Source organism: Helianthus annuus, chromosome 10 (genome assembly GCF_002127325.2).
Source record: "Helianthus annuus cultivar XRQ/B chromosome 10, HanXRQr2.0-SUNRISE, whole genome shotgun sequence".
NCBI lineage: Eukaryota > Viridiplantae > Streptophyta > Magnoliopsida > Asterales > Asteraceae > Helianthus > Helianthus annuus.
The window spans coordinates 95,460,702-95,532,790 of NC_035442.2; the positions used below are offsets into that span (position 1 = coordinate 95,460,702).

The following is a 72,089-nucleotide window of genomic DNA, read 5'->3' on the forward strand; positions in this document are numbered from 1 at the left end:
AAAGATTATTAAATTTATAGGTAAAATAATTTTTGCTTATGACTAAATGATGATTATAATTGACTTGTGCAGAAGATGATTATGTAGAACCCACAGTAGTTCCTACTAAACGCAAGAAAGGATCTGCTATTGTTTTAAGATAAGATTTTATCTTACTAGAGTAATGGTGTTTCCTGCCTTTTTTGTATTAAAAGAAGCATAAAGTTTGTTTTAAAGGAGCTCTTTATGAACAAAGTTAAGGATTAAGTATATGAGGAAAGGGCTACTCTTCAACAGCTGAAGAAGCGTTTTCATGTACTGCATTTTGATCATCTGATTATTGCAGATGATGATGTTTTGTTTCATGTTGTAAGAATCAGTGAATTATCATATAATAGATTGCTTTGCCCGATTATATTATATGTTAAATTATAGTTCTTTAAGTCATTGTTTCATTTTCTTGAATTCTATGTAATTTGGTAAAGAAGTACAATAACAAACAGTGGTTTTAACATCTGTTTGCAATTTTGTCAATAGTTAATGGAAACACATGTTAGGTAGAACAGTTTTAACCGAACAGTGGTTTTAAACCACCATTTTAAGCATGTTCCTTCTCCAAAAAAACAATATTTTAACCCAACAGTCGTTTCAATCCCCTTCAACCTCCACAAAAACAATTTTAACCCAACTGTGGTTTTCAACCAGCAGATAAACATTTCTTTATGGGCAAACACCTGTTTATCGTCAAACTTCTGTTTATGGGCAAACATCTGTTTAAGGTCAAACTTCTGCTTAAGTCCAGACAACTGATATATAAGGCGAAACATATGTTTCTTCAAAATCTGTTGACCATTAACTGTCCAAACATCAGTGTTTAAAAAACTGTTGGGTATCATCTGATAGGAAAAATAGCCACTGCTCACTTTTTTATTGTTGACATCTATTGATATTGACCATCAGTGGTTTTCCTAAAAAAACAGCCACTGCTCACTTTTTTGTTATTGATGGTGTTAATTAGTGATAGATTGAAATTATCAAATAAAAACTAGAATTACAATGAAATTACCATTTTACGTCATCGTTACATACCAATGAGGTAAGATTTCCTCCAACATTGTTTTGATCATAAAATTTAAAATTATATTAAAAAATAAAAAAATCTTGATGACAATTTGTTGCAAATCAAATCAGTAATTAATGCTAATTTCTTGAGCTTTGGACATTTAAAATATGCAAAATGTGAATTTCAAACTGACGGTTATTATGTTTTAAAAATTAGAAAAGTCATCATGACAGTTGCTTTCAAATCAGATTAGTAATTACTAATAATATCAGTAATTACAGAAAAGTCATCATGACAATTGACCTTTCTCTCTCTTTTTTTTTTTTTCCTACTTTGCATAACAATTCAAATATTTAATATTTAATATTTAATATTTAATATTTTAATAAAGGAGGATATAAGGATATATACTACTGTCGATTACTAATAAACATCTGTTCCCAATAAACATCAGTTCCCAATAAATAAGATAATTTAATAATTATCAGTTCCCACATTCAAAATTCAAAATTCAAACCGTATATTCTAATCCTATAAATAAGATATAATTATCTGCTATCACATTCAAATCTCGCTCACTCATATATGTGTGCGTATCTCTCTCTCTTGAATGTATCTTTCTCGTGATTTAGGCGGTAATCTTCGATTACACTTCTTTGTTCCAATGTTTGTTGAACATGTTATCGTTCCAGTATCATTGTTCCAACATCGTCGTTTTAATGAAGCTTCCCATCACACATCAACCTTTCAATATCGATGTTGCAGTATCATTGTTGCAACATCGTGAAAAGTTGCGTTGTTCGATTTTCGTTAAATCGAAAGTCAGGTTTTCTTGCGTCAGGTTTGTCATTGGGATTTCTTCTTTTATAGAAAGTATGGATAGATTCGTGCAATATCTTGAAAACTTAGATGTGCTACAACAGTTGAGAAGAGACCTTTGCATTTTAGGTTTATTTGTTATTTGTGTTGTCAGTAATATAGAGTGCGGTGATAGAGACGTGCAGTTCTTGGCGATGCTGAAGTACATACATCTAGAGGTTCAGCAATCGATGGAGTTGAAACTAAAGTTTCAAAATTCTTGCTGTTATTCTTAGATTTGAACTTTAATATTGTTCTGTATGTCATGTAATTATTGGACTTTTAGTTTTAAGGTCATGAATAAATGAATAAATTTAATTTTATGAATCTATGTTGTATTTTATTTTTATTTATTATTTAGTGTTTCAGTAAGATTTAAATTATGTTGATGTTGAATTGTGTCTGAATATCTGTTTGGTAAGACAACAGAGGTTTAATTGTGACAACCCTCACTAAACCAGGTATCTGTACGATTTAATTAATAATTAATTACTGCTTGATTACTGTGCTTAACTGAAATTGCTGATGAACTGCTACTTGATTTCTGATACTTGTATATTCTTGCATCATACTTTGATTTCCGTCACTACATTATTTACATACTGAACTCTAGTGACAAACATGATGCACAAAAGCACAGTAGCACTATGAACGGATAACCTATTGAACATACTGATAAAGCCAGCATCAGGCAGATAATGCCTCTAAGGCCTGTATGAGCCAGAAATATTTTACTACACCCATAGTGAGTGTGGAGATACAAGGGTTATAGAACTGCGTCTCTAGGAATAAGTTACGATGACTGGATGTGCCTAAAACATACACTGAGCACAAAACACAGCACTTTAATTAACATCTCAGCTTCTGGCTAGCTAATAAAGTGCCAAAACATGAGGAAAATATTCCTTACACTTTGGGGAATAAGTTGTGTTACTAGAAATGGTATTCACGACACATAAAACCTTTATTAAGCACTTTAACGGATTACTATCCAACCGAACAACCGGACTATACCCGGAACATGAAAATATTGACAGTAATATTATTGGTCTTTTTCTGAGCCAGTTAAGGTCCCGGAACACCTTAACACCCGCTTTAAAGCACAACACGTGACTAACCAAGTTAATCCCTAAATCTAACTTAGTTAACCTAACTAAGCATCAACTAACTAGTTAAAATTGAACTAGGGACCCCCCCCCCCCCATCCTAAACAGCCCCAAACTATAGGGGACACACTTGTCCTTCTTAATCTTATTTTAATCAAAGTTGTTGGATATCTAAACTACATATGACCCAATGGATTAAGAACTTGCATTTGTCTATAAGTAACTAGTGATGGCACAAGAGATCTTACACTCCACACAACTCCACAAAGCTCTCTCTCTCCCTCTTGCTCAACTCACGGCCGAACCCCCCTCACCCCCATCCATCCATTTTCGATCTTGATCATCACATTCCAATCATCTACAAGTGTTAAGGGTCGCATATAAGGAGTCTTGGAGCAACCGGAAGACGAAGGACCTCTTTATCTAGATTTTATCCACCTCTTTTTCGCATAGATTCTTCCCTAGCCTCGAGCTAGAGGTATAATGCTTAAAACACTCTCTCGAACTATTCTAAAGTGGTTAATATGTTATGTAACGGTTAAAATTCGGAAACTTGCAATTTGAAGCACAAAAGTCTACTAAAAACATGAATAATGTTGGTTAAAAGCTCATAAGTTGTGTAAATGTTGTAGTATTGATTTTGTGTGATTATCTAGACCCGATCTATGTTGTGGTAGCTCGGATCATCATTTAACCCGGTTTGGTTAAGGTCATGGATCTTGACATAAGCTAGTTTTGAATGAAACAAGGGTTAAAGGGTGAAACTCTACCACACGCGAATCATGAACTTGTGTAAAAATGTTTTACTTACGGAATAGTGTTTAAAACTAGCAGATCTACGTATCTGCAAGTGGTATTTTCAAAGAACCAAGCGTTAAAGAAAATCATGTTTTCTAAAAATAGATCTTACATTAACAAGCATGATTTTTATAAACCACAAGTGTGTAAACACTTGTGAAATGAAAAGTTTCGACAAATTAACAATCTTTGAAAAAGATGACGAGAAGTTGTAAAGATGGATTTACTCTAAAAACGAGGTTTTTACGAGATCACATTACTTTATATAAAGATCCACAGAATATAATGGGATTTACACTATAGTTTCGGAAAAACTACAAGTTCATGTGACCTATGCGATTTACATACTTGTCGACTAGTTGATGTGTCGGAAATTGTTTGATTGACCAAAGAAGCTGTTGAAATTGATTTAGTAAAAGAAAATGATACGCTTGAAAGCGTGGCCACCTCCAGTTACAGAGGAAACTCTGGCGAAATTTTTTCTAAAACCTAACACTTAGAAATATTTTCACTATAAGTGTTAGAAATACTTTTGACATGTTTTCGAAATATAAGTTTCGCCACGACTTTATTTACAAATATCGGAGGTGGGATTTTCACAAAAACCAAACATGATAAATAAATATATTTAGTAAATATATTTTCACCACACTGTTTATGATTATTTTGTGAAAAATACATAAATATTATTTTTAGAGTAAAAATAATATTTACGAACGTTAACAGATCCAAAATAATATGAACGCCTCTACGATAATTATATAAGTTATACCGGTAATTACTATTACCACACGAATGATAAAACGTAACTTACGCATTATACGGAAATATTCATGAACGCGTATTTTATCGACGTATTATTTTTGGGGAAAATTATGTGAAATGAAAATATAATATTTTTGAGAAAAATATTTATATTTTGGAATTAGAAATAAATATATATTAAGTGAGACTTAATGAAATAATTCGAACGCACATGTATTAAATCCCCCATCCTTGGGAAGGAGATTAACTACCAAGTATATACGAAAAGTAAACACGGAATAGTTGTCTAACTATTTCCCAAAAACTTAAACTATAAAGCTAAGGCACGGCCGTCCATCTAATAGATTTAGCACATGTAGGTCGTTGCACAGCTGCCTGATTTGGAGTACTTGGTAGAGACGCACCGACTGTGAGTTCATGTCCCCCTTTTCTCTTAACTGTTTTCAGTTTTCTAAACTGCGGGGGTGAAATACATGTTACTATGATTATGAGTACTTTTTACATGGTATGGTTAGCGTAAGGAGGGTTACTACTTAGATCATGTGAGTGGGTAGGCGGGAACTGGAGGCCATTAATCCTCATTGTATGACCGAGGGACGTAAGCGGTAGATCTATCTGGGTGTAGCGAGCCCAACCCCAGGTCCAGCAGAACGGACCTCGGGGTGACTTTGTGCCCCGACGTAAAATCGCAAGGGTTGAGTCTTCCTACTTGCACTTCACACGTATCAATAGCCTTGCAAACCATTGGTGATCTATTTTTCCTTATTTGCTACATACCAGGATTTTGATAACTACAAAGGTTTATTTACTCACTTTCGCATGAACTCGCTCAACATTATTGTTGATTTTTCAACTTACATGTATTTCAGGGAATTAAAGGATCTGGCATGGTATGGCACGTTTTCCCGCTGCACTAGTACGAGGTCATCCGGGGTTTAGGGAATGTGACTCTTTCCTGGACAAGTCACAGTCCTTAAAACTGTGTTTATGTCATGTTTGTGTTGTTGAACAATGTTATGGTGGTTAGGGTGTTTCCCGTTAAGACAATGGTACTGTATTTGGTTTTTAAAATTTAATGGATGATCTTGCATGTTTTTAATTCATATAGCTTTGTTATGATTAAGCTATGGTATTAAGAAGTCACACCAAATTAACCACGCTTCCGCAAAGCCGGGGTGTGACAGCTTGGTATCAGAGCTCTGATCATAGCGAACTAGGATTCATTCTCGAGTCTAGACTATGATCACTAGGGCTCTCACGAAAACATTTTTACTGCATACCACTTAAGTCCAGATCCAAAACGTTTTTTACAAACACATGTTGAGCACATTTTATTTATTTTGTTTTAGGCTCAGTCTTGGAGGCTGAGGCTCGGTCTTGGAGGCCGAGGCTCGATCTTAGAGATCGAGGTAGATGTTTATTGTTTTAGGCTCAGTCTTGGAGGCTGAGGCTCGGTCTTGGAGGCCGAGGCTCGATCTTAGAGATCGAGGTAGATGGCTAGTGAGACTAGGAAGAGTAGGCTTAGTCATGAAGGCTGAGGCTCGGTCATGGAGGCCGAGGCTCGATCTAGGAGGTCGAGGTGGATGATAGAGCAGTCTTAGAGACTGGGAAGAATTTGGCTAGTGGGACTAGGAATGTCAGTCTTAGAGATTGGGAAGAATTTGGCTAGTGGGACTAGGAATGTCAGTCTAGGAGACTGGGAGGCTAGTGGGACTAGGAGGATTATGTGATTTCTTACTTGGTGACTTATGTGATTACTTGATTGTATGACTGATTACTTGTGCATAATTGTGTTTATGTTACTGACATCATGAATCGCCTGTGTCATGCGACATGTTTATGCGTATGCGATTCGGACACCACCGGACCTATACCTGTAGTATCTGATGACCTCCCATCCTCAGAGCACGAGGTGCACACTTCTGACTACACCAGCACTGACGAGGACGATTTTCAGCCCTTCACACTACCTGAGGGTGCTGATGAGCCTGCAGATGGCCCTCCCGCTGAGTACCTACCGTTAGTAGAGATTCCGGCTCCTATACCTTTAGCCGTTTATCCTGCGTATGATTTACTTCTTGACGCCGAGGCTGACGGCGATATCGACCTGTATGACGATGAGCCCATAGAGGATGATGATCTTCTCGAGGATGAGATCCAGGACGCGGCCCTACTTCCTGCTGGCGATCTTCTGATGATCGCTGATGCTCCCGCCGAGGATTCGCCAGCGCACTCTCCGGTCCCAGACTCCTTTGAGTCTGTGGCATCCGCACCTTCCCACCCTTTGAGCGCACAGCACTTTTCGCATGGTTCAGACCCCGACCAGGCATCCTCTATTGCTCCTATTCCCAGCTTTGCGTTTGACCATGATGATATAGAGGATTCTGATCCCATCTTTCCTCCGGGATTCGACCCGGATCATGATATAGAGTTCATACCGATGGATCAGCCCATGGAGGATCCAGCTGACCCAGTCGATCCTATTGACCCCGAGTTCGATTTCGAGATGGCTTTTGATGACCCTGAGCCTGCCTTGGCTCCTGAGCAGGCAGCTGCTCTAGACCCTATGCCTGAGCATGACCCCGTACATGCTGGCATCCCTGTTGAGCCTGTTCTACCTGACCCGCCTGTCGATGATCATTTGGAGGGTGATCATGTTATTGCTGCCGATCATGTCGATCCACCTCTTATTGCTGATATACCTGTTGACCATCCTGTCGATCACATTGCACCCGTTCACCCTATTGTTGCTCCCCCACCCGATCCCGTTCCACTAGAGCCCGAGCATGCACTGTTCGCGGCACACATGGATCCACCGGACGAGCACGCACAGCACGGATGGATTCCTGCTGATGAGGACGTTCCACCTATTCCCCCACAACACACTGATACACGACATGTTGATTTCTCTTTTCAGGTTCCTCAGTTTGTACCTCCAGCGAGACCTAGAGAGGGTTCTTCGGCCCATCCTTTTGGGCATATACCGACATCTGTTCCTTTCAGGCCACAGTTTCCACCTGTTGTACCCCCTGTCTCTCCTTTTCATGTGGCACCTTTTGATCCCACCAGTACACCATTCCTTTGGCCGTCACCGCCTGTCATGCCACCTACTGATCCTTACCATCCGTTCCATGTGGGACACACTATAGAGGACGTTTTGATGTCTTTCGTTTTTCAGCACGAGTCACACACGCAGCGTATCCAGGAGCTTGAGAGAGCTCAGCTGCCACCATGCCAGTGCCATGGTCAGACACACTCTCCTTTGCAGCCTTATCGACCGGTACCCCCAGATTATGCTGCACGTCTCTTTGCTTTAGAGCAGCAGGTTGCTTCATTTATCCGTACTCAGAGAGCCATGGAGGAGGACTGGCTCCAGTTACGTCGTTTGTTTTACACTCACTTTCCCCCTCCTCCACCGCCATCTGTATAGAGCTCATCAGTACTGTTTGGGTAGACGTTGGTGAGAGGACCGCGATTGCTTTTGACTGCACAACCTTTTTGGAGACTACATGATTCTAACTTTTGTTGACATATATTTGATGTATTTGACACTGACTTGATATAGTTTTTGGACAGGGGTGATGTAGCCCCTAGTTGATTGATGATTGTATGACACAGTGATGTACTGATACACTTACTACGTGGTCTCGATATATAGCAATCGTAGTATTCTCATCATATTTGATTCGCTTGATTGCTTATTTATATTTTTATGACATGGGATGTTGTGTGTATAATATTTGTGACATGGGATGTTGTGTGATTATTATTTGTGATATATTGATAACATGAGATGTTATGTGCTATTACTATTACTATATACGTACGCTTCACTATGGCCTGACCGACGTAACCACATCTTTAGAAGATGCCGCCAAGACGTCAACAACAGCAAATGCCTACCACTCAGGAAGAACTACAGCAAGTCATTGCTGCTGCCATTGCTCAATATGCTGTCTCTCAAGGAGGAATGAGTGGAAGCAACTCTGGCAACACGGGCAACAATAACAATCCGCCTCATGGTAACCCTAAGTCATTAAGACATACCATGACCTGAATGGATTTCCTTAGCGAGAATGCTAATGCCAAATGTATGTTATAATGTATGTGCAGGGTGCACCTACAAGCAGTTCTTGGACTGCAAGCCCGTAAACTTTGATGGCACAGGAGGTGCTGTCGCCTTTGTCCGCTGGGCTGACAAAACTGAATCTGTTCTTCGCATGAGCAAATGCGCACTGGATCAGCAACTCACCTATATCTCTGGGCTATTTTTGGATGGAGCCCTATCCTGGTGGAATTTACAAGTACAGACACTTGGCGAAGCTGCTGCCTACGCGCTGACCTGGACCGAACTGAAGGAACTCATGCGCAAAAAGTACTGTTCCCGCGCTGAAATCCAGAGATTGGAGACCGAGTTCTGGCATTTGAAAATGGAAGGCCCAAAGATAGCAGAGTATGTTCAGAGATTCCACGACTTATCGCATGTGGTACCCTACATGGTCACTCCTGAGTTCAAGAGAATTGAACGCTTCATTTGGGGATTAGCTCCTCAAATCATAAGCATGGTGACCTCCTCCAAACCTGCGACTATCACTGAAGCCATTGATTTGAGCGTGGCTCTCACAGAGGAGGCAATTCGTTTGAACAAGTTTGATGAAGTCGAGCCTAAGAAGAAAGAGACTCATGTGGAGTCACCTGGAGGAAACAAGCAGAAGTTTTCGAACTTCAAGCAGGGAGCCAGTGTGATTGTTAAGAAAGGAGAGCAAAACGCGCCAGCTCAGGATACAGCTGGTGGTAGGAGGAAAGGTAAGGGATATATGGGTGCACATCCCAAGTGTAACTCTTGCCAACGCCATCACTCTGGTCGATGCGGGCCAAAAGTATGTGAAGCTTGTGGAAAGACTGGTCACTTGAAGGACTCTTGTTGGGCTAGTGCTGGCCGGGGAGGCCAAGGAGGATTTGGGAATAGAAATAATCGTGGTGGTAATGGAAATCGCCCACAAGGAAACAATGGAGGTGATGGGAATCGGGTCAATAATGCAAACCAAACGGGCGCCATAAATCGTAACCAGAGAAACAATCAAGTTAGAAACGGAGGTGGAAATGGGCAGAGGCCCGGATGTTTCAACTGTGGTGATCTTGGGCACTACAAGAGGAATTGCCCGGGATTAAACCAAGCCCGCGGAAGGGTTTTCAACATAGAAGCAAGGGAAGCGTTCCAGGATCCCAATGTTGTCACTGGTACGTTCCCTGTAAACCAACGCTATGCATCCGTTTTATTTGATACTGGCGCCGATTATAGCTTCGTGTCGTTAGAATTTAAGAATATGCTTGGTTTAGCCGCTAGTAAGTTAGATATTCCGTCTCGATCGAATTGGCGAATGGGAAGTTAGTAGAAGCTAATGAGGTGATTCGAGGCTGCGTAATCGAATTGGGAGAGCGTGAGTTCGCTCTAGATCTACTACCAGTCCAGTTGGGAAGCTTCGACGTGGTAGTAGGAATGGAATGATTATCGAGTAACAAGGCTGAGATAGTTTGTCATGAGAAGGTCGTTCGTATCCCGACCGAAGATGGTGAGACCATTGTCGTTCACGGAGAGAAGGTGAGACGCCGTTGAGGATTATTAGCTGCCTGAAAGCAAGAAAGTGTTTGCAGAAAGGATGTGTTGCTTTTCTGGCACACATTGTGAATAAGAAAGCCGAAGAACCGAAGATCGAAGACATCCCTTTCGTGAGGGAATATCCAGAAGTCTTCCCAGAGGACTTGCCTGGATTACCACCTCAGAGACAAGTGGAATTTCACATCGATCTAGTTCCAGGCGTCGCGCCTGTGGCTAAGGCACCATACAGACTTGCTCCGTCTGAGATGCAAGAACTGTCGACACAACTTCAAGAGTTGTTAGACAAGGGATTTATCCGACCGAGCTTCTCGCCCTGGGGAGCTCCAGTCTTGTTTGTCAAGAAAAAGGACGGTAGTTTCCGTATGTGCATTGACTACAGAGAGTTGAACAAGCTGACGATCAAGAATAGGTATCCTCTGCCAAGGATGGATCGATCTGTTCGACCAACTTCAAGGTTCAAGCTTCTATTCGAAGATCGATTTGCGATCTGGTTACCATCAGCTAAGGAGACAAGAGGAAAGTATCCCGAAGACAGCCTTCAGAACCCGTTATGGGCACTACGAGTTTCTTGTTATGTCGTTTGGTCTGACAAACGCACCTGCAGTGTTCATGGATTTGATGAATCGAGTTTGTAAGCCGTACTTGGATAAGTTCGTGATTGTATTCATCGATGATATTTTGATTTATTCAAAGACGAAGGCTGAGCACGAGCAGCATTTAAGAGCCATTTTGGGGCTGCTAAAGAAGGAACAGTTGTACGCCAAATTCTCTAAGTGTGAGTTTTGGCTACGAGAAGTGCAATTCCTTGGACACGTGGTGAATGGAGATGGAATCCACGTGGATCCAACCAAGATCGAGGCGATCAAGGATTGGGAAACGCCAAATACGCCAACCGAGATTCGGCAATTCTTGGGTTTGGCTGGCTATTACCGAAGATTCATCGAGAATTTTTCAAAGATTGCTCAACCATTGACGCTCCTCACGCAGAAAGACAAGAAGTTTGATTAGGGAATCAAACAGGAAGAAGCATTTCAGATATTGAAAGATAAGCTTTGCAACGCGCCAATCTTAGCACTACCAGAAGGTACAGATGATTTTGTGGTATACTGCGACGCTTCGCGTCAAGGATTGGGTTGTGTGTTGATGCAACGCCAAAAGGTTATTGCCTACGCATCGCGTCAATTGAAAGTGCATGAAAAGAACTATACCACACATGATTTGGAACTAGGCGCAGTGGTTTTTGCTTTAAAGATCTGGAGGCACTACCTTTATGGTACGAAGTGCACAATCTTCACAGATCACAAGAGCCTCCAGCACATATTCAACCAGAAGGAGTTGAATATGAGGCAAAGACGATGGGTAGAGCTATTGAATGACTACGACTGCGAGATAAAGTATCATCCAGGGAAGGCGAATGTGGTCGCCGATGCCCTAAGTCGAAAAGAGAGGATCAAGCCCATAAGGGTTAGGGCTTTGGAGATGGTTGTACGAACCGATTTTCCTCTGCGCATTCGTGCCGCGCAGAGAGAAGCTCTCAAGGAGAGAAACCTCGAAGAAGAGTATCTCCGTGGGATGGAGAAGTTATTGATACCAAACAAGGAAGGAACGTTGTGTTTTGAGAAAAGGATTTGGGTTCCTTTGTTTGGAGGTTTAAGGAAGGTTATTTTCGATGAAGCTCACAAGTCGCGGTACTCTATCCACCCTGGAGCGGATAAGATGTACCAGGATCTTAAAGATTACTATTGGTGGCCTAGGATGAAAGGCGATGTTGCTGTTTATGTGAGCAAATGTTTAACTTGCGCTAAGGTTAAAGCGGAATACCAGAAGCCTTCAGGACTTCTGCAACAACCGGAAATTCCCAAGTGGAAGTGGGAACAAATCTCCATGGATTTTATTACGAAATTGCCAAGAACGCCGAGAGGCCATGACACCATCTGGGTGATAGTGGATCGATTAACGAAGTCAGCACACTTCTTACCTATCCGAGAAAAGGATAATACGAGCACATTAGCCGAAATTTACATGAGAGAAATTGTTACATGCCATGGAGTACCTCTCTCGATTATCTCCGATAGAGACGGAAGGTTCGTGTCAAGGATATGGCAATCCTTCCAAGAAGCTTTTGGCTCGAAGTTGAATATGAGCACCGCGTTTCACCCGCAGACCGACGGTCAGAGCGAGCGGACGATTCAGACGTTGGAGGACATGCTGAGAGCATGTGTTATGGATTTGGGCGGTAGCTGGGATAAGCATTTGCCTCTGGTTGAGTTTTCATACAACAACAACTACCACACCAGTATTGGTGCCGCGCCATTCGAAGCTTTATATGGGCGCAAATGCAGATCACCGCTCTGTTGGTCTGACGCCGGTGATAGGCAGTTGGTTGGTCCTGATGTAGTCCAGGAAACCACAGATAAGATTGCACAGATACGAGATCGCATTAGTGCGGCTCGTAACCGTCAAAAAGCTTACGCGGATCGAAGCAGGAAACCTCTAGAGTTGGAGGTTGGAGATATGGTTTTGTTGAAGGTATCACCCTGGAAGGGTGTGGCACGCTTTGGGAAGCGTGGAAAGTTGAATCCGCGATATATTGGTCTGTTCAGGATTTTGGAAAGAATCGGGACCGTAGCTTACAAGCTGGACTTACCTGCTGAGCTAAATGGAGTTCACGATACATTTCATGTATCCAATCTGAAGAAAAGTCCAACACAAGATACCGTTGTCATTCCTACCGATGAAACTCATGTTGACGACACGCTCCACTTCGTTGAAGAACCTGTTGAGGTCACGGATTGGAAAGTGAACAAGACCCGCCGGAGCAGTGTCAAGCTCGTCAAAGTTCGTGGGAATGCCCGCCATGGTCCTGAATACACCTGGGAGCGTGAGGACCGAATGAAAGAGAAATACCCCCACTTATTTCCTAAGAACCCTGCTTCTACAAGCAGAACTTAAATTTCGGGACGAAATTTTTCTAACGGGGGGAGAATGTGACAACCCTCACTAAACCAGGTATCCGTACGATTTAATTAATAATTAATTACTGCTTGATTACTGTGCTTAACTGAAATTGCTGATGAACTGCTACTTGATTTCTGATACTTGTATATTCTTGCATCATACTTTGATTTCCGTCACTACATTATTTACATACTGAACTCTAGTGACAAACATGATGCACAAAAGCACAGTAGCACTATGAACGGATAACCTATTGAACATGCTGATAAAGCCAGCATCAGGCAGATAATGCCTCTAAGGCCTGTATGAGCCAGAAATATTTTACTACACCCATAGTGAGTGTGGAGATACAAGGGTTATAGAACTGCGTCTCTAGGAATAAGTTACGATGACTGGATGTGCCTAAAACATACACTGAGCACAAAACACAGCACTTTAATTAACATCTCAGCTTCTGGCTAGCTAATAAAGTGCCAAAACATGAGGAAAATATTCCTGACACTTTGGGGAATAAGTTGTGTCACTAGAAATGGTATTCACGACACATAAAAGCTTTATTAAGCACTTTAACGGATTACTATCCAACCGAACAACCGGACTATACCCGGAACATGAAAATATTGACAGTAATATTATTGGTCTTTTTCTGAGCCAGTTAGGGTCCCGGAACACCTTAACACCCGCTTTAAAGCACAACACGTGACTAACCAAGTTAATCCCTAAATCTAACTTAGTTAACCTAACTAAGCATCAACTAACTAGTTAAAATTGAACTAGGGACCCCCCCCCCATCCTAAACGGCCCCAAACTAGAGGGGACACACTTGTCCTTCTTAATCTTATTTTAATCAAAGTTGTTGGATATCTAAACTACATATGACCCAATGGATTAAGAACTTGCATTTGTCTATAAGTAACTAGTGATGGCACAAGAGATCTTACACTCCACACAACTCCACAAAGCTCTCTCTCTCCCTCTTGCTCAACTCACGGCCGAACCCCCCTCACCCCCATCCATCCATTTTCGATCTTGATCATCACATTCCAATCATCTACAAGTGTTAAGGGTCGCATATAAGGAGTCTTGGAGCAACCGGAAGGCGAAGGACCTCTCTATCTAGCTTTTATCCACCTCTTTTTCGCATAGATTCTTCCCTAGCCTCGAGCTAGAGGTATAATGCTTAAAACACTCTCTCGAACTATTCTAAAGTGGTTAATATGTTATGTAACGGTTAAAATTCGGAAACTTGTAATTTGAAGCACAAAAGTCTACTAAAAACATGAATAATGTTGGTTAAAAGCTCATAAGTTGTGTAAATGTTGTACTATTGATTTTGTGTGATTATCTAGACCCGATCTATGTTGTGGTAGCTCGGATCATCATTTAACCCGGTTTGGTTAAGGTCATGGATCTTGACATAAGCTAGTTTTGAATGAAACAAGGGTTAAAGGGTGAAACTCTACCACACGCGAATCATGAACTTGTGTAAAAATGTTTTACTTACGGAATAGTGTTTAAAACTAGCAGATCTACGTATCTGCAAGTGGTATTTTCAAAGAACCAAGCGTTAAAGAAAATCATGTTTTCTAAAAATAGATCTTACATTAACAAGCATGATTTTTATAAACCACAAGTGTGTAAACACTTGTGAAATGAAAAGTTTCGACAAATTAACAATCTTTGAAAAAGATGACGAGAAGTTGTAAAGATGGATTTACTCTAAAAACGAGGTTTTTACGAGATCACATTACTTTATATAAAGATCCACAGAATATAATGGGATTTACACTATAGTTTCGGAAAAACTACAAGTTCATGTGACCTATGCGATTTACATACTTGTCGACTAGTTGATGTGTCGGAAATTGTTTGATTGACCAAAGAAGCTGTTGAAATTGATTTAGTAAAAGAAAATGATACGCTTGAAAGCGTGGCCACCTCCAGTTACAGAGGAAACTCTGGCAAAATTTTTTCTAAAACCTAACACTTAGAAATATTTTCACTATAAGTGTTAGAAATACTTTTGACATGTTTTCGAAATATAAGTTTCGCCATGACTTTATTTACAAATATCGGAGGTGGGATTTTCACAAAAACCAAACGTGATAAATAAATATATTTAGTAAATATATTTTCACCACACTGTTTATGATTATTTTGTGAAAAATACATAAATATTATTTTTAGAGTAAAAATAATATTTACGAACGTTAACAGATCCAAAATAATACGAACGCCTCTACGATAATTATATAAGTTACACCGGTAATTACTATTACCACACGAATGATAAAACGTAACTTACGCATTATACGGAAATATTCATGAACGCGTATTTTATCGACGTATTATTTTTGGGGAAAATTATGTGAAATGAAAATATAATATTTTTGAGAAAAACATTTATATTTTGGAATTAGAAATAAATATATATTAAGTGAGACTTAATGATATAATTCGAACGCACATGTATTAAATCCCCCATCCTTGGGAAGGAGATTAACTACCAAGTATATACGAAAAGTAAACACGGAATAGTTGTCTAACTATTTCCCAAAAACTTAAACTATAAAGCTAAGGCACGGCCGTCCGTCTAATAGATTTAGCACATGTAGGTCGTTGCACAGCTGCCTGATTTAGAGTACTTGGTAGAGACGCACCGACTGTGAGTTCATGTCCCCCTTTTCTCTTAACTGTTTTCAGTTTTCTAAACTGCGGGGGTGAAATACATGTTACTATGATTATGAGTACTTTTTACATGGTATGGTTAGCGTAAGGAGGGTTACTACTTAGATCATGTGAGTGGGTAGGCGGGAACTGGAGGCCATTAATCCTCATTGTAGGACCGAGGGACGTAAGCGGTAGATCTATCTGGGTGTAGCGAGCCCAACCCTAGGTCCAGCAGAACGGACCTCGGGGTGACTTTGTGCCCCGACGCAAAATCGCAAGGGTTGAGTCTTCCTACTTGCACTTCACACGTATCAATGGCCTTGCAAACCATTGGTGATCTCTTTTTCCTTATTTGCTACATACCAGGATTTTGATAACTACAAAGGTTTATTTACTCACTTTCGCATGAACTCGCTCAACATTATTGTTGATTTTTCAACTTACATGTATTTCAGGGAATTAAAGGATCTGGCATGGTATGGCACGTTTTCCCGCTGCACTAGTACGAGGTCATCCGGGGTTTAGGGAATGTGACTCTTTCCTGGACAAGTCACAGTCCTTAAAACTGTGTTTATGTCGTGTTTGTGTTGTTGAACAATGTTATGGTGGTTAGGGTGTTTTCCCGTTAAGACAATGGTACTGTATTTGGTTTTTAAAATTTAATGGATGATCTTGCATGTTTTTAATTCATATAGCTTTGTTATGATTAAGCTATAGTATTAAGAAGTCACACCAAATTAACCACGCTTCCGCAAAGCCAGGGTGTGACATTAATAGTGTCAATGCTTCCTCTCAAAGGGTTATGTTGTGGTTATAACAGCTGATCATGCTAAGGACTGTTATAATTAACCACTGCTCCTTATAAAGACTGATGTTCTTAAAGGCTGATGAGGCCTATCCACTGTTGAAGACAAGCACTTATGTACCTAAAGCCTGATCAATCCGTATAAGGAAAACCACTGCTCAGTAGCAGCAGTGCTTCATCATCTACAGTGGATTCAACTTTAGTATTTATGTACCAGTGTTTCTTTTGTAACAGTGTTTACTGTAGCAGTGGTTAGCTATATTTTATCTTTTGAGGCAAACCCTATGTAGGATCGTTTGCTGACCTCACGAGTCGTTCAGAGAAGTTCGTATCCGAATTGAGAGGCGGAAACTAACAATTCGGTGCTATACACGCTGAATTCACTTTAATATTGCTGTTGTATTGATTTCTTGCAAGTTTACACGATCAGACAGCACTTCGGTAGAGTACCGGAACAATTACACCTTTAACTATGTGTTTCTAACTCTATTTCTGGAACCACTCTTATGACCTATTTATATAGTTCTGGAACCACTTATATGGCATGTCCGTATGAGTGGTTCACCAACTTGCCGTAAAAGGGGTCCATGATCATGACATAAGAGTGGTCCTAGAAGTGTACATAAAAGCGGTCCTAGACTAGATATGACACAAAAGCGGTCCTAGATCATGTAAACATAAACAATCTTATACAAATCACTATGTCTAGGATTCCGTGCCATTTCTGATCTGTTCAGCTTCAAGATTCGATGAAAGACGTAGTCAGCAGACGTAGGTGCACTAACAAACTCCCCCTCGGATGTTGACGGAGTCTTCATCAATGCCTTCAATCAGTCTGCAATCTACAATCTTCATCAGTCGACAATCTGCCTCTGAAAAATTTGTCGTTCCAAGAATCCTGATTCTCTATCTCCATCATCAACAAACTCTTCTCTCTTGAATGTTGACTCGGTGTCTTCAGACTCCCCCTCTCACATAGCTGGGATCGTAGTCTGGAATAAACTCTTTCACTGGTTCTTCAGACTGTAAACGGATTCTCATCAGATTCTAGATCGTAACCTGGCATTTTATCACCTGCACAATCTCTACCCAACCATAAGTTTCTACAAAGATTAAACTTTTCAACAGCTTAGAAACTATGTTGAACCAATACACAATGATAATGATTTTGCATTCAAGAATATTATTAGATTTCATCAAAAACAATTTTATCATTTCACTCTCAAACACTCCCCAAACCAGTTCGTCAAGTTTAGCACTTTGAATTTTGAAAATTAGCATATCAACACCAGTTGTCGAAAATCTTTTTGAATTTTCAAAATTTATGCTAAAACACACCAAAACTCTTTTTGGATTTTTTAAAAGAACATAAATGCAGAAAGTAAACTATTTACAAACAATATTTTTGTGAGTTTGTGCAAGAGGATCATATCAGTTCTGAAACAAATCACCAACACCGTTAAGCTTTAAACATTCTCAGTTCTAAACAATTTACCTAGATTGTCAGTATGTTTGTCCACTTAAATTTTCACACAAATTTCAATCGATTCGAGATACGGTATTAATGTTTTAGAAACTAAAACTTAATTGTGTATCACTCCACTTGAATATACTCCCGTATCCAGATCCCAATATTCTAATCTACAGGAGAATATACTACGAATGATATCTGTATATAATTTAGGGGATTAAATGCAAAAACTGAGGGATCTCAGGTCAGAACTTCCGTTCAGCAGAGAGATATCAGCTTCGACTTTTCGGTGTGTCCCCTTTAGAGGATCTTTTCAGCTACAACAACTGATCATCAATTTTATTGTCTAATCAGCTGAGGGCTTTATGCTATGTTTCAAGCATATGAAGAAAGTATTAGCCAGGGACTAGGTCAGAACTACCGTTCAGCAGAAGTCCCGGAATAATACCCCAGACATCATTGAGCAAAACGCCTAGTATACCAGAATAAGAAACCTTTCAAACGAGATTTCAGGGGTTACCTATATATCCAAGAATAGTTACCCACAAATCAAGTTAGTTGAATTTAGGTTTATATCTCGATTCAATTTACTAAATGTGTGAAAATCTACTGACATATCCACAGTAAGATTGTTTATCACATTTAAACATTACATTTCTTTAGCATGTTGTGATAGTTCACTGATGTACTATCATTTCCTCTTTTATGCAACAAAAACTCATTTTTTATTTTATCATGTTTTTGGCTTTTTCAAATTTTCTGATGTTTTTGGATTTTCTAAAAAATCTTACTCCCCCTAAAATTCAAATACATCTAAAGAAAATTGAAAACAAACTGTACAGAACATGACAACTGATATCAAAACACTTCAATTCTCCATCCGTTTGGCTTAAACAATCAGAACTCCCCCTCACAACAAACTATTTTCCCATAATGATTTCAAAACACTTAAGTTTGTTTTAATCAGAATGGTTTTTCCGGAAAATAAGTTTAGTTGTTTTTATCTTTTGTAAAATGGGGTTCAAATCATCACTTTGTTTACCAAATTCTTGAATTATAATTAAATCAAGTCCAATTCAATGACCTTGATTTAACACTTGTAATATCTATACCAATCACTACCATACAACCACTTGTAAGTTTAGCAATTCAAGCTCTTCAAACCTGTTTTTCAACCAATTACCATCTTTAGATTGAATTCTCAAGATGCCGATTCCTACTCCTCGTTTACAAACCTGGGAGTTCCGGCAAGTCCTGCAACTTCACAAACAGATTTAGAAAGATGCCGATTCATGATCCGCAATACCATCTTGGGATCTCCGGCAAGTCAGGATTTTATTCTTGGAAAAATATATCCACCCAAGCCTGACCGTCCTTGGGTGTAACCTCATCATTTTCATCCCTCTTTTTAATCGACCTGTAAACCCATCCTTTGGAAGCATAAAACTCCTGAATGCTTTGGGCCTTACCACTGGCCATTTTTCCAAAGATGCGTTTCACATTGCCGTTGAAAGTCTTTCCAACATCAATTTTCTTTTTGTCTGAATAAAATTGATTTGGAACATCAACTTTTCCGATTTTAGATTTGTAATTTTTAGCATGTAGTGGCGGAAAATTCACATCGTCCACTTTCGGAATTTTCTTTACAACCTTTCCTTCAACACATGGCTCCTCTGATTTTATGGAATCAGATTCATTGCCAGAACTGTTTCCTGAACCTTTCACAACCCATTTCTGATTTGATTCTTTGGCTATACGTTTGGAAGCACTCTTTGAAGATTCTCCTTTTTCATAAGTTGAATTTTCAAAGCCTGTGAACTTCCGAGTTGAAAGTTCAGTCTTCTCTACAACCTTTTCTTTCATTTTTCCAGAGACTTCTTGTTTGGGTCTGTATGTCTTTGGACAATCCTTTGCTACATGACCCACAGATTTGCACTGAAAACAAGATCTCTTTTCAACCTTCTTCAGAACTTCGGTCTTCTTTGGTTCTTCTTGCTTTTTGGCAAGGAATTCCTGATTTGTCTGATTTCTGAATAATTTTTCTTTTTCAGCTTCCGAAGTTTTCCCTGAAACAAACACATTTTTTTGTTTATAAAATTTTTCATTTTTATAGTTTTTCGGTGGAATAAAACCAAGACCTTTCTTTTTGTAATTACGATCATGGTTTGGTTTCTTTTGGAAACTATAACCACAATTGTAACCCATTTTCTTGTTGATTCTTTGTTGATCTCTTGAAGTGTATTGTTTAGGTTTTCCATTAAGATTAAAATCTTTTATTTCAGAAATATTAATTTCTGTGATTTTGAAAACCTTTTGAATCATTTCAATTCTGACACTTCTTATTGGAAAACTTTCATCTGAATATAATTTGTCAGAACCTTTCAAAGTATATGCCACTTTGACCGATTCATCATTCAAATTAGATATCGAAAGTAAAAACTCTTTATCATAAACCCGTTTGTCCTTTTTGACTGTTTGCTTTGACGCATTGGACCCAGACTTTGACTCAGGTTTTGACTCTGAATTTGGTTCATCAACATCATCTTTGTCTAACACCTGATCGACCACACTTTTTATCAATTTCGACTCATGATCAGTGTCTGATGATGTGTATGTGACATCAATGTTCTCCGGTAAGTTATCTGATGATCCAGACTCCCATTTCAAATTGATTGCTTCATCGACTCTTTCTGAATTTGGTTTTCGAGGAGAATAACCATTTTCGACTGGGGGCGAACATCTATTGTAACTCGGTTTCTTACCAGAAGCTTTCAATTCTTCTACAACATCTGTCACACTTTTTACTTCTTCCGATATCTGCACTTCCTTGAAAGTCTTCAAATCTTTCATCACCGGGTAAATCCTGTCAACCACGAAAGTAGAACATGAGTAACTATCTAATAATTTCTTGATTTTCTCAGTTTCTATCTTTTGTGTTGCCAATTCCAACTCGAGATCTGCACATTTCTTTATATTGTAATTCGCTGTATCAAGCTGTCTCAGATAAGCTATCTTCAAAGTATTCATAGCTTCAGCTTGTTCACCATCAGAATCAGTATATTTGTTGATTTCTCTGTTCATAGTATCATACGATTCTTTCAGCTTATGAATATTATGCAACAGCTCATTGTTCTGCTTAATCAGCGAATCACAATTCACGCATTTTTCTGGAACCACAACTGGCTCAGCATCGGCTTTAATCTCGAACTCAGGAACCTCTTTCACAGTCCTGCCTGAATTCAAAAAGTGAACTCTTCTCAATTCTTCAGCTTTTGCTTCTTCCTTCAATTTCTCTTCCTCTTCAGCCTCCTCTCTGATCTGTCTTCGTCTTTCTTCAGCAGCTTCCATGACTTTTCTGCATCTTTCTGCACATTTTAGATCATAAGCATTACCAAAGAAAGCATGATAAGTATTTTTGGCCATAAAATCTTGATCTTTACAAAAATCATCCCACATAAATCCTTCAGCCATTTTCTCATCATTTTGTTCAGCTATACAAACTTTACTTTCTTTCGGAAGATATTTTTCCCATGTAAAATCATCATATTTTCCCTGACTAACAACACAAGCCCTTTTATCAACCACGTCTCTCCCATGAGCTGTTTGTGCATGCTGCTGTGCTGGCTGAGTGATTTGATGATAGATGGCCTTCTTGTGATAGTCATTGTTTCCGAAAGGATTCTGGGCACCGGTAGCCTCACGGTTTCTGCATTCTCTTTTGAAGTGTCCCTTCTCCCTGCAACGGAAACATGTGACTTTCGATTTATCGAAACCTAAAGCAGAAACATTAGCATCACGAAAATCATCACGGCCTGTAATTTGTTTAAACTTTTCTGCACGCCTCATCACACTCGCCATACACCATTTGATGTCCATTAGTTCCATTTCTTCAGCATCGATTTGATCGTAATCCTCCTTTGTAAGCATAGGATTGCCGATCTTACCTGCAACAAAACAACTATAAGATTCTAATATCATCCCTAACAAAGACATTTGATTTTTTGCAATATCTTCAGTGTAATCTTGATCATTTTCAAGACTTAACACAATGTTACACTGAAGTTTTCTACCGTTCTTTGTTACAGATATATTGGGATCGAAAGATGAAAATCTGGTATTGCTATTTGATCCTTGAGATGCCTGCTTCTCAGGAGAATCTTTGACATTGTATGCAGTTTCGATCTTCGGAGAAAACTTTGTAGAATCAGTAGTACCATGCTTGTAGTACAAACTGATATCCTGTTCACCGTCATAATTCTTCATCCGAGCAATCTTCCTCTGCTCCATCTCCTGAGCTTCCAGATGCTTTATGAAGTCTCCGAGTTTCATCTTATTGTATTCTGCTTTGTTTGACTTCAGCATCATCAGATAGGTTCCCCATGTCTCGTATGGAAGAGCATCTGCAAGTTTTTCAATTAATTCATCAGTAGTTTTCTTAACACCAAGTTTTGTCATATTTCGCACTAAGTTACAATATCTGTCAATAATTTGCTTGGTGTTTTCATTTTTCAATCCTCTAAACAAATCAAACTCTTTTTTCATGAGAGACATTTTGTTTTTCAACATTTCATCACTTCCGGTAAACTTTGCTTCTAACTCAGTCCACATTGAGAATGCAGTTCCGTCATGTTGAAGCAAAATTAAGATATCTTCGTTTATTGCTTGCTGAAGCAGACTGATCATTAATTTCTCATCACGATATTTCTTTTTATCCGCAGTACTCATTTCCCTAAGTGTTAGCGGAATGCCATTCACAATGTCATCTTTTGTGGGTTTTTTATATTGTACTTCAGTGTGTTCCCACGCATCAAGATGATAAGCTTCAACCCAATTCGCGAAACGTTCTGACCACACATTATAATCATCAATATCCATGAGTTTCGGTGGTTTCTGAGACGTTCCAGTTTCATTTTCTATCAAAGCACTTTGGGTAATCGAAGCCGGGGTAGCAAAAGCGTTATAAAATTCTGAATCCATCGTTCAAAATTGTCAAAAACTTGTCAAACTGTTCAAATGAGCGAACTGTCTTAATAAGCGGTTCAGACAATATCCAAATCAGCGGTCCAATACACAATCCTTTTGAGCGGTTCACAAGTGTTCGAATGAACGATCCAATTTGGGTTCGAGCGATCCAGTCAGATAAGCGGTCCAACTTGTGTCCGGATAAGCGATCCGGCTTTCGAGCGAGTCCAAATAAGCGATTCAATAAAGTCCAGATAAGCAATTCAATAATCGTCCGGATAAGCGATCCAATAATCGTCCGGATAAGCGATCCGATCGAGTGAAACAAATAAGCGATCCAACTTTTGTCCGGATAAGCGATCCGATAACGTCCGATCGAGCGGTCCAGAAGTGTCAAATGAGCGATCCGACTATAATTGTTCACAAGAGCGGTCCAGAAGTGTCAAATGAGCGATCCGACTATAATTGTTCACAAGAGCGGTCCAGAAGTGTCAAATGAGCGATCCGACTATAATTGTTCACAAGAGCGGTCCAAATAAGCGAACCAGCCCAAATTCCTTCGCGATTTCGAACAGAAAAATCTCGATATCTCCCAAACGGCTTGGAATTTCGAGCTGAAACTCGGTAGGGTTTTTAATCAACACAATTCGCACAACATACTCAAAAATCAGCCAAAACGGACCGTGAAATCTTAGTCTGACGTGAGAAAGAAGGTGTAGAAAAAGAAAACGTGACGAAATTCAGCAAATTTCACTAGAACTCCTCCTCCTGAAGCTCTGATACCACTTGTAGGATCGTTTGCTGACCTCACGAGTCGTTCAGAGAAGTTCGTATCCGAATTGAGAGGCGGAAACTAACAATTCGGTGCTATACACGCTGAATTCACTTTAATATTGCTGTTGTATTGATTTCTTGCAAGTTTACACGATCAGACAGCACTTCGGTAGAGTACCGGAACAATTACACCTTTAACTATGTGTTTCTAACTCTATTTCTGGAACCACTCTTATGACCTATTTATATAGTTCTGGAACCACTTATATGGCATGTCCGTATGAGTGGTTCACCAACTTGCCGTAAAAGGGGTCCATGATCATGACATAAGAGTGGTCCTAGAAGTGTACATAAAAGCGGTCCTAGACTAGATATGACACAAAAGCGGTCCTAGATCATGTAAACATAAACAATCTTATACAAATCACTATGTCTAGGATTCCGTGCCATTTCTGATCTGTTCAGCTTCAAGATTCGATGAAAGACGTAGTCAGCAGACGTAGGTGCACTAACACCCTATTCAAACTCAAAGACGAACCACTGCCCAACAACAAAAGTGGTTCAAATTAAAGCAGATATTGTACCTTTGTTTATGTTAACAGTATTTATATGTAACAGTATTTACCACATCAGTGTTTTATACTCTGTTAGATTGTTAGATTTCATATCACTGAGATGTTTATATATAACGGTACTAGGTTTTTACTCGGGATTGCTTCCCGGGCTCGGAAAAGTTATTTAGATTAATTACTATTTGTTATTAATACGACCACATTACATCAACCATCTTATTCTATTCAACAACATTGTCTTAAAATCACCGAATTAGATCATGAACCCATATTATAGATCTTACAAAAGCACAACAGGATAAGATGTTGAGGACAAAGCCCTGTTAAAGACAACCACTTATGTTAAAGACAACCATATTCAACCGAATTAGATCATGAACCCATATTCAGATGTTCAATAAAGACTGATGTACTTAAAGACTGATGAGAGCGTTCCACTGTTGAGGACAAAGCCCTGTTAAAGACAACCGCTTATGTACCTAAAGGCTGATGAACGAAAGGAAAGCCACTGCTCAGTAGCAGCTGCGTTTCAGCAACTACAGCGGATTCAACTTTATTATTTATTTATCAGTGTTTCTTATGTAACAGTGTTTAGTGTAGCAGTGGTTCATAAAGTTTATCTCTGGAGACAAACGCTATACAAACTCAAATACGAACCACTGCCCAATAACAAAAGTGGTTCAAATTAAAAGCAGATATTCTACCTTTGTTTATGTTAATATTTATCACATCAGTGTTTTATACTCTGTTAGATTGTTAAATTTCATATGACTGGGTTGTTTATATATAACGGTATTTATCACATCACCCCAGCATGCTAACTGATTATATGTAATACTTTATTTTAAAAATCTCAACATTCATCTTAAATATAGTTAAAATGAATTTTTTTTTATGAATTATAAGCATTAAAATGTTTTCAGGCTATCCACTGATAACTTAAAGTCTCCCACTGTTTTCATTGTAATTATTGCAACCACTGTTATTATTCCATCAGTGTCTTTATAAAACAACTGTGTTCCATTACTCATCAGGGGTTGGCTCGTGGACAATTCATAGCCGTCAGATCTTTTGTAACCGCTGCCACGTCAGCATTCACTTTTAAAGTTCAAAAACCCTGATCAAAACCCCCAAACAGCTTTTTAACTGTCGAATCGAATTCATTTTTCCTTTTTCAAAGCAGTTATCCTCCATTTCTCTCAAAATTCCTCATTGTCCTTCTTCCTCAAATTGCAAAATCAAGGTCTTCATCAGTTAAAAGGAAATCCAGTTAAAAGGTCATAGAAATTCGATACAAAGCTCCCCATAACTACTTAGGCCTGTTGACAAAACCAAGTAACACTGAAACGTTCAATTCCGTCATAGATGCCCTTTCGTCTTCAAAGTACAAAACTTTGTTGACTTCTGATGCTCCGATTTACTTGGCAACGCAGAGGGAATTTTGGAAAAATGCAAAAGTTGAATATCAAGATAAAACATCCATAGCGATCAATTCCTCGATAAAGGGTGTTGATGTTAAAATCACACCACAAACCATCTCTGAGGTGTTTGAACTCAATGATCTTGAAGGTAAGACTTCTTTCCCTAAAATAGAGTATCAAACAGATTTTTTAGAAAGAGGGTATGCAAAGCAAATGAAAAAAGACACTTTGCAAAAAGGCAGTTTTCCCCTTGCCCCAAGGTTTTTGTTTCATACCCTCTTAATGTGTGTTTCTAATAAGACTACTGCTTTCAATGAAAGTCCATTAAAGATCCAATACCTGGCATATGCTATCTTGCATGGGGAAAACTTTAACTATTCACAGGAGATCTTTAATAACTTGGTAAAAAATGTTGATAGCAAATCTTTTTTACTATTTCCAAGGTTCCTAAGCTTTTATTTTCAAAAGAAATTTGGAAAGGATGATGCTCATGTACTCAATCAGGGTGAATCTTTTCAAATAAATGGTCTTACACCGTTAACATTTACAAAGCTATCAAAAGTGTCCAAAACACAAGCAGAGGCTCCTGAGCAGACTTTAGCAGCTACCACTGCTCCTCTGGCACCTGCTGCTGAGCCCACTGCTCAAGGTGATCACAGCAGCAAAACAACTGCTGTGAAACCCACACCTAAATCCACCAAAAGATCAAGACAAAAGAAAACACAAAAGCCCCTCAAACCTAAAACAAAGGCAACTCTGGAAGATGAGATCCCAGAGCAACTGCCGGTGAAAACACAAAAGTCACCAGAAACCACTGCTGCTACTTCCTCACAGCAGATGGTAGAAATATCTCAACCTGAGCCTCAAGCTCCTCCTGTTTCTTTTCAAAAAGAATAAGTTGTAAGAATAGGGACATCAAATTATGTTGCTTTGGACTCAGTTGAATCCATCATCCCAAGCCCACTGCCCGGGGCAAATCCTCTTTCCACTCCCATACTCACTGTTACAATTCCACCACAAACAAAACTTTTGTTGGATGCAGTTGATATAACTCAGATAGCAATCAGTTCCTCTCAACCACCTATCACTGAGAGCATGCCACAGAAAGTGACTGAGTCTGAGCTTCCTATCATTGCTAACCCACCAACAACACCTGAGGAGGTTACACTGCAGGATGTACAAGTACTTCCTGTCAGTAGTTCAAGTGAAGCAGCTACTACAAGTGTTGAACCCACTGGTTTACACTTGGACAGTAGTTTCATTAATCAGACTTCCTTGAAGGCAATTTCTTCTGTGGGAACCTTTCTAAATACTGGTGTGTATCCTGTATACACTGGTGAGCTTAGATTGGTAACCTCTGCTGAGGAAAGAAGTCCACAGTTCCAAGAAAAAGGGGCAACAGAGGATGACTTTTGGGAAAGTCTCCCTCAGTCAACCACTGTTACAACCACCTCTGGTGGGAAATCAGATGATCCCATTAAATTGGATGATGGTTTAATGTACCGAAAATTGATGGAGAGGGTTAACAAACTGGATACATCTGTTGCAGAAATCAAAACCATACTGCAACAGTTGTTACAAAAACAGCAGACACCACCTGCTCCCACTGACCTTTGGGCATTATTTCAACCTCTGGTTCACCAACAAAGAGCAAATGCTGATCAGCAACATGAAATTCAGCTTCAAAATATCAGAAATATCATGGAAGCCAGGTTCAAAGACACCCAGGAAGATATAAAAACCCTGAAGGCTCACTTTATGAACACCACTGGCACTGCTCGGCAATCGAAGAGACAAGCAATCATAGCAGGCACGAAGCCATAGATTTCGTAGGACGATTGCCCTATCTCTTAAATTCAAGGGGGGAATCACTACGAACCACGGTGTCGGGGGTTCGAATCCCTCCTCGCCCACAACCGGCCCAAAAGGGAAGGGCCTTTCCCTCTGGGGGTAGGAAAATCATGATCGGGATAGCGGACCAAAAGCTATGGAACTTGGGTGTGGGTCTTTTGTCGAAATGGAATGGCCTTTTTCTTTATTATTTATCGTAAATGAGTGAAGCATTACACATAGTCTATCATCTTTGTAGACAAACCACCACCAAATAATGCCAAAATGGCGGAGAAAATGAGGCAGTTGAAGAAAAAGGGATATGAAGATGGTCTGTACATTGCAACAGATAATTCAACAATGCTTGCACACATCCCCTTGCCAGATGGTTCCAAAAAGGTTGATGTAACCTTAAATGCCATTGCTGATGCAAAAGCAAGGGTGAAAAAGGATATGCAGGAAAAGAGAGTTTTTATGGAGATGAATGAACAGGGTATTTCTGAGCCAAAGGATCTAGAAAATCCTCAGCCCATAAGAAAGTCTACTAGAAAAGTCATACTACCCAAAACCACACCGCCCAAATCCACAAAACAAAATCCCAAACCTTCCAAAAGCTCCACACATCAATCTTCCAAACCAACAGATGTTAAAACACCTGTTGTATCAACAGGTGTTGCTTCTTCAGTGGTTTCAACATCTGTTATCCAAACAACTTTCACCGCTACCACTTCAACACACACTACATCCACTGTCTTATCCCCATTACCAAAAATCCCTTCACCACCACCAATGCAGAAGACAAGAGTTGACACATCATCCGTGGTAATTGCAACAGTGGTTGAAACCCCAGTTGTTTCAACAGCTGTTAGTCAAACACACACCATCACTACTCAAACACCACAAACAAAACCATCATCACAAAACTCACCACCTGCCTTAAGCAAAAGACAACTGTTGATACATCAACAGTTGTAGTGACAACAGTGGTTGAGACACCAGTTGTTTCGACAACTGTTAGTCAATTACCTACCACTTTTAACAATCCTTCCCAAGCCATAATTCTGTTTGCTCCAAAACCTCAAATAGAAACACCTTCTCCTGAAAGTGTGTATACTAGAAGAAAAAATCTTCAATTGCATGATGATGACATACCAGCACCTGATCCTGTTTCATCTGTACCTTCTAAAATCACCAAACCTGAATCTTTCATTCCTCCAAAATTGGTCAATCCAATCAAAGATCCAATAGCTCTTCAAGGATATGACTCTGCAGATACTACCCCAGCAGCTGCCAGTTATCCACTGGAAGTCCATGCAGTAAAGAATGAAATGAGGCAGTTTTACACAGTGGATGATCCTTCAAAAAGGAAATTCCCTTCTCTGCTTGGTTTTAGAAATCCAAAAAACATGGATGAATATCTAAAAGTAAAAGCTAAACAAGCTCAAATAATAGCTAGGGTTGAATGCGAAGGAGAAAATGACAATGTGTATTCAAGTTATTATCAGTTTTTACTCACGAAAGTCAAGCTCATGGAAGACTATGCTAGAGATTTGAGTAAAGAAATGTCAAATGTAACCACCAGAACCTGGCCTGCAAAAAGATGTGAAAAAAGACATTCTGGCACTGATCATGAGTGAGAAGTTCTACCCTGCCAAGGAAGAACAATTCCAAGATTGGCCACTTGTTGGTCTCAAAGCAGAACTCAGTAGAATTGAAAGAGTAAAAAGAGATCCAAGCATGAAAAGGTCAGCACCGAACTGGCGTAAATACAAAAAGCCTATTGATGATCTTACCTTGGAGTATAAAAGAAAGAAACAAGAGTTGGTTGATGCAAAGGTTGCACCTACCAAGGCCATAGCAAAATGGACAAGGCAGTACACTGATGAAGCTTATGAAAGGCTGAGAAAAAAGAGAGAAACAGATCCTAGCCTTCTAAAGAAGCCTGATTACAAAACTATTAATATGTCAAAGAAGCAAGTCCACAATTCTGAACCACTGTTCACATCATCAGATACCTCTGTCATTATGTTAAACCAAAGAAAGAGGCAAAAGTTGACTGATGCAGAAGAGAAAGAGCAAGAAGCTGTATATTTTAAAGAGGCTATGAAGAAAATGGCACTTGAAGATGACAGCTTAGCAAAGCTTCAATATACATTGGAATCCAACCACTGATGAAGTATAAAAATTGAAGCTCAAACTACTGATGGGATCCAAGCATTGTTGAAGATCAAAGCATTGTCATTCAATGTCTGATCACCCTTTGAAGATAGCACAATTCAGTGTTTATGTTGAACATTTGATTTACTTTTGGTCAACATCTGTTTGAATTTTGGTGAAAATCTTATTTTGTTAAGAAGTACAAGAACAAACATTTTTACAAAATCCCAAATCACCCGATCATTTAAGTGCATTGAAGTAAAATTGGAAACGATGTTATTCATGTGGTCCTGTTGTGCTTTTGTTTGATATCGGTTCATGATCTATTTCCGTGATTTTAAGACAATGTTGTTGAATAGAATAAGATGGTTGATGTAATGTGGTCGTATTAATAACAAATAGTAATTAATTAATCTAAATAACTTTCCCGAGCCCGGGAAGCAATCCCGAGTAAAAACCAAGTATAAGATAAGTATATATATGAGGATGTATTCAATGAATGATACGTGTCTAAAACTTGGTTTCTTTTATTATAATAGATATTTTTAAATAAACCTAATAAAAGATCTATGATGAAAATGCGCTTATTAAAATACACACAATTCATTTCACATTTGATCTATGAGTTATAATTTTTTTTTCCTTAAATGTATTTGCTTTTGCAAAAAACGCTACTTATTATTATTTTTTCTTTAATTATTACTAACTCTACACTTATACAATCTTCTTATTAAATACAAAACATAAAAAAAATATCACTATATCTTTTCAAATAAACTTAAATACAATCTTCTTATTAAACAAAAAACGTAAAAAAATATCACTATATCTTTTCAAATAAACTTAATAAAGATTGATGATGAGAATATGCTTAATATATTAACTTAAAATACATAAAATATATAATTCATTTAATATTTGATATATGACTTATAATTTTTTTTCCTTCAATGTATTTGCTTTTGCTAAAAAACATAACTTAGGTAGTGTTTGGTATGCAGGAATGGGAGATGGAATGGAATGGATGATTACGAGGGAATGAAGAAAAGCGTGTTTGATTGGTAAATGGAATGGAATCACCGGTTCCAAAATGCATTCCATTCCCTCAAAATCATTCCTTCCACCCCTCATGTTTTTTTTCCATTCCATCCTCTCTTGCACCATTCATCAACAACACCACAACCCACCACCTTTACCACAACCCATCACCACCACCACCCACCACCGACGCCATCGCCGCCACCCGCCACCACCTCACCCCGACAGCCACCGCCGCCGCCGCCACCCACTCGCCACCGTTATCACCCACAACTGCGACCAACCGCTAACGACACTCGCCGCCGCCGCCCACCACCATCGTCGACGCCACCACCACCACCACCGCCACCACCAACGACCACCTTGCCACCACCACCACTCGTCGTCGCCGCCGCACCGCCACTCGCCGCCACCACCACCACCCATCGCCGCCGCCGACACCCACCACCGCCACCTATAACCACCCACAATCACTACCACCGACCACCACCACCACTCACCGTTGATTTTATTACTCCGTTTTTCTTGCCTACCGAACAATACACAATAATAACTCATTCTATTCACACATGGTAACCAAACAAGACATGGAATGGTAATGATCCATTGCATTCCCTCGTCCATTCCATTACCTCGTCCATTCCATTCCTTCGTCCATTCCATTACCCCATACCAAACAGACCCTTATAATTTCTTTTATTTTTTATATTGATTGCTAATATTACACTTGTACAATCTTCTTATTAAATATAATAATTTCATCCCGTAAATTATTTTCCTTATAAAATATATATATTATTATTACTCTTGAAAAGTTGAGGTATAAAAAAAAGAGACATGACCTTGAGTAAATAAAAGAATATATTTCTTTTATTTCAATAGCTAAATTCCATATAGCAACAGTTTATTCCTGCAATATAAAAACATAATCTAAACCAAATTCACTTCTTTCACAGGGGTCAAAAATCCAAAATCCAAGGTGAGTCTACAAGTCTCTATGCATTATGTACAAGTAATACTGCCTAATGTACAAATTACTAAAGCTTCATTAATCTTTATTTTGAAATTCAAACACAAACACAAACACAAACGCAAACAAAACACTTACACAGCAACTTACACACATTCTCTCTCTCACACACACTTATGTTTTATGTTTGACAAGCCATTTTCAGAAATAACCAACTTTACTATTTCCCCACTCTTTCTCTGTAAACCCACCTCCATCTCTGTCTCAAAAACTCCATTTTTTCTTCAGAAAATGATTTTGACTACATGGGTTTGTTTCTCTTTGGGTTCATCAAGCAAGAATCTTGTTAGCTAAAACTCACTCAAATCTTCAAAACCAAAATGGGTCTCTTCTTGTTTTTCTCCTTTGAAAACCTACTTACATTTTCTTGAAACCTTAAGTTTTCCCACCTCCAAAAAAGATTCCTTTTTTCACACCAACCCATCACATTTCCACTAAAAATCTGTAAAAAAAAAAAAATCATTCTTTTATACTTTAGAAAAAATGGGGTGTGTTGCTACAAAGTTGGAAGAAGAAGAAGAAGTGGTGAGCATTTGTAGAGAAAGAAAACAGTTGTTGAAGTTAGCTGTGGAAAAAAGGTACAGTCTTGCAGAGGCTCATTTTAGATATTGTCAATCAGTTTATGGTGTTTCAGCTGCTATAAAACTGTTTGTTGCTAGGCACTCTTCATCTTCTTCACCTTTTCTCATCACTCTTCCACCACCCTCCCCCCCTAAAGAAAACAAGCTTGTCTCAAACCCTTTGTTTCTCCAACAAAAAAACACTTGTCAAAAGAGTAAAGATGATTCCAATGCATGTGGTGCTTCTTGTTGTTCTTGCTCATCTTCTTCTTCTTCAGAAGAAGAAGATGAAGAGAGAGAAAGTAAGTTCAAGAGTGAGAGAGAACAAGAACAAGAAGAGGGTGGTTGTGGGTATTATTATATGGATATGGGTTCAAGTATGCCACCACCAGAGGTGGAGTTCGGGTGGGATTTTTTTGACCCATTTGTGACAATGAGGCCGGAGGTTATGAGAGGGTATAACCGTTATTCCGATGATGATTTGAGGGTAGTTAGGGAAGAAGAAGGGATACCAGAGCTTGAAGAGGAAGTGGAAGAAGTGAAAAACAAGGTGGTGAGTAGTGAAGAAGAAGAGAAGAAGAAAGAGGAGGAAAGTTGTGAGAGTGAAACAACAGTGGGTTGTGCTAATGTGAGCCAGGGGGAGGCTCAAAAGGGTTTAACAGTCATAGATACACCTGAAAGAGGGAGAGAGTTGTTGGAAACATTGAAAGATATTGAAGACTATTTTATTAGGATTTATCATTCTGGGAAAGGTGTATCCAAGATGTTGGAATCTAACAGGATCCAGTTACAATCAGGCTTGGAAGAAATTAAAGGTAGGGGCTTTTTGGTCATTTTGCATATCTCACACACACATACACTTCATAACTTGATTTGTGTTTTGATCATGTGGGGAGCAGATCTTTCCAACAAAAAAAGGTCAAAGCTTTGGTTAAGGGAATCAGTATAAAATCTTTTTAAAATAACAAAAATGATCTTATTTGGACATGATCTAAGTCATATAAATAGCAAAATCTACAACTGAAGAAAAACTTTTAGGACTATAAAAGTATTGAATTCTGGTTGTAGAAAGTGTTTGGTTTGACTGTGGAAAGTTAAATGTTTAAAGGCAGGGGCTTTTTGGTCATTTCAGGCATGCAATAGATGAGTCCAGTCAAGTACATAGAGTTCATTTGTGAGGTTAAATCATCAACTCTGAAAAAGTTTGTGGTTCATGTTAGTTTCTCATCATGGCAAAGGTCAAAGCTTTAGTCAACAGACATATATATAAACTCAATGAATAACATTATAACATTTTTTAAAGATTATCCAGTTAACTTATCTTATACTAAGATTGTTCAAACCCCCAACCCCTGAAATTATTTGGAGCTATGGAATACTAAAAGAGCCTTAATTGAGTTCTAATTTGAGTAATGTTTTGTTTGACTATCTAAAGTCAAATGTGAAATTTTCATCTATGTTTGTTTTTCGCATGCTTTCTTTTTTACAGTTTTTGTTGTCCCATTAGACTGGAAGGTATGGTGAGCCTCATCCCCAAGGGGATGGGCCGCCACGTAGACCGCCACGTAAGCTGGTGTGAGGATGGGCCTAAAGGGGATGGACCTAGGGGGTGGGGGATGAGCCCCTTTATGTATATATATGTATGTATCTATAGGTGTGTGTGTGGGAGTGAGGCCCGGCGTGGGCGGCTGATTGCGGATGAAGAGGACGCCACAGGGGCGGCGACGGTGCGGGGGGTGGCATTGCTGGGGCGGCGGCAAGGGGATGGGCCTGGGGCCGTCCCCCATACCGTCCGGTCTTAGTATCCGAGTAAAAACTTAAAGAGCCCTCACTTTAAGAATTTCATTGTGTGGGTCCCTATTGCATACAGAAGATAAATGGTCCAAATGACCACAGTAGCCCTCACTTAAAAGGCATTAAATCCATGAGAATTTCAAGATTCCCTGCATTGTATACATCAATTGAATTTACATTTTGTCATACTTTATCAAATATCACTATCACTCTCCATTTTTATTCTTGTTTGTGTAATTACTCCATTTGTTTAATAAAACTAGACACATGTTGACTTTGAGAGTCAAAGTTAACATTTTTACTTTCAAGAAACTAAACTTGCCTTGCCTTGCAATGCTGCAGAAAATTCAACTAAGCTAATTCAAGCAATCGCGTCACGGTCAACATCTTACCGTTCAACAACATGTAAGAGTCTTGTCGCATCAAACTCTAAAACGCCTTGCGCATGGACGGAATTCAATAATGATCTCTTTGATGATGGAGGGGGGATGAACGCAGGAAGCCATTCGTTAACGTTAGGAAGACTCTATGCTTGGGAAAAGAAGTTATATGAAGAAGTTAAGGTAATTACTGTCAATCTTTTGTAATTAACTTTCTTGCAAATGACATGTAGTTTGACTTCTTTGGTCAAAGAGAATAAAGTTTTGGTGTCTAAATTGATACATAAATAAAAATATAACCCAAGTCAACCTATTTATCGGTAAATATGTTGACATTTATGCCCATGTGTTTGTACTTAAATAGTTAATGAGACATTTGCATGATTCTTAGGCTGGAGACCACACTCGGAAATTATACGAGCGAAAATGCAGCCAGCTGAGGAACCAAGATGTCAAGGGGAACGAGGGAGGCACAATAGACAAAACACGCGCTGCGGTTAAAGATTTGTACAGTCGGATCTTGGTTGCCATTCGAAGTGCAGAATCAATTTCAGAAAGAATTGAGAAACTCAGAGATGAAGAGTTGCAGCCTCAAATCATTGAACTCTTACACGGGTAAGCATCAAATACTGCAATAAATACTTGTACACATCAGCATTCTTGTGCATTCTCGACTTTTACCGTACACAATAACAGTGGTAACTGGTAAATTATAACCCATGTCATGTGTATTGTGCAGCATGATGAACATGTGGAAGGTTATGTTGGAATCACATGAAATTCAAAACAAAATCATGTCTGAAGTCAAACTGTTTACATGTCCAACATACGGGAAATTCTCAAACAACACGCACCGTCTCGCAACCCTGCAGCTGGAGGCTGAATTTCAGAACTGGCGGACATGTTTCCGAGACTATCTCACCGCACAAAAACAATACGTCGGAGCTCTTTACAGTTGGCTATCAAAGTTCATAGTTCCAGAAGTCGAATTCTACTCAAAAAGTAGGAACACATCTCAACCTTTTCAGACAACAAACGGGCCCCCCTTGCTCATGATTTGTCAAGATTGGTTCAACTTTATGGACAAACTGCCAGACAGATCGGTTTATGTTGCCATGAGAAGCTTCTCAAAGGATTTACACTCTTTATGGATTCAACAAGGAAAAGAGCAAGACCAAAAGCGAAAAGTTGATAGCTTGTCGAAAGAACTCGACCGCAAGATTCTTGCTTTTCAGAAAACTGAAAACCGAGTCTTTGAAACCAAGCTCCCGAGTCTCGAGCTTTGTGAGCTCGAGGTTGACCAAAAAGCAGATTACTTGAAACAAAGAAAAGAGTATTTAGACGAGTTAAGAGCAAAAGTGGAACTGGAAAGAGGAAAACATCAAAGTTGTATGCAAGAAACTCAAAGGATCACGTTAAACGGATTCCAAACAGGGTTTTGTCGGGTTTTCGAGGCGTCAATAGAGTTCTCAAAAGGGTCACTAAAGATGTACAGTGATCTTGTTGGCATTCGCGAGAACCCTGAAAAGGTTGACAACTCGTCTTATATCCAAGAAGATGGGAGCAGCAGATGACAAACTACAAAGCAAAGTTAATTTGTGTTTTTTTAGGATTCTTGAGGTAGCGGTGTTAGTTATTTGTTGTGATTGTTGTACATTAGATCGTGATTTGTGTTCGAAGCTTCTCGCTGAGACGTGAATACGCGTAGATGATGGGTTGGATTTGATTAATCAAGAAGTGGCTTTTTATCTTCTTGTGGGTAGATTTGATTATTAGGGTGATTGGTGTTTGTGCTCACAATTTTGTTGATTAGAACTGAAATTTCACTATTTCTTGCAAATCTTTATTGGTAACAAGTTCCAATAAGTTTGTATAGAAAGGTGGATTTTCTAGTGGGCTATTGGTTTGTAAAGTAGCAATCTCTGCTTTGTTGATGGAGCAGGGGTTCTATTGTTGAGTGGTTTAATGCATTTTATTGTTTGTTTTAAAAGTGACCACTATTCTAGAGTTCTTGAGCTTGAGTGTATCGGTCAGAACTCGGTTCCTATTCTAGCTAATTTTTGGTTTCGGTCTTGGTCTTATATCAGTAACCAAAGCACCGAAACCGACAGCCCAATACCCGAAATGAACTCACCGGTGTACGTGGTCCTAGGTTTTGAGATTCACATGCATCTCGGTTTCGGGTCAGTTTGTTTCGTTGCTCATCCCTTATTTTTATGGGTTGATGTTTCGTATTATCAGTTTTAAAACTGGCATTGGTCAAGAAATATTTAACCAAAATCTGAATTCTATTATGTTTCGATAGTTACCCTAGAAAATATTTACAGTAACGCACACACAAGCGGACCAAAGGTACCAGTGCCGTCTCCGAGAAACCACGAAACGTTTTGGGCCCTTGGCCAGTACAAAATTAATTGGGCCCATATAATTTAAACCCAATATTCATATATAAAAAGACCATAATGAAAAAAAAAACAAAAATATTGTACCAAAATGAAAAACAAATTACCTACTTAAGCGAATCGTGCAACTCTACTGAACTTTTTGAACGCAAGGCTCTCGATTAAGTCTTCATAATCCATAGTATCTAATAAGTCGTTTTCAATAGATGTTTCGTATGAATGGAATCAAAATCAATATATATGAATGAGTATACATGACAACTTTGACAAGTTAAACAAAACATAAAATATCAATATATACCTCAATTTTGGCCGATTACAACCCGAAAACCACTCAAGAGCAGATAATAGTTCAAATATATGGATTTTTTAACATGTATAATCTATCTATACTATATAATAAAAGAAACCTATTGAGGGACACGTGTCATTCATTGAAGACATCTACTTTTAGTTTTTCCGTCTTGATATATCTGTTTTAATAATTAAATAATAATTATTATGATGAAACTTCTTTTATATATCCTATATTTCAAGTTCATATTTATCTATCTATATATTTATATATCTTTTAATTATAAATACCCAATGCTATTCACATAAAAAAAAAGCGTAAGTAACTAAGGAATTAAAAACTTAAAATAATCAAATTTTCATAACTTCAAACCTAATTTCGGATATTTTCAACTCATCTAAAATTTATCAGTAACTTTTTATGTAGGTAATTTTTAAGCTTCTAGGGGTTTTAAAATCTTATATTGTCAATTTTTCCCCTTAGTTATTGGTAAATTTTAGCTACTTAATATTATTTAGTTTAATACTTAATTGTAAATAATTATTATATAGTGTATATAATGATATGTATAATATTCACTTTTTAATAAAATAATATCAAATAAAATTACAAATATAAAATCATTAATTTTACTAATATACTATGTTAAAAGTTATAAGTTTATTAGAGATAATTAAATCATCGAAAATAATAAGAGTAAATTTGTATATTATAAATAAAAAGTAGGTGTCTATAAAAAAGAAGTAATAATTTGGGTAAAATGAAATTAAAATTGTAGCTGTTATATGATACCTTAGGTAATATAAACAATGTATACCAAGTATATCCATTAATTTTTTTTAAATATAATTTTCTTATTATTTGGTATGTAAGATCATATGTATTCAACCTGTGTAATACACGAGGGTTTTTAAATTAACTTTTTTTTCATTATTTGGTAAAAAATATTATATTTATTCAACCTATGTAATACACATGATTTAAAGATACAACTTTTTTATTATTTGGTATATAAAATTGCATTTAATGAACCCGTATAATACATATGGTTCTTATTGATTTAACTTTTTATTATTTAACATATAAAATTACATTTATTTAACTCGTGCAATAAATGAGGTTTTTAAAGGTATTTTTTTTATTATTTACTATATAAAATTCATTTATTCAACCCGTGTAACACACGAGATTATAACCTAGTATACTATATAAATTTAAAAAAAGACTTCGGGCCCTCGCCCTTCCTAATAATCGGCCATGAAAGGTACCATAAACATATGTGAGAACTTGCGAAACCACCTTGAAACACAACACAAATATCACAAAAAAATATAATCGAAGTTTTATTTGTTATAAATAATTATCTTACAAAATATAATCAAATGGGCCGTGGTTCGGTTAGCATGTTTAGCTTGTTAAATTAATTAGGTTGACCCGTCAACATTTTTTATTAAACACGTCGACCCACTAACCTGTTACAACCCATTTATTTGAACCCACTAACAATTCAACCTGTCAACCCAATAAGATTTACACAGCTTAAATACATATATTTTTCATTTTAAACAATATAAGAGATGTAAATAGAAAAAGGCACGGAACTCGACCAAAAAACCAAAGCCGGGTATTGAAAAAAACCGTGTATGGCGTACCCGGTTTTACACCCGACTCTACCCACCGGTTATATATGAGTTTCATACGCTATGGTTTAAAACCAATTCCAACCCGGTTATACCCAACTTGAATCGGTCAAAACCCGTAATGGAAAAAGCCCATCACTTCATCTCAAAAACCCAATTCCATACATACTACTAACCATACTTAACCAGTTTCAACCCAAAACCTGGTATGGCCCAATACACAATTTGTGCACCGGATAATACAGTTGGGCTTCTCCGTTGTCACTACATAAAGCCCAGCCCAATAATTTCACTAAAGGAAAAAGTACCTCCCGGCGGCGGGTCAAACGACAACTCCGTCATCTAAAACCCTAACCTTAACCCTAACCCTAACCCTAACCAAAACCTTCAACCAATGGCCGGAGGTCGATTCCGCGAGCTCTTAAACAAATACGGCAAGGTCGCTCTCGGCGTCCACCTCTCCGTATCCGCCGCAAGCATCACCGGCCTCTACATCGCCATTAAAAACAACCTCGACGTTGAATCGGCGTTAGAAAAGGTCCGATTTAAGCAGCTGGAATCGATCCTCGAAAAAGTCGGTATGGCTGGACCTAAAGAAGAAGAATCAGATGCTGATATTTCAAATCCGAAATCGAAGCAGAGGAATCGGACGGCGGAGCTGGTGGCGTCGAGCGGCGGAGCGTTGGCGCTGGCGGTTCTGTGTAATAAGGCTCTGTTTCCGGTTAGGGTTCCGATTACGATTGCGGTTACTCCGCCGGTTGCTAGGTTTTTGGCCAGGAGACAGATTATTAAAAGCTGATTATTATATTTTGTTTATTTATGATTAAATGTTATGAGATTTGTGAATTATTGTTGTTAGATGTTAAAGTTGAGTGTTTTTGTATAATATGAATAATGATGAATGCAAGATGAATTTGTGTTTAGTGATGGCACTCAAGAATGAGTTTTTTTTTTTTTTTTTTTTTTTTTTTTTCATTTTTGTGCTTATTTTATTATGTGACTTGATACATGGTGGTGAATCAAATTATTAAATTCATTGACAATGCCATTAGGCCGTTCGGAGTGGAGTTGGCAAAGGGCTTCGGCATCTATCGATGACCAATGCTCAAATGTTTTACCGGTTTGGGGGGTGAGGGATTACCGAATCTGGGTGAGGGAGGAGAGGGGAGAGAGTGGAGGGTGTGTGGTGGGGTCCATGCCATCTCAATCAATCACACATTTTTCATTTTTTTAAATAGTTTACCAATTCATGAAGTGTCTAATCATTGCCAACACTTTTGAGCATAGTTTACCACTTTGATATATCACACTCTCATTGGTTGATTTTAAAGTTTACCACTTTCAAATGTCTAGCCACTCCCTACACTTGTGGTTTCTTTTTTTATATGTGATAATCTTTTTTATCAATTTGATCACTATAGTTAGTTCAAATGGTTCATGTTTTTTACTTGCTTCTTTGGATGGTTGTTTTATAGGTTCCATGATATACACCTTGTTCATGTTTTCACTCATTACTTTCTTTTGCTACCTCTTATCGTAAAACCAAGATTCTTCTTTGGTTTAGGATCAAATGAGTCATCATGATTCATCATCATATGCTAGCTCATGCTTTCAAAGGACATGTTCTTGGTGCTTTCAAAGGACATGTTCTTGGTGTTATGATCAGATACCATCAACCTTAGGGTGTCAAATTTATGTTTTCTAAGGCCAAGGAGTGTGGGAATCAGGGGAGGAAAGGGGAGATGAGGTGGCGGGTCGGCGCCGAGGGGAACACCCCCTCCCCCTCTCTCTTCAATTTTGGTGTATTTGGTGAAATATCACCCATCTCCTCGATTCGATTTTTTGATCGTCGGACCATTTTGACTGTTACAAATGATCATATTAATAAAAAAGGTAACTTTATAAAATAGTAATCAAGTTTCTAATTTGTTTTAATAAAGTCACTCAAATTTTTTTTGTCTCTTAAAAATCACTAAAGTTTGATTTAGTGTTCTAATCTTGTGTGACTAGTAGGTTATCAGGTTAACTCTATTTATGTTAATTTTTAATTATTATGTGAATTTTATATTTACCTCTTTACCCTTTAAAAAAAGCAATGAAAAAGGAAAGAAAAACAAAAACAGAACATAACAGTAACAAAAAAACAAATGTCCCACTCTTCACAACCTGTTATCCGGCAACTTGGAACATCGGCGACATATGACTCGTCTCCGTCAACTTGGACCTTTCTTCTTCACGAGGAATACATCACGTCTCCTCTATCTTCCACCTCTTCTTGTAAACGGTCCATCGCGAGTGATCCAGTTCATCGGAGCATTTGGTCGTGGCGGTACGGTGCTCCATTAACGGCCAAAATCCCGCCGAAGCTTTTCTAAAGGGACGAAGAAAACTAAATGTGGTATATAAGAGGCGTTTTAAATGGTTGAGTAGTTGATCAAAAAGTGAGAGTATTCATCGGAATCTATGGTTGTGAAATTGAATTGGATATGTGAAATCGATTTGGGTCCATGAAATCGATTTGGATGGAAGACACAACAAGGTTGGGACGGGGTTCGGAGATGGAGGCGGAGGCGGAGGCAAGCGGGATCTATTTGTCGGAAGTATGTATAGAAGAATAGCCGGAATTTGGGGACCCCTTCTTGTTGAAAACGATTGTAATACCAGGAGGAAGAAAATTGAAGGATGAGATTCAATAAATATTTTTTGCCTTTTTTAATTAAGAGGGTACAAAAGTAAATTACAAAATCCGAATAAGTATTAAAAATTAAAATAAATAGTTGTAACCTGGTAACCTGCTAATTACGTAAGATTAGAATAGCAAATAAAACTTGAGTGACCTTAACGATATAAAAAAAAGATATAGTGACTTTAGTGAAACACTAGTGAAACTTAGTTACTATTCTATAGAGTTTTCCCTTAATAAAAAGTAAAAGTTCCTAAATAATTTATAAATACCGTTTATTACGTTTGGGGATTTTAGTCAAACATCAAATCCGTAGCAACTTCAAATCCAACAACAACAACAACTAGCCATGCAATTGCAATCACAAATGCCACGGGTTCAAGCGTTACACGAACCCGAGCACGATTGCGTTTCTTTAGGCGTAGAAGATGATGTTAAGCCCGAAACGCAACCATAAAGCACGAGAAACAAGAAAGGAAAAAAACGTACACAAGGAGAAAAACGAACATAAGAGGACACAAGCGGAAAGAGACCAAGCATTCCTTGGACGCAAAGCGAGTTGGAAGTGGTTGCATGAACGTGGTGCAATGTTTCTATCGATCCGATTAAAGGTATATATTTTTTATACCGTTACGTATTTTCAATTATTTTATTTTATTTTAAAATAAGGTATTAAAAACATTGTATTTTATTTTAAAATAGTAAACTGCTAAAATTGTTCCTGGGGTTTGCCTACTTTTGCCAGATCCATCCAAAAATACTTTTTCTCACCAAGAAATAAAATAAAATAACAAATTTATTAAACCATAATCAGATTACAATACATAAATAAGAAGAGAACAAAACTGAAACAAAATAAAATACAAAATCTAAATAAAAACCGTGAACAGATGTAACACCTCGGAAAAATGTATCAAATCATATGGCAACACGTGTCCGGAAACCCTCCAACTAGTCCAGATTTGTTGGAGGAGACAGACACAGTTGTTATATTTGGAATATGGATAATAGTTGAGGGATCATAATGGAAAAATGCCCAAAATTCATATTATGACGGTCCCTTACGGACCGCAAGCCCAAACACCTTACGGTCCGTAAGAGTTTAAAATTTTTGGGCGCCGGCAGACCGTAAGCCATCACCCTTACAGTCCGTAAGGGTGTTGCTGACATCAGACTTTGAGTTATCAGCTGCAGCTTGCTCCTTCTGCCACATAACCCGCGATTGTGCCACCCTTCCTTCTCCTTGAGACACCTGGGGTGCCACTAACCCTCCTTAACACCCAAGGGAACACTTGGCATCAATTGGGAGCTTCAATCCTTGTATAAATAGGTGAACTTAGAACCATTTTCAAGTGCACCTCTCAGTTTCTTTCTATCTATCCTTTGGAGCAGCTTCTGGACCAAGAAGCCTCCTTCTCTGAAGTCTAATATTTCCCTTGAACACTTATAAGTCTTCTCTCTTAATCTTTTTCCATTATTAGGCTAGTTATTAGCCGAAAGTCAAACAAATTGACTTTTGCTTTGACTTTCGGTTCTGACTATTTCGGTCAAGTAAAAGTTCGAATCTAACTTTGCAACGTGATCGTAATAATGAAGGTGTTAATCCGTTGTGATTACACCCTCTGATAATCACGTTAAGTAGGCGAAATGACGAGTCAACATATTTAAAATAGAAAGTCAAAAACGCAGATTTTTGCAAATTTCGATATATGAATTCTAAATATCAAAACCCAAAGTTTTAACATCATAATAGTTTATATAACATATTAGGACATGTTTAATTATGTCCAAGTCCAACTCGTCATTTCCAGTTTAGAGCTCGTTTCTTAGTTGAAAGTTAAACAGTTTGACTTCTGCTTTGACTTTCGATTCTGACCCATTTGGTCAAACTTAGGACCCGATTAGGACTTGTTATATGACCACAATATTATAGGGAATAACCCTCTGAGGTTATACCTTCTGGTCATGTCGTTTGATGGGTTTATTGACAAGTCAACATTATATAGTTTAAAATGCCAAAAATACCCTTATGGCATAGGATTGGTTTTAAAACCAATAAAACATATTATATGACTTTGAAACTGACTTTATAACATTATGAAATACGTTTTGGCATAACAGACTCATCATAGACCCATTCGATCGCCCGATATCGTATATACACGTTGGATGGAATTCACAATACCTTCCATGTATCACAACTATGGAAGTGCCTTGCAGATGAAACGGCAGATGTGCCACTCGACGACATTGAAGTGGATGAATAGATGAATTACATTGAACGACCGTTAGCTATTAAAGATTATAAAGTAACACACCTCCGCAACAAGGATATTAGTACGGAAAGTAACACACCGTTGCAGTTAATAAATAATAATTAAAATAGTACGGAAATTGCCGGTTTGTTGCCAGTTGTCACACTTTAGGATACGGTGTGCTGTGGGGAGGCAGTCCGTGAATAGTAACGATGAACAGTAGCGTGAATAGTCACGATGAACAGTAGCGTAATTGTAATTGCTGGAAGGTGGCTGCTGATTAGGGTTAGGCTCTGATACCAAGATAAACTTGGTATAATTGTATATTGATTGTGTTATGATTGTGATTACAATGAGATAACATATAGGATATATATATAGACTAGGATTACAAAGATTAGGGCCGGCTATAATCAACTTAGGGCCGGGCCAATCGCAAGTATATCTGTAACTTAAAATATAAACAAATATCAAACCGCCATAAATGTTGGATGATCCATTCTATTGACAAAAGCAGTGTTGCAAAAGTCGCTAGGCGGTCCTAAGTCGGACGACTGAGGAGTTGGGAGTAATCGAAGTACTCGGAGAGTACTCGGGGAGTACGCGGACATGATAAATATAAAGAAAATTAATTGGTGTATATTATATATATGTTAAAAGAAGCATAATTCATGTCAAAATAAGTATAATTTAAAATGAAACATGTTTGAAGTTCAAATCTCACCGAGTATAAGGCCGAGTAGTCCGAGTAGAAGGCCAAGGAGGCCGAGTAGTCCGAGTACAAGGCTATGTAGGCCAAGTACAAGTCCGAATTATTCTGAATACAATGCCGGCTAGTCTGAGTACAAGGTCGAATAGTCCGAGTACAGGCCGAGTAGGCCGATTTTTGTCACACCCCAACCGATGGCGGAATCATCGGGGCACGGCACTGAGCGAAACAGATTGTCCAGAAGTTTCCACAACAACTATTAATACAAATTCAGTTTAAAATTATACGTCCCATACCGTATCCCGAATAAATAACAAGTTATTACAGATAACATCCAAACAATTAATCCTGTTCTGACAACTCAGATTCAAATTAAACATAAATGTTGTTCAAATGCCCCTAAAGACCCAGACTGACAAGATCTACAAACAACTATGCACTAGAAGCTTGTTCTTGACAGACAACTATTTGTTGGGGGCCTCTAGAGACTTATTCTAGCTTCACTTCCCTAGCAAGCAAATACCTTAAACACCTGTCACATACGTTAAAATAAAGTCAATACATGAAATGTAAAGGTGAGCATACAAGTTTGATAATAGCATATAGAGTTCAAATAGTTTACGCATAACCAGCACGTACACAGAGGGAAATGATGCATGTTAATTATCGACATGGACCTATCGATACCAACGACTACGGGTTGACTGTCCGAGACAGTTCGCAATACATGATTACCACCGTAATCCATGCAAGTAATTGTCCTTAACAACCCCCGTGTGAACGAGTGCTGAGTCCAAACTATAGTACTACGTTGCTAAGGCAGGTAGACAACATTCCACGTGTAAACATAACAACAAGCATACATTTAGTCACGTAATACATGCAATCGGTTAGCGTTCAAATAGTTTGAATAGTGTGTTCGGTTGTGATTTTGATAAGTAACGTATGTAGCACCCAAAAGTGCTAAAATAAAAAGGGTTCGAGTATACTCACAGTGGTTGGTTATGGATTGAAGGGAGCGCTGGGAGTAGGGTTAGCCTGAATAGTTCGATAGCACAACAATGAGTAACGCGGAAATGCAAACAAGTGTAATGGATGGAATAGTCTGGTCGATCGAATAGCAGGTTCGATCGAACGGGCTGTTCGATCGGCTTGAAAGTCCGTTTGAACAGTCTTGTTCGATCGGCCGGTAGGCTCGATCGGCTGGTCCATTCGAGTGGATTGTTTCTTCCTCTGATGTGTTTGTGTATGATGATTTGAACTTTTGAAGTTTTCGTTGTAGTATTTGAGAACACTGAGGTGTTCTTACCTTTCAGGTCGATCAATCGAACTGTCTGTTCGATCGGCCGGCTTAACCAATCGGTTAGGAACTTCAGAAGTGGTTCTCAGCAGAATGTCACTCGATCGAACAGCCTGTTCGATCGGCTGGCATTCCATACTACGAACGAGTTGCAAAATCGATTAAGTGTTGAAGCATAGTATCTCATGATCCGAAGAGTAATGTTTACCAATCGAGTGGCGTATTCGATCGGACATCACTTCGTCAATAGCATACTTCTTGGAATTTGAAAAGTGTGGAACCATGTGCTAGCCGATCGGCTGGCCCGGCCGATCAGCTGGTATGTTCGATCGACTGGGCTGTTCGTTCGAACAGCCTAGCCGTTCGGCCAGCAATTCTGACCTTGTCGGCCTTTCGTCTAACACTTGGCTGTTTGATTATTTGTCATGCTTTTAAGGCATTTTGACAGCGAGTTAAACCGTAGAACGTGGGTTCTTACTTGTTGCACCGGTTCGGACAGGAATCACCCAAGTCCGGCCGGTGAACTGTTCGGAACGGTAGTTTGATGTTTAACCCGAAATCGGTGAACCTTGTAGATAGTATCCGAATCTTGAACCTTTTAACCGTTAGAATGATTAGTTAGTTGGTTCGAGCTCCGTTTCTATCGGTTTTTATGGTTTTGAGTGTAAAATGTTGAAGAAAAGTTGGAAATCCTTCCATGAAAATGTTAAGATTCTTACGAATCCTAGTTTGTTTATGTGGAAATCGGTCAGATCTAAGCTATTCATGGTTGAATGAGGCCAAAGTATGATGTTCTTCAAGAACACTATGATGACATCACCCAAGAACACTTAGATCTTGGTGATTTCACGGTTAGTAATCAAGTTTTGAAAGATAGAAAGGTGTAGAATCATGTAATGATAAAAAACGTATAAGAATTAGAGTGAAAACTTACCGGAGTTGAGAGAAATCTGAGAAAAGGTGAAGAACAAGGCTGGTTCGGTCAGAGCTTTCCAAAAATAGAAAGGGTAATAATGACGGGGCTATTTATAGGCCTCCCAAAGAGGAAAGTGTCAACCGATCGGCCAGGATCTCCGATCGGCTGGCCTGCTCGATCGGCCAGGAAAGTGCTGGCCGATCGGCTGGCCTGTTCGATCAGGATGCTTCCTGTTCGATCAGCACCCCTTTTCGAATGTTTTGCGACGGTTTTCGATATTTCTATTTCGATAGACGATGATACGAATACGATAGAGTTCCTAGTCAAATTACTTTCAGTCCCAACTACTATATCTAACCACACAAAACATAAAGTAAACATGCACAAGTAACACATAAGGCACACACACACGTAAGTATTACCACACCAGTTTCGCATAGTTCGAGCCTCGAGTTCGATTGATTGATTTGATTAACTTGATTGTTGATTGATTAACTTTATCGCATTGTTACTTCCTATTATTCACAGTCGTAAATCGGTCGCATTGATTAAACACTCGATCATTTCATTTAGACAATACTTACTCCACATAATACCAATAAAACACAAAATCGACTAATTACAGTCAAAGAAGTTAAAGTTGACTTAGACTTTGACTTTGACTTTGACATTCGAAAACACGGGGTGTTACAGCCTCCCCTTGTTTAGGGAATTTCGTCCCGAAATTAGGCTCGAAGCTGCACATCACTGTGAGTCATTTTACCAATTTGATGCTTCAGATCTATTTAAACAATTGCGGGTACTTGACCTTTATGTCGCTTTCGAGTTCCCAAGTGAACCCCGCGCCTCGCTTGCCTTCCCATCGGACTTTCACGATAGGGATGCGTGAGCGCCTGAGTTGCTTGGTTTGGCGATCCATAATTTCGACAGGCTTTTCCACGAAGTGTAAGGTTTCGTTGACCTAAAGATCGTCGAGTGGTACGATTAGATCATGATCAGCAAGGCATTTTCGGAGGTTAGACACATGGAAAGTCGGGTGGACGTTACTTAGTTCCTCCGGTAGTTCGAGTCTGTAGGCGACTTTTCCGATCCTTTCCAGAATCTTAAAAGGTCCAACATATCGAGGCTCTAGTTTCCCTTTCTTGCCGAATCTGACTACACCCTTCCAAGGGGATACCTTTAGGAGTACGTAGTCGCCAATGTCAAATTCAAGGGGCTTGCTGTCACACCCCAACCAATGGCGGAAACATCGGGATGAGACGAAGTGTGAAGATTGCTCGAGACATCATAACGCTAATAATTGTGACAAGTATTTAAATAATCATTTCATTTCATTTCTAAAGAATCAAGTACAAGGTTTTGAAACAAAGTACAACAACATGAATAATAAAATGATACATTACGAATACAATTCTTTCTAAGTGGGTATCTAAGCATCCTACTAGATTCCATGCATCGTCAACATCCACCTGTAACATGTTAAAATAAAGTTCAATGCAAAAGCAAAGGCGAGTATACAAGTTTGATACGTACATAGCAAAAGATAAGTTTTGAACAATTCCTCATAGCAAGCATGTGATTCAAGATAAGCCTTTAAATATGGTATGTGTCTAACATATCAAACCAAGAAAACGTAATATGCTCATGACATAACCGAGATAAAGAGGCGGGTCGTTAATCCTATAGCGCTACATATGTCACGGTTTGGCTCGTACGAAGTTAATGATAAATACAACACATAAGATAAATCCAAGTTTAAAGCATCAAGCCATCACGTATACAAGCATGTTATAGGGATGTTCATGTGTTTAAGCAAAATGTTCATGTGTAAGTTTGTTGATAGATAAACATGTTACACCCCAAAAGTGGTAAAAGTAAAAAGGGGAAAATACGAGTATACTCACAAAGTTTGCATATGTTTTCCGACTATCCAATGTGACAAAGTTGACGAGGTTGGAAGGTTGAATGCGTAAAGGTTTAAGTTCAAGCATGTTTAGAGTCGAGATTCGTAATGAAAGTGACATGAAAATATTATATCAAAATATTCATCTTCACACATAACTTGTATGACACTTGGTAACCACAAGGGTTATAATGATTTCATGAGTTGAACACCCATAAGAATCATAACAAGGTTTACGTCCTTAGATGATAACCTACTACTTTGACATATGAATATGATTTCAACATCAAAGATTCGAGTGTACATGGATAGTATTTAGGTTGTATAATATACACATATTATTAAGTCCAAATGTTCAAGTATTCAAGTAAGAGGTAGAAGATTACATCTTCATTTAGGTACCTCAAGTTGAGTCATGGGTGTCATGGATGGGGTAGGAAGACAAGGCTTCCATTTAGGTACCCCTTTGATGTTCACCACTACACTTGATGTAAAAATAACCAAGGAGGGTCATGAACTAAGGTCATTACATGTATGTAAAGTAAACTAACTAATAGAAATCATCAAATCATGCGAGGATTGTATGTTTGGACAACCCAAGTTGTTCCATAATCACTCATGTATCAAAGACTATGTTTGACATGATTTGTGGGTTGAAACCCTAGACAAAACACCAAGTTTATGAGGTTTAATCCTCTGATTTCAAATGTCTCAACCTTGTTTTTAAGCTTAACCAACCATGGGATAAGTTGTAAGCATTAGGACATAGGCATGAGATGTGTTAGACACAAGTTGCATAGGTTTAAACAAGTTTTGAAGAACATAAAAATCAAACAGAAAGTTTATGGACTATTTCGGGGCATTTCCAGGTCTGATTTCTCCAAGGAGAAGTCTAGGAATCGAACCCCATGATTATCCAAGCAAGTAGGAAAAAGAATCAAGTGAATCGGATAAGAATTGAGTGAGTTATGCTCATTTTCGTGAAGGGGTGTCAATCTGCTCGAACCTTTGCTTTCAGCTACGGTTTGGAGGATGTTTTGAGAGTTTTTAGTGTTGCAAAAGTGGTAGGGAGGCTGGTTATAAGTGGTATTTATAGGGGGGAGGATTAGGGTTTCAATGGGTTGGGCTTTGGAAGTGTTTAGAAGGGGTTACACCTTGAAACTAGCCCACAAAACCCAACTATATGGGGCTGAATTTTTTGCTGAATTGGGGCTGCCATATTTCTTTATTTTTTTTATTTTTAAAACATTATAATGAGTAATTTTGTTAATTAAGTTGTGTAATAATATGCAACAATGTTTCCCCTAACTTGTAACAAGGTGAAATATGAAATAAAACATGATTTAACTAGGTAAAAAGTGTAATGTACAAGTATGTAACATGTTTGTAAGTGACAAGTATATGTCACATATTAGATGATTAACCGTTGTATAAATGAGCATATTATTAGGGGTTTTTAGGTATCAACAATATAAGGACAAGCATGGACATGCATCGTGAATAAGTATAAGTATGAATTACAAATAAGGATTCGATGTACAATGAATTCGAACGTATGAACATGTATGAATATGTAGATGGTGATTTAAAGAAATACGAATTTTATTTATGATCCAAGTCTCGGATTTTACAACGAAAAGACGACTACAATAATACAAGATTTCCAAAAATAGCATTACAAGGCGAGCTTTCTAATTATGGAAAGTATGAAAAAGCAGGGCGTTACAGTCTCCCCTCCTTTAGGAAATTTCGTCCCGAAATTTATTCAAGAGGAAGACCTTGGAGAAAAAGCATTTTGGCTAAAAGAATCGAGACTTGGGAGTTTTGAAACGTTTAGAAAAGTACGAAATTTTGAAGAACGATAGGATAGGAATTTGTTTGACTAAAATGAGTTGAGGCGTTTAAGCATAGGTAAAACGGGTATGCGTGCGCATAGGCAAAGGAGTTTAAATAAGTTTGAATGTGAACGGGGTTCATATGAAAGAAAGGATAATGGAGAATAATAGGAGTATGGGGTGAACAATTGACACTAAATGAATGCAAGTATATGAATGATATAAGTATTAGATAGACGAAAGTAGCGTGTTAAAGATGAAGTCTCGTCATGGATAATCGGATATAATGCGTTTGTGAGTTATTTAAAGTTTGTATTAGGTCAAAGGGTCTGCAAAACACTGAATTTCTCATGGCACGTTTTACGACGGTTTGGTAACATGGTGAAAACACTTATCTATAGGAAGTACCAGCGGCGTATCCACCATGTTTTGACCATGTGACGTCCGTTTCGTCTTCGGTGTCATGTTACGTTCCGTGTATTACCATACACAGTAGCACACCCTATGGTTCTCATACGCCTATCACTATAATCCTGTGTGCACCGTGATTATTTTGATCGTCGCATGATCCGCATAGCTTGTACTAGTTGTGTATGAATCGGGGTATACATAAAAAGGTTTAGAATGTGTACGTACAAGAATGTAGTATATAAGCCAGTCCATGTTTAAGTATGTGTGGGACCCACGCAAGCGAATCCCTCGGGTTGCGCTCGCGTATAGGTACGAATGTATGAATCATGAGTAAGGATGAAAGTATGAGCATAAGTTTAAGTATTAATACGCATGTATGTATGAGCGTAAACATAAAACGTGTAAGTAGTATGTGTACAAGTAGAAGCGTAAAACGTATAAGTAGTATGCGTATAAGTACAAGCATAAGACGTATGAACATAGGTGTAGGTATGAAAAATAAATATTGCGTATATAGTGTTTGTTGGGACACCACGGATCTAAGTGTATAAAACATTCAAAAGGTCGAGTATGTAAATACGAATGATATAAGTGAAATTGTTGCGATGAAGCGACAAAACGTGTATGATGACATGCATGTATAGTTGTTTAAACGAAACGTTGAGTTTATTGAATCAAATTTAGATTGGGCTTGGTTTAAAAAGGTAGAGTATAGTTTGCATATGTAAGAGGATATAAAGTACTTATTGGTCATGCATATCTATTTTGTAATGAATGGAAATGCTACCTTTGTTTTAAAAGAGTTTACGAAATCCGAAGATGGTCGGTCCCCATGGAGTCTTCTTGCCCACGTGTCTTGAAAAATAGGTGTAGGAAAAGGTAAGTTCGTTTCATCAAAACAAGAAATTTTGGAGTTTTTGTGAATACGTTGATACTTGGAAAAGGGATTTATCAAAGGTCTTAGTGTTCATTTTAAAGGGTTTTGACAAATGGTTCGTTGATGTTGGAAATATTCTTTGGTAAAACGATCTCATAATATCTATAAGATCCTATAGGTAATTGAGAAAGGTTGGTTTGGTTTCAATTAAGAATGGAAGTCTCTAGTATGACGATATAATGTGAGCAAGTTTTAGTGATTAAGTCGAATACGAAGTTCATGGGCAAGAGTTTCATTGGGCCGATTAAATTGATAGGTAGCATTTCGTAAGGTTTTGAAGTTTGCGTAATAAAATGTTTTAAGACATGATTAAGAATCTCGTGTATATGAGTTGAGTACGTTTTGACAAATCAATGTATTTTGAAATCGGTATGAGTGGGTATTTTGAATAATGATAAACAATTTGGGTATAAAATATGATCGAGTTTGCATAATAAGATATTTTGAAGAGACGTTTTGGTAACGATTACCTAGGTAAGGAAATCACCCCTAACTCGTTGGTGAGGTCGTTTTTAAGAAAAGGGGAGTGGAGTTAATCGTCAAGGTAAGGAAATCACTCCAATCTCGATGATACCTCTCCACTAGTTGTTACAAGGAATATGAATTTAAATTATATGAAAATCATGCATATATAAATGTATCGAAAAGATTCAATATGTTGTGTGTGTAAAAAGAGAATATCGAAAGTAAATTCAAATTTGAAAGATCGTATCGTAATAAATGAATAATAGAAACACATGTTTGATCAAAATTTGGGTGGTTCCAAAACGGAACTTTGACTAACCAAAGTGGTCGAAAAGTCTTTTGAATTTGAGGAGCATGCTTTGGCCTAATAGGTAAAATACTCTCGCCGACAAGTCGGTTAACGGTATTTACCCTTCCGGTTACTACATGTCCCAAATCAATCGAAATTTCGAGACTTGGCGGGATTTATAAAAAAAATCAAGGAGTGGAACTAGTCGACAAGGTGCGGGTTTCACCCCTATCTTGACGATTTCGTATCCTAAGTGTGGTTGGTCCTCGTCGGGTCAAAATTTAATTTCAACACTATGACGAGGGTCCACTAGAGTTTGAGATTTGAAATTTCCGTTAAGATGTGGATTTCACTCCTAAATGGTGAATTTCGTGCGAAAAAATAGAATCAAGCGGGGTGAGAGTCGTTTACCAAATTGTGGGTTTCACGCCTATTTTGGTAAACTCGTCTTGTTCGTATAATATGAGTGTTTTCAAGTTTAAGAAAAAAATCGAGTAAAATGCATGAGGGAAGTGTATGTCGAAGGAGATACACAAACAAGTATAAACACATAGGAAAGCATATCAAGAATGGTACTTAAATAATGAAATGATAAAACAAGTATTAACACATAGAGAAATATGTCAAGAATAACGCATAAAGAATCGAACAACGAAACAAGTGTTAACACATAATAAAACAAGCATTAATGCGTAAGAACAACATGTCAAATATTACACACGAGTAACATACATGTTTAAAAGAGCATAGATAAGTAACAAATAAAGTATCATGTAGTAGTCCAAGCAAAGCATACGAATAAGGTTCTAAAACTATAGACTAGGTGAAAGCATTCCTACTTTTCCTAATTCCCTATAGTTATGGCTCTGATACCAATCTGTCACACCCCAACCAATGGCGGAAACATCGGGATGAGACGAAGTGTGAAGATTGCTCGAGACATCATAACGCTAATAATTGTGACAAGTATTTAAATAATCATTTCATTTCATTTCTAAAGAATCAAGTACAAGGTTTTGAAACAAAGTACAACAACATGAATAATAAAATGATACAATACGAATACAATTCTTTCTAAGTGGGTATCTAAGCATCCTACTAGATTCCATGCATCGTCAACATCCACCTGTAACATGTTAAAATAAAGTTCAATGCAAAAGCAAAGGCGAGTATACAAGTTTGATACGTACATAGCAAAAGATAAGTTTTGAACAATTCCTCATAGCAAGCATGTGATTCAAGATAAGCCTTTAAATATGGTATGTGTCTAACATATCAAACCAAGAAAACGCAATATGCTCATGACATAACCGAGATAAAGGGGCGGGTCGTTAATCCTATAGCGCTACATATGTCACAGTTTGGCTCGTACGAAGTTAATGATAAATTCAACACATAAGATAAATCCAAGTTTAAAGCATCAAGCCATCATGTATACAAGCATGTTATAGGGATGTTCATGTGTTTAAGCAAAATGTTCATGTGTAAGTTTGTTGATAGATAAACATGTTACACCCCAAAAGTGGTAAAAGTAAAAAGGGGAAAATACGAGTATACTCACAAAGTTTGCATATGTTTTCCGACTATCCAATGTGACAAAGTTGACGAGGTTGGAAGGTTGAATGCGTAAAGGTTTAAGTTCAAGCATGTTTAGAGTCGAGATTCGTAATGAAAGTGACATGAAAATATTATATCAAAATATTCATCTTCACACATAACACTTGTATGACACTTGGTAACCACAAGGGTTATAATGATTTCATGAGTTGAACACCCATAAGAATCATAACAAGGTTTAGGTCCTTAGATGATAACATACTACTTTGACAAATGAATATGATTTCAACATCAAAGATTCGAGTGTACATAGATAGTATTTAGGTTGTATAATATACACATATTATTAAGTCCAAATATTCAAGTATTCAAGTAAGAGGTAGAAGATTACATCTTCATTTAGGTACCTCAAGTTGAGTCATGGGTGTCATGGATGGGGTAGGAAGACAAGGCTTCCATTTAGGTACCCCTTTGATGTTCACCACTACACTTGATGTAAAAACAACCAAGGAGGGTCATGAACTAAGGTCATTACATGTATGTAAAGTAAATTAACTAATAGAAATCATCAAATCATGTGAGGATTGTATGTTTGGACAACCCAAGTTGTTCCATAATCACTCATGTATCAAAGACTATGTTTGACATGATTTGTGGGTTGAAACCCTAGACAAAACACCAAGTTTATGAGGTTTAATCCTCTGATTTCAAATGTCTCAACCTTGTTTTTAAGCTTAACCAACCATGGGATAAGTTGTAAGCATTAGGACATAGGCATGAGATGTGTTAGACACAAGTTGCATAGGTTTAAACAAGTTTTGAAGAACATAAAAATCAAACAGAAAGTTTATGGACTATTTCGGGGCATTTCCAGGTCTGATTTCTCCAAGGAGAAGTCTAGGAATCGAACCCCATGATTATCCAAGCAAGTAGGAAAAAGAATCAAGTGAATCGGATAAGAATTGAGTGAGTTATGCTCATTTTCGTGAAGGGGTGTCAATCTGCTCGAACCTTTGCTTTCAGCTACGGTTTGGAGGATGTTTTGAGAGTTTTTAGTGTTGCAAAAGTGGTAGGGAGGCTGGTTATAAGTGGTATTTATAGGGGGAAGGATTAGGGTTTCAATGGGTTGGGCTTTGGAAGTGTTTAGAAGGGGTTACACCTTGAAACTAGCCCACAAAACCCAACTATATGGGGCTAAATTTTTTGCTGAATTGGGGCTGCCATATTTCTTTATTTTTTTTATTTTTAAAACATTATAATGAGTAATTTTGTTAATTAAGTTGTGTAATAATATGCAACAATGTTTCCCCTAACTTGTAACAAGGTGAATATGAAATAAAACATGATTTAACTAGGTAAAAAGTGTAATGTACAAGTATGTAACATGTTTGTAAGTGACAAGTATATGTCACATATTAGATGATTAACCGTTGTATAAATGAGCATATTATTAGGGGTTTTTAGGTATCAACAATATAAGGACAAGCATGGACATGCATCGTGAATAAGTATAAGTATGAATTACAAATAAGGATTCGATGTACAATGAATTCGAACGTATGAACATGTATGAATATGTAGATGGTGAATTTAAAGAAATACGAATTTTATTTATGATCCAAGTCTCGGATTTTACAACGAAAAGACGACTACAATAATACAAGATTTCCAAAAATAGCATTACAAGGCGAGCTTTCTAATTATGGAAAGTATGAAAAAGCAGGGCGTTACACTTGCGTCTTCTATCGGCATAACTTTTCTGTCTGTTCCGAGCTTTCACCAAGTTGTCTCGAATCTGGTGGATTTTGTCAGTCGTTTCTTGTAGAATCTCGGGACCGGTTAGTTGTGAATGACCGATCTCGTGCCACACAATAGGCGATCGACATCTCCTTCCATACAAAGCCTCGAATGGTGCCATTTGAATGCTGGCATGATAGCTGTTATTATACGAGAATTCGACTAGTGGCAGGTGTTTGTTCCAACTAGCACCAAAATCTATGACACACGCTCGGAGCATGTCTTAAAGAGTACGGATCGTTCTTTCAGTTTGTCCGTCGGTTTGTGGATGGAATGCAGTACTCAGATTAAGCGACGTACCAAGAGCCGCCTGAAACGTTTCCCACAACCGAGAAGTAAACTGAGCATCACGGTCAAAGATGATGTCGCGAGGCGTACCATGATTACAAATGATCTCGTCGGTGTAGATTTGGGCTAGTCTTTCCACCTTGTAGTCTTCTCGTATTGGCAAAAAGTGGGCTGATTTTGTTAGACGATCAACTAGGACCCAAATACTGTCGTGACCTGATGGCGTGGGTGGGAGTTTCGTTATGAAATCCATAGCTATACTCTCCCACTTCCATATAGGTATCGGCGGTTGTTCGAGTAAGCCAGAAGGTCTTTGATGTTCAGCCTTGACTCTTGCGCAAGTTAAACAACTTCCAACGTAAAGGGCGATATCACGTTTCATACCCGACCACCAGTACTTGTAACGAAGATCCTGGTACATCTTGTCAGCACCGGGATGAATGGAGTATCGGGATTTGTGGGCTTCATGCATGATAATCTTTCGCAAATCGGTCCGTTTAGGGATCCAAATTCGGTCCATATAGTAGAATATCCCATCAGCTTTGCTTACTAACTGAGCTCCATCGTGATAGATCCTCTCGCTCTTCAATGTACGCTCATTAAAGCAAGCATGTTGAGCTTCGCGAATAAGGGCTTCGAGGTTATGTTGGGCTTGAACGTTTCGGATACTGAGCACGTAACTCTTTCTGCTGAGCGCGTCGGCAACAACATTCGCCTTGCCTGGGTGATAACGAATCTCACAGTCGTAATCGTTGAGGAGTTCTACCCATCGGCGTTGACGCATATTAAGTTCCCTTTGATTGAAGATATGTTGTAAACTCCTGTGATCAGTGTAGATTGTACATTTAGTGCCATACAGGTAGTGTCGCCAAATCTTTAATGCAAAGACAACCGCGCCTAGCTCGAGGTCATGGGTTGTATAGTTCTTCTCGTGGATTTTGAGCTGTCGAGATGCGTAAGCTATAACCTTGTCTCGCTGCATGAGGACACAACCAAGACCAAGGTTGGAAGCATCACAGTAGACAATGAAATCGTTGCTTCCGTCGGGCAGCGTAAGAATCGGAGCGTTGCACAGCATGTGCTTGAGGGTTTGAAAGGCAGATTCTTGTGCGGTTCCCCACACAAAAGGCTTGTCTTTATGAGTAAGAGCGGTAAGAGGCACAACGATTTTGGAGAATCCTTCAATAAATCATCGATAATAGCCCGCTAGTCCGAGAAAAGAACGAACTTCAGACGGGTTCTTAGGCGTAATCCAACTTTTAACGGCTTCAATCTTCGCGGGATCGACGTGTATTCCCTGACTATTCACTATGTGACCCAGAAACTGAACTTCCTCTAACCAGAATTCACACTTTGAGAACTTGGCGTAGAGTTGGTTCCCCTGAAGTAACTCGAGAACCAAACGTAGATGTTGCGCGTGTTCGGCTTTCGATTTGGAATAGATCAAGACATCGTCAATGAACACGATGACGAAACGGTCTAAGAAGGGCTTACACACGCGATTCATCAGATCCATAAAGAACGCGGGTGCGTTAGTTAAACCAAAAGGCATAACAACGAATTCATAGTGGCCATATCGGGTTCAAAAAGCGGTTTTGGGGATGTCTTCCTCTTGAATCCGCAATTGATGATAGCCTGAACGTAGATCGATCTTCGAGAAACACTTGGCACCTTGCAGCTGATCAAATAAGTCGTCGATTCGAGGCAAAGGGTATCGATTCTTAATGGTTAGCTTATTCAATTCCCTATAATCGATGCACATCCGGAACGACCCGTCCTTCTTTTTGACGAAAAGGACTGGCGCGCCCCAGGGAGAGGTGCTTGGGCGAATAAAGCCTTTTTCGAGCAATTCCTGGAGTTGGTTCGAGAGTTCCCGCATTTCGGATGGAGCGAGTCGATAAGGAGCTTTGGCAACGGGGTTAGCTCCAGGAATGAGGTCAATACGAAAGTCAATATCACGACTTGGCGGTAGTCCAGGAAGATCATCAGGGAACACCTGAGGAAATTCACGAACCACTGGAACGTCCTTGACTTCGGCTTTCTTTTTCTTTTCCTTCTCCGCTACTGCAATGTTGGCCAAGAAAGCTCGGTATTCCTTGCGGAGATACTTGCTGGCTTGAATACACGACATGAGCTTGAGACCTTTCGACGCTGTTTCACCGTATACACATAGAAGATCACCATTTGCAAGCGAGAATCGAATCATCTTTTTGAAGCACACAACTTCAGCATGATTTTCGCGAAGAAAGTCCATGCCTACTATGATGTTGAAACTTCCGAGTTGCATCGGAATAAGGTCGATTGGAAAGATGTATTGTTGAGTTCGAGAGTACAATCACGAAGAACAGAGTTAACTGCGACAGTTCTTCCTGTAGCGACTTCGACTTCGAATGACAAGGACAGATAAGAGCGCTTACGACTAAGGAGCTTCTCGAATTCAAACGACACAAAGCAGTTATCGGCTCCAGTATCAAACAAACATGATGCATAAATACCATTCACAAGGAACGTACCATTAACCACGTTGTTATCCGCTTGAGCCTGACGGGCATTGATGTTGAAGGTTCGGGCATGGGCTGCTTGCTGCTGTTGCTGAGGCTGCTGTTGTTGCTGCTGGGGCTGCTGGGGTTCTTGCTTAACCACTCTGTTCGGGCACCTGTTTGCAAAGTGGTTAGGGTCACCACATGCAAAGCAGACTCGAGCATTGACTGCAGGTGCTTGAGCTGCTTGTTGGCCTTGCGGGGCGGGGAGTAGAGCTTGATTGACAGTAGCTTGAACTGGGGCTTGACGGGGACCATAGCGACAGTTCGCAGTGAAATGACCGTAAAGGTTGCAGTGAGCGCAAAAACGGCAGGCTAGACCCACTGGGTGATGATACGAGCATGTCGGGCAGAGTGGGTGAGGGCCTGTGTATGCACGCTTCGCTGGCGGTGCATTTATCACTGGAGCTGAGCGGTGGTGCTGTTGCTGCTGAGCTGGTACAGCTTGTAGAGGAGCAGCAGTTGTTGCGGCAGCACAGCTCTTGTTGCTGGAGCTGTTGTTGTTGTGCTTCTCCTTTCTTCTTGATGACTTGGAGGATTGAGCAGATGAGTCGGTGGGTGCTGCGGTGGCTTGGTGCAGAGACTTGGTATGCTTATCCCAAAAACCAGACTTCACTCGCTTGTCATTGATCTCAGCGGCGAGTAGGTAAGTCTCTTCAATCGTTGCGGGCTTAGCAGCGTGAACAAAGTCGGCTACATAGTCGGGCAGGGCTCGAATGTACTTCTTGATGGTTTGATCTGGGGTCTTGACTTGATCAGGACAGATGATGCTAAGCTGTTTAAAGCGAGCAGTCAGGGCAGCGTTGTCTCCATCCTTCTGCTTAATGTTCCAAAACTCGTCCTCCAGCTTTTGGCGTTCATGGGGAGGGCAGAATTCGTCCATCATAATGGCTTTCAGCTCTTTCCATGTCAGCTCGTAAGCTGCATCATTTCCGCGTTTGTTTCGCTCGGCCGTCCACCAGTCTAGAGCTCGGGACTGGAAGACGCCGGTTGCGTTTAGGGTATGGAGATTTTCTGGACAGCCGCTTTGGCGCAGGGTGACTTCGATGGAATCAAACCATTGAAACATAGCGGTGGGGCCATCTTCTCCGGTAAATTCCTTTGGTCCGCATGCCTTGAACTGTTTGAAGCTGAAAACAGTCTTGGCAGCATCTTTGGGAGCTTCAGCTCTCGACTCCTCAGATGATTTGCTGACGTTTTCGTAAACATCGCTCACAGCTTTTGCTACTTGTTTGGCGATGATAGCAGCAAGACGTCTGTCTCTCTTTTCTTGGCGAGTAAGTGGGGTTCGGTGTCCGGATGACGACATGGTCTGCAACAGACATCGTCGTAGGTCTCAGACACATCAAAATCGAATCTCACCTCACACGTCTACTACTTACTAAAGCTCAGGAACACGTCGAAACACGTATCACATAAACACATAGGCACATAACCACAGATACACGTAAACACAAAAACACATAAGCAATCAGAGTATAGAAACACATAAACACAGAAGCACATAAGCACATAAGCACATAGGCATTTAATCACAGATGCAGTCATAATACAGAAACCTATTATTCAAAGCTCGCGTGTCGTTCGGATATAGCATACTGGATAACATCGTATAATATAGTCTACCTTAGTCATAGCATAGCATAATACCGTCTAGGTCGTGATTGGATATCGAATTGAGATAGAATAGCAATGCGATTCGTGTGGGTCGATCAAAGTGGTAGCAAAAATCGAGCGAATTTATTAAAATAAAAATACATGGACAGGTAAACACACATGAAACACATAAATTCAATGAATCATCAGAGTACGCGACTGCGGTTCTCAGAATCAAAGCACATAAAATCGAGAGGTAGATTGTCTGCGGCTACTAGACGTCGACTACCCAAAGCAATCCGACTATTCACAGTGGACTTGTCGTCACTTTCGACTTTAAGGGTCGTGTTTCTGCCTCGATTCTTGGGCTTTCCACACGCATCCCCTAGGTCATACTTGTGAGTTCAGGTCGTTGGAGTCCGTCGAAGCTTTGGTGAGATGAAAACATGTCTGGAATAAATTGCCAAGGTTAGGGTTCCACCCCTGGCTTAGCAATTTCTTCCTTGTTTTTAGGAAACCTGAGGAGAATTTTCATCAAAATGGGGATTTCACTCCTGATTTGGTATAATTCTCCTCGCATGTTATTGAAAATATCAGGATAAGCATGAGTAAATGGATAAAATCATCATAAGTCAGGCAATTTAGTCGGGAGTTTTGCGGTTTTCACACTTATTCCTGACCAAATCGCTTAACTTTAATTGAAAATTCGAGTGCAGTGATAGCGAAGAATGGCGGAATAAGGCACATAAACTTGGTCTGTTGGTTCCTAACTATAGTCTAGGTCTCTATGACAGCGACCCGGACTAGGTCATGTCTCACCTAATTCCCTATAGTTATGGCTCTGATACCAATCTGTCACACCCCAACCGATGGCGGAATCATCGGGGGCGTCACTGAGCGAAACAGATTGTCCAGAAGTTTCCACAACAACTATTAATACAAATTCCGTTTAAAATGATACGTCCCATACCGTATCCCGAATAAATAACAAGTTATTACAGATAACATCCAAACAATTAATCCTGTTCCGACAACTCAGATTCAAATTAAACATAAATGTTGTTCAAATGCCCCTAAAGACCTAGACTGACAAGATCTACAAACAACTATGCACTAGCAGCTTTGATGTATTGCAAAATACATCTTTTATTCGTGTAAAGTTTGTATAGTTTTCATTACATTTAGTTTTGTTTTTCTTAAGAATGTGCATGCTATTGATCAAATCGTGTTTCGCAGGTCTTGATGCTTAAATATGCGGAAAACCGAGTAAAACGAGTTAAAATATTCGAAAGTCAAGTCTTGAAGCATGTTGGAAAGATCGGGAGCCGAAAAGAAGTTAAAAAGCTGAAAAAAGAGCCTCTGGCACCCCGTGAGAAGTTTCTGGCACCCGGCGAGAGTCTGAAGGTAGTACATGAGCTGAAAAACAAGGTGGCACCCCACCACCCAGTCCCTGATCTTGTTGCGCCCAGCCAGAAGCTTGTGGCTGGCAATTATTACGAATTTAATAAGGGTTTGTTATGGAAAGTGATATATAATCATACTAAACTTGGAAAAAAACCCTAATTCGAATTTGGGACTTCTGGGGCGACTTATTGAGCATTCTTGGAGCGTTTTTGGAGATTTTGAAGCCTAGGAATCATCGATACGAGTTCGGGGAAGAAGACTTGAAGATTTAATCGGGTTTTCTAGTTCTTTGTTCTTGACTTTTCTTACAAAACTTGTTACGATGAATTCGTATTTAGACATCTTTGAATTGTTTTCATATTTTAACATGCTCGGCTAAATTTATTAACCACCTAGACTTGATGAATGGATTAATTTAAAGTTTTTACCGTTTATGTTATTATGCATGATTGTTATGGATTAATTGTGATTTGTAAAAAGTTTGATTTAATGATTTGATGTATATGCGTACTTTGAATTGGTTTATTGTTATTATTTGCTTCATATGATTCTTAGTGACGGTCTATATCACAACATAGAATCATATTAGAGTTTAGGATTTCGGTGAGTGTCTATATCACGTAAGAAAACCTTAACTCTTTAGGGAGAATTGGCCAATAAACCCTAGAAGTAATTGGTAATAATTTGTTAAGTCTTAGTGTTCTACTAGTCCTAATACCTGGAAAGTGAGGGGCTATTGGTAGGTCTTACCCGGCGAATTGCTTTAGATAGTCCTTGGAAAAGGTCATGTCTTGGTTTACCTGTCGGTTCTATTAGTCTATCAAGTCAAATTGATTACTTCAAACTACCCTAGATCTATGATTGGAAAAGAGTAGGTCAATATTAGGGTACTTACACAATAATTAGACAACTGGAAAGGCATCTAATAACCGGTAGGATTAACGGCCTAGGTAGTTCCACAGGTTTCTCCTTGAGAAGGGTCGAGGGGCCTCGATGGTTCTTAATAGGTTTAGTACTTTAAGATCCCGGTTCCATAACTCGTGCATTTAACTTAATCGGTACTCTCTTAAAAACAATCCAGGATTCTCGTCTAGGTGGTCTTGTTCTCATATAAGAAAAGTCCTCAGTCTTTATTCGTCTTTAGTCTAGTTCTAGTTTAATTTAGTAGTTTAATATAGATTTCCTCAGTTTCCGTAACCCCCCCCCCCAACAATTAAACAAGTTTAAGTCGCGTCTGTCAGTGTCTATTAGAGTCTAATTTACATGATACATAGAGTCCTGTGGTTCGATATCCGGACTTCCTACGTTATACTACATTGATCGGTACACTTGCCGATTGTGTGGTTTTAGGTCGAGTCTAGAATTAAAGCTTTATAGTGTCTAGAATAGAGAGTCTAATTTAGTTTATTTGTAATAGTCTGTTTAGCACACATCAAGCTTGTTCTTGACAGACAACTATTTGTTGGGGGCCTCTAGAGACTTATTCTAGCTTCACTTCCCTAGCAAGCAAATACCTTAAACACCTGTCACATACGTTAAAATAAAGTCAATACATGAAATGTAAAGGTGAGCATACAAGTTTGATAATAGCATATAGAGTTCGAATAGTTTACGCATAACCAGCACGAACACAGAGGGAAATGATGCATGTTAATTATCGACATGGACCTATCGATACCAACGACTGCGGGTTGACTGTCCGAGACAGTTCGCAATACATGATTACCACCGTAATCCATGCAAGTAATTGTCTTTAACAACCCCGTGTGAACGGGTGCTGAGTCCAAACTATAGTACTACGTTGCTAAGGCAGGTAGACAGCATTCCACGTGTAAACATAACAACAAGCATACATTTAGTCACGTAATACATGCAATCGGTTAGCGTTCAAATAGTTTGAATAGTGTGTTCGGTTGTGATTTTGATAAGTAACGTATGTAACACCCAAAAGTGCTAAAATAAAAAGGGTTCGTGTATACTCACAATGGTTGGTTATGGATTTAAAGGAGCGCTGGGAGTAGGGTTAGCCTGAATAGTTCGATAGCACAACAATGAGTAACGCGGAAATGCAAACAAGTGTAATGGATCGAATAGTCTAGTCGATCGAATAGTAGGTTCGATCGAACGGGCTGTTCGATCGGCTTGAAAGTCCGTTTGAACAGTCTTGTTCGATCGGCCGGTAGGCTCGATCGGCTGGTCCATTCGAGTGGATTGTTTCTTCCTCTGATGTGTTTGTATATGATGATTTGAACTTTTGAAGTTTTCGTTGTAGTATTTGAGAACACTGAGGTGTTCTTACCTTTCAGGTCAATCGATCGAACGGTCTGTTCGATCGGCCGGCTTAACCGATCGGTTAGGAACTTCAGAAGTGGTTCTCAGCAGAATGTCACTCGATCGAACAGCCTGTTCGATCGGCTGGCATTCCATACTACGAACGAGTTGCAAAATCGATTAAGTGTTGAAGCATAGTATCTCATGATCCGAAGAGTAATGTTTACCAATCGAGTGGCGTATTCGATCGAACATCACTTCGTCAATAGCATACTTCTTGGAATTTGAAAAGTGTGGAACCATGTGCTAGCCGATTGGCTGGCCCGGCCGATCGGCTGGTATGTTCGATCGACCGGGCTGTTCGTTCGAACAGCCTAGCCGTTCGGGCAGCAATTCTGACCTGGTCGGCCTTTCGTCTAACACTTGGCTGTTTGATTATTTGTCATGCTTTTAAGGCATTTTGACAGCGAGTTAAACCGTAGAACGTGGGTTCTTACTTGTTGCACCGGTTCGGACATGAATCACCCAAGTCCGGCCGGTGAACTGTTCGGAACGGTAGTTTGATGTTTAACCCGAAATCGGTGAACCTTGTAGATAGTATCCGAATCTTGAACCTTTTAACCGTTAGAATGATTAGTTAGTTGGTTCGAGCTTCGTTTCTATCGGTTTTTAAGGTTTTGAGTGTAAAATGTTGAAGAAAAGTTGGAAATCCTTCCATGAAAATGTTAAGATTCTTACGAATCCTAGTTTGTTTATGTGGAAATCGGTCAGATCTAAGTTATTCATGGTTGAATGAGGCCAAAGTATGATGTTCTTCAAGAACACCATGATGACATCACCCAAGAACACTTAGATCTTGGTGATTTCACGGTTAGTAAGCAAGTTTTGAAAGATAGAAAGGTGTAGAATCATGTAATGATAAAAAACGTACAAGATTTAGAGTGAAAACTTACCGGAGTTGAGAGAAATCCGAGAAAAGGTGAAGAACAAGGCTGGTTCGGTCAGAGCTTTCCAAAAATAGAAAGGGTAATAGTGACAGGGCTATTTATAGGCCTCCCAAAGAGGAAAGTGTCAACCGATCGGCCAGGATCTCCGATCGAATGGCCTGCTCGATCGGCCAGGAAAGTGCTAGCCGATCGGCTGGCCTGTTCGATCAGGATGCTTCTTGTTCGATCAGCACCCCTTTTCGAATGTTTTGCGACGGTTTTCGATATTTCGATTTCGATAGACGATGATACGAATACGATAGAGTTCCTAGTCAAATTACTTTCAGTCCCAACTACTATATCTAACATACAATCACCTATAAGTCACGTTCCGATGTCTATTTCGATTGAGTTTGATTTCGATTCGAGTTTCGATTGATTCGATTGAATACCACACAAAACATAAAGTAAACATGCACAAGTAACACATAAGGCACACACACACGTAAGTATTACCACACCAGTTTCGCATAGTTCGAGCCTCGAGTTCGATTGATTGATTTGATTAACTTGATTATTGATTGATTAACTTTATCGCATTGTTACTTCCTATTATTCACAGTCGTAAATCGGTCGCATTGATTAAACACTCGATCATTTCATTTGGACAACACTTACTCCACATAATACCAATAAAACACAAAATCGACTAATTACAGTCAAAGAAGTCAAAGTTGACTTGGACTTTGACTTTGACTTTGACATTCGAAAACACGGGGTGTTACAATTTTGACCGCCGCCGACTAGTCAAGTCCGACTAGGCTAAACTCGCCTCGGAGGTGGTCCGAGGACCGAGTACTCGCCGAGTACAAGGCCGACTAGACCGACTTTTACAACACTGGACAAAAGTAATGTAATATTTGATTTATGTTTAATATTAATATTAGATAAACATTTGTTAGTTAAAGAGATAGATATTAAATCAATATTTTCCAAATATTAAATACGAAAATCATCGTCGCCAATCCTTACATATTTGACGATAAATAAAATCAAAACATATTTTAATAGATATTTCCTAACAATACTAAACGGTAATTTAGGGATTTAAAATATTATTTCCATGTGTCAAATTGTTATTTCGATGAAAATTTTATTTGATAACAATTATTGCTCACAATACCAACAACATCGCAAATTATCATAAACTGCAGGGAGTAAATCTTCTTTTCAATCGATTGTTTATAAATCCAACTTTATAAAACTATTGATTTAGCATGTGGGTTTAAAAATCCTTTTGCTAATTTTAAACACAAGCATTTATCAAAATCTTTGCAAATTTTGTAATGTTACGGAATAACAATCCCAACAAACTTAATACCCACACCACTCAAAGTGATTTTTTTTTTATAATTTAAATAATTACAAAACCACGCCACTCAAACAATCATAAACTTTTTACCACTTACGAAAGAAATTGACATATATCCTATAATAATAAAGGGTATATCTAAAATAATAAAAGGTTGAGTTACTCAACCATGACCAAGTCAGAATTATTTTTCTTTCGAAGCCTAACGCCTGAAAACCCGGCAACTATAATTATTATAGCTACAAATATTGAATACGCAAAAAAATAACAAAATTTATACATATATATGTATCGTATAAATAAACATAATCATAAAAAAATATCTCTTATTTCAAAATTGATATGAACATTAGAATTCATTTTTTTAATAATCTTAATCGTATATAATTTTAAATTTAAAAAGTCTCTTATTTTATAAAAAAAAGGTGAAATTTAAGAAAACTATGCCAACCGAAGATCATGAAACAAGTCTTTACTTATTTTTTATATTTCAAAGAGAGGTAAAAGAATGTCATAATTCACGCAATCAAGCGAATGATTTAACTTACAGAAATCATATACTTTTGTTCATCAATGCTTTCTTAACTTTCTTTAAATGTTACTTTAAGCTAAGCACAATTTAATATTAACTAGGTTATAACCCATGTATTACACGGGGTTGAATAAATAAATTTTATATACTAAATAATAAAATAATATATTTTTAAAAACCTCATTTATTGTATGGGTTGAATAAATAAATTTTATATACTAAATAATAAAATAATATATTTTTAAAACCTCATTTATTGTACGGGTTGAATCAATATAATTTTATATATTAAATAATAAAAAGTTATATCTATAAGAACCATATTGTATAGGTAGAATAAATGTAATTTTATATACGAAATAAAAAAGTTATATCTCTAAAACCACGTATATTATACGGGTTGAATAAATGTAATATTGTTTACCAAATAATAAAATAATAGATCTTTAAAAAACCTCATTTATAACACGGGTTTAATAAATGTAATTTTATATACCAAATAATAAAAAAATTACATCTTTAAAAATATGCACATTACAATGTTTGAATAAATGTAATTTTCTGTACTAAATAATAAAACATATATATCCTTAAAAAAACCCCGTGTTTGGTTTCGTGACAAAAATAGATCATTCTGTTGTTGCATAATTTGTTAACGAATTCTCAATAAATTTAACCCTTTATTTAAAACTCCGTAAATGTATAAATGATAAATAATATTAGTTAATTTTATTTTAAGTTTCGTAAAATCTATTTGATATCAAACTAAACAAAACGTTCAAATATAACGTTCAAATATAATTAATTCAAGTAAATAATATTATAAATAAGAATGAGATTAAACTAAATAATAATTATCCATAAGATATTAAACAAATAATATTTAGTAGGAGGATTATATATAATATAACATATTAAAATAAATAATATTTAGTAGGAGGATTATCTATAATTAATTAGAAGAGATTAAACTAAAATTATAATTATCTATAAGAGATGACCTAATATGATGGCAAGTGTCCCTAAAGTGGTTTCTTTTATTATATAGTAAGAAATAAGATAAGATAAGACGTGAAGAGAGAAAAAATAAATATTAATTCAATCATATTTTGTTTATATATCTGGATCTTAGTAGCTAGAATTTATTTTTTATTATAACAATAATAATAATAATAATAAACCTATGCTTATAATGGAAACATAATAACGGCAAATTATGTCACACCCCCAAAATCCCACACGCGGAGTACCACCGCTTGGAGGCGTGACGTGACCAGGATCAAGCCATCAATCATATCAAACATAGCATTTAATAATAAAAGTAGATAAGGTAATTCATCACGACATGATTGATGTTTCAAAAACCAAACTTTGTTTAAGTAGCGGAAGCATAATAATGAAAACCCAAATAAGTTATAAGTTCAAATATCGTTCACGATCCGTATCCCACAACGACCTACTCCTCCCTGTGCAAGCTCCATAATGTACCTAAGGTCCTGCAAGGCATGCAGCAGGTAATCAACAACTAGTTGAGCGAGTTCACAGTGAACAGTTCAGTAATAGTATAGTGTGAGTAGCGTTTTGTTCGTTCGTTGAGTCGTATATCGTTTAGTTCGTATCGCGGCCTCACAGGCAGGTGTGCGAAGATATTAGGGGATGTTCTTCCCGAGTATTCTAGACTAGGTTTTGATTGTATCGCGGCCTACCAGGCAGGTGTGCGAAGATTAGTAGATTACAGTTCGTGGCCTTCCAAAGGCAGGTGTGCGAAGTCAGTCATAATATCGCGGCCAACCCTTGGCATGTGTGCGAAGATCGTTCAATGAGTGTTACTAGTCTAGCAGTAGGTTCTACCATCTATGTATGTACAGTAAATCATCAAACCCCCATTCCCACCCTGGGAACCCCATGCCTTGGCTTGTGTGAACTCACCTTAGGTTGCTCGGCAGATACACAGAAAGTACAGGTAAGCTAGTAAGTGGTCAACCACGTCCTATCATGGTTATTATACAAGTCAGGTTTGGTTCAAGTAATGCACTCATGAATCATAGCAAACACATACAGCATGCAAACAATCAAAGTATTGCAATTCACCACGTGTACGATTCGGATGTCTAAGCCCAACTATACCCGACCCAGCTAACATAGACAGTCCAATTAGCAGTCAAGTACGTAAGTCCAATTACTTGGCCCAATCGGTTGGGCCCGTGACAGTGTAGGTCCAAAACAGTGTGCATGTATAACTGGTCTCGAGTCGCAACCAGCGATCTCGAGTCGCAACAGGAGTGTCTCGAGTCGCAAGAGCTGGTCTCGACTCGTCATGGTCCGGTCTCGAGTAGCAACGGGACTCGCAACCTCGGTCTCGACTTGTCATGGTCCGGTTTCGAGTCGCAACGGGACTCGCAACTTCGGTCTCGAGTTGTGCTGTTGTGGTCTCGAGTCGAGATTGTGAGGTCTCGACTCGCAATCTATGTCGCAACAGGTGTGTAACTGGTTTCCATAATTCATGCAACAATTATTCCGTGATTCTAGCAAACATCTTTGGCAGTTTCGGAAACAGATCAATCGCAGAAATTTAATCAGAATCAAACACCTTCAAACCAACATCATTAAGCATGTACAAAACAGCATCAAAACAAACAGTCGGATCATGAAACAAACCTAAACCGAATCATAATCATAACATCAGACTAGCATGCAACCTAGCCGGCTTTACTCGGACCGAATATCAATCATATATGCATTAGAAACATGAACAATGAGTTCATAATTCAATTATCATGTTTTCATCATACGAATCAAGTAACAATATCATCATCTAAACACCATGTAAAACATATAGGTCATAACATTATCATCATACAATCGATAGACACAAGAATACACAAGAACTAACCGATTAGAGAACGAACAAGGTTTGATCCGAATGAAAAGCAAAACCTTCGATCACCAAGAGTTGTTGCCGTCGGGTTCTAAGAGAAACGAGAGAGAGAGAGAGAGAGAGCTTCTAGGGTTTGTGTGTGTTAATGTGTTTTTGCAAAACAATGAAAATCAAACCCCTACATTTGGTTTTGTGTTTGCGAGTGGGGAGTGGGCCGAGCCCAACTCGGCTGCCTAATGGTGTCCGATTACAAGGAGTGGCCCGAATGGGCTTGTGTGACCGGTTGAGCCTTGTGCGATCGGTTATGGTGTGCGGTTTGGGCTCGTGTAACATTCACATAACATACATACACACATAATGCACGTAATAACATAACATTCATTAGATCGAAGTATCACATAGGCACATAACGTTACACAAGATAAGTCTAAAGTACGAGTTGTCACATTATCCCCAACTAAAAAGAAATTTCGTCCCGAAATTTGGTATGCACTCACTGAGGAAGCTAGGTAAGTTGTATCGTTCACTGATTTTCCTGGGGTGTCACATCCTCCCCCCGTTGATCTGGAATTTCGTCCCAAAATTCCGCAGTAGGAGCTTCAGCCTCAGTAGTGGTTGCATTGGTTTCGAATAACTGGGGGTACTTTTCTGTCATCCTGTCTTCGCGTTCCCAGGTGTACTCTGGGCCACGTTTGGAGTTCCAACGTACTCGAACAAGAGGGATTCTCTTGCTTTTGAGGACCTTGATGTGTGTAAAATGCAACATATAAAACACATCAATTAAGGCATAAAACTAACCCTTTTTAAGTACTAATGTTGGAAAAAGAGTGTTTTTGTCTTCCTTTTGTATTTTCAGGATGAAATGAGCTCAAAATCACAAAAGAAGCAAAAAGACTACTAAATCTACCATAAATACAAGAAAAGAAACAAAAGTGAACTGCCCGGACCCTCAACGGCACCTCCCAAGACAAAGAGAAGAGAAACAGAGCCTGAACACGCCCCGTGTCCAGTGAACACGGGGGCGTGCCCAGGAAGCAGCAGAAAAGACAAACCAGTAGAAGCTTCCATTGCTCACCACGGGGCCGTGCCCAGCGGACACGGGGGCGTGTTGAAAGTACAGCAGGCGCATTAATTGTAATTCGCAATTACAATTAATGAAGAGAGAGAATGTCAGACGGGCACGGGGCCGTGTTCAGCGAACACGGGGCCGTGTCCAGCGTTCTGTTCAGCCTATAAATAGAGGAGCTTGGCTTCATTCTCTCTCATCCCTTGGCACACCACCTCTCTCACACTTCATCCACCACCCACCACCACCATAACACCATCATCCACCACCATCATCCATTGTCCATCATAGAGTGTGTGAGTCGTCTCGGGATCCAAGATTGATCGTAAGAGTTCTTGACAATCAAGGCCATGTTTGCCTAAGTCTCTTACATCACTTGGTGAAGACAAGTGTTTAGTATAATACTTTTTATTTTTAATCTTTTGCACTTTTTATTTGGTTTTGTATTAATGACTTTAATAACTAGTTACTTATGTTGAAGGTGATCTTTCCTTATCGTTTGTCCGTGGTGTCTTGGCATTATTTTACTGTCTATATAAAATAAAAGATTTTCACCATTCATATCTCCACGGTCTATATGGAGGTATGTTGGCTACCTGGTCGGGGGTTAAGGGAACGGTTTGGTAAAGGTCTTGCCCTTGTTCAGCGTTTAGAGGTCCTGCTTGGGACCTGGGTCAAATTTAGTAGGATCTCCTTCAATGCCCATAGGTATTGGATGGCGGGGATCCAAACTCTTTGACCCCCTCATAAGCTAACTACTATTAATACTATAACCCGGCTATTTAGGACTGTATCCCTGCTGACTCAGACTACTTAGCCGAGGGTAACGTCGCCGCCAAAAGCGGGGCCTACCATAATTTGCATTAATAACTTAATTCATTATCTTTCAATAATCCAACCCTTTAGGATTGTATCCTTGCTGACTCAAACTACTGGGTTGAGGGTAACGTCACCTCCGAAAAAGGGGCCTACTACAATAACTAAGATAATCTCTTAAACAAGTGCAAAAGTGCGAAAATAATCAAAGGTTATACTAATACACGTGTCGGATCCAAGTGATTCATCTTGTCTATCTGTTTTTATTTTATTTTATTTTTCAGCATTTAGTTAGTTTTTATTTTTCTTAGTTTAAAACATTTTTCTAACTTTTTGATTTGATTAGACGTTGAGGATAAACCGGTATTAAAAGCTCTTGTGTCCTTGGACGACCT

At 38.6% G+C, this 72,089-nt stretch overlaps 2 protein-coding genes across 2 annotated transcripts; both read left to right on the forward strand.

The window, feature by feature from the left end:
- The first annotated feature begins 31,942 nt into the window (after positions 1 to 31,942).
- LOC110885569 (protein ALTERED PHOSPHATE STARVATION RESPONSE 1) lies at positions 31,943 to 36,362 on the forward strand. The gene is made up of 4 exons (XM_022133267.2): positions 31,943 to 33,252; positions 34,574 to 34,794; positions 35,003 to 35,226; positions 35,351 to 36,362. Exons 1-4 carry the CDS (start codon positions 32,361 to 32,363, stop codon positions 36,183 to 36,185), a joined length of 2,172 nt encoding a protein of 723 aa, XP_021988959.1. The 5' UTR covers positions 31,943 to 32,360; the 3' UTR covers positions 36,186 to 36,362.
- Positions 36,363 to 39,242: 2,880 nt separating this feature from the next.
- LOC110885570 lies at positions 39,243 to 39,880 on the forward strand. The gene has a single exon (XM_022133268.2). The coding sequence runs from the start codon at positions 39,343 to 39,345 to the stop codon at positions 39,745 to 39,747; it is 405 nt and encodes a 134-aa protein (XP_021988960.1). The 5' UTR covers positions 39,243 to 39,342; the 3' UTR covers positions 39,748 to 39,880.
- The last annotated feature ends 32,209 nt before the right edge of the window (positions 39,881 to 72,089 follow it).

Excerpts from the sequence above, each read along its gene's own strand:
- LOC110885569 (XM_022133267.2), top strand. The coding sequence starts at position 32,361 with ATGGGGTGTGTTGCTACAAAGTTGGAAGAAGAAGAAGAAGTGGTGAGC. Across the intron at positions 34,795-35,002 it reads AGTTATATGAAGAAGTTAAG|GCTGGAGACCACACTCGGAA; the intron begins GTAATTACTGTC and ends CATGATTCTTAG. Across the intron at positions 35,227-35,350 it reads ATCATTGAACTCTTACACGG|CATGATGAACATGTGGAAGG; the intron begins GTAAGCATCAAA and ends TGTATTGTGCAG.
- LOC110885570 (XM_022133268.2), top strand. The coding sequence starts at position 39,343 with ATGGCCGGAGGTCGATTCCGCGAGCTCTTAAACAAATACGGCAAGGTC.